At 37.1% G+C, this 70,149-nt stretch overlaps 2 protein-coding genes across 8 annotated transcripts; both read left to right on the top strand.

Moving 5' to 3' along the window:
• Positions 1–18,935: 18,935 nt before the first annotated feature.
• On the top strand, positions 18,936–68,180 carry LOC129280978 (zinc finger protein 107-like). 7 transcript variants are annotated; one of them, XR_010296344.1, is made up of 9 exons: positions 18,936–19,118; positions 23,648–23,770; positions 26,778–26,866; positions 28,334–29,291; positions 32,074–32,206; positions 34,121–34,242; positions 43,386–45,236; positions 52,292–52,774; positions 59,090–61,913. XR_010296344.1 is itself a non-coding variant. In XM_064112537.1 (8 exons), exons 1-8 carry the CDS (start codon positions 18,980–18,982, stop codon positions 52,645–52,647), a joined length of 3,876 nt encoding a protein of 1,291 aa, XP_063968607.1. In that variant the 5' UTR covers positions 18,936–18,979; the 3' UTR covers positions 52,648–53,881. The 7 variants fall into 7 exon arrangements, 4 of the variants coding, with proteins under 4 accessions (XP_063968607.1, XP_063968610.1, XP_063968609.1 ...); XR_010296343.1 differs by lacking the exons at positions 52,292–52,774; positions 59,090–61,913 and adding an exon at positions 46,093–46,343 and having other exon boundaries at positions 43,386–45,813; XR_010296342.1 differs by lacking the exons at positions 52,292–52,774; positions 59,090–61,913 and adding an exon at positions 46,093–46,343 and having other exon boundaries at positions 43,386–45,896.
• LOC129280510 (zinc finger protein 493-like) lies at positions 50,210–61,913 on the top strand. The gene is made up of 2 exons (XM_064112541.1): positions 50,210–50,674; positions 56,663–61,913. Exons 1-2 carry the CDS (start codon positions 50,260–50,262, stop codon positions 58,795–58,797), a joined length of 2,550 nt encoding a protein of 849 aa, XP_063968611.1. The 5' UTR covers positions 50,210–50,259; the 3' UTR covers positions 58,798–61,913.
• Positions 68,181–70,149: the final 1,969 nt, after the last annotated feature.

Below are 70,149 nucleotides of genomic sequence, written 5' to 3'. Positions count from 1 at the left end.
TTTTGCTAATAAATTAAATCCGTTAGCTAGAACGAGTGATTCAGAAATATCACCTGCCCTAGTTTCGCATAAACATATTACATCAAAATTCGAGATATATTTCTCAAGAATATAGCATCAGACACCATCAGTTGTTTTTTCTAAGACCACCTTCTGGTTTTTTTTTTTGGCTTTGCCTTCATTCGAGTGTCAGGATGGATCGAGTGTCGATGACTTTCCTTGTTCCATCATAATCAGGCAGGTTCCACAGTCCAAATTCTCGGCACCGTCGAGTCGGTCGTAGCCTCTTGTCGAGGCCCTGTCGGCTGCTTTCCGAGCGAACATGGCGAAGCAAGGGAGAGAGTGAAGCAGAGCGAATTAGGAAATCACTCGCTTTGCTCGGGAAGCAGCCACCAGGGCCTCGACAAGAGGCTAAGTCGGTCGAAGCTCCCGTACCAGCTTCACTCTGAATTTCGTAAGATCCTCGGTGATGTATCCCGGGGGGGGGGGGGGGCACTCGGTATACAATGCATAGTGGGTATGTGCCGCGTAGGGGACCCCCATTTTTACACTCACTTCCGTTCCAAGGCATAGCATTTTTGTCTTATTGAGAAAAAGAACAAAGAAAGTGGCTCCAAAGCATCGCATTTTCTTCTTATCGAGAAAAAAAGAAGAAAGAAATCCGCTCCAAGGCTTCGCATATTTTTCGTTACGCCGTTCCGGTCGCATTGATTAGCTAAATGAGCTGCAATTTTGGTGAACAGCGGCCGCAGAGCGCTGTCCGAACATCGCCTCTGTGCGAGCGCACGCCGCGGAGGCCGCGGTAGCTGCATTATATGCACGCATACCCGTTCCATAGGGATGCATATACGCACTCACACGCCGGCGATCCGTTCCAAGGACCCCCATTTTCACAAATATTTGTAGTTCCGAAGCCCGTTCCGAGGACCCTCCTTTTTATAATAAGTCCGCTCCAAGGCCCCGTTTCGCCCGTGGCACATTCCTATATAGCTACCAATTTTTTGGTCAAATAAGAAATACTTTTGGGCTCTTTCTGATTTCTCATTCTATACTTGTGTTTGTTATATATCAAAAACAAAATCAGAACACGCTTTCCGCTCCGTGATTCTGTTTGGAAAAACGCAGACAGCTAGCACTAGCGTACCAAGGATCTTCCAGGATTTTCGTCAGGGGGGGCAGACTTTCTTTGCTGGAAGATCCTAGGTACGCTAGTGCTGTCTGCGTTTTTCCAAACAGAAGGCGGAGCGGAAAGCGTGTTCTGATTTTGTTTTTGATATATAACAAACACAAGTATAGATTGAGAAATCAGAAAGAGCCCTATAGTATTTTTGATGTCATTCTTCAGTTTTTGATCTCAAAAACGAAATCACAACAGGTTTTTCTCGTTGTGATTTCGTTTTTGTGTTTTCAAAGACCGAACCATGAGGTTCATTTCCGTTTTTGCTCTGCGATGATCGGGAATGAAAAACGAATTATCCATTAGTACCCTGATTTTGCACCCCATGCAATCTCCCAATCACAGAAAGCTGGTTTCACCCATAATTACGCTTTGCCCCTAGGCCGTTTCATAAAAGAATTGCTACTGTTGTAACTTTGCCATTATGGCAACTGCCATGGAAACCTTGAATTTGATTGGCTGCCGAGCCCTGTTACCATGGCGCCATAATGGCAAAAAATCCTTTATGAAACTCCCCCTTTTTAATGCTTTTTAGCCTTTATTCAAATAATATCACAATTTCATACATACAAGGGTAATGAATAAAATATACAAAATGATAAAGTGAACTACATGTAAACAGCAACATAACAAATGAAATATTGTACATTAACAAAGATTATCACAACCCATAAAACTAAGTAAAAATTTTTTTCACTGGCTGGGAAGGGTCCCTATGTGCCATTAAAAGGTCAAAACAGATTAAATATGAAAAAGCAAAAAGAAAGGATAAATTGACTCTACACCACACAAAAGGGGAACAAATTCCTGTTGTCGGTTTGAGTCAACTCCAGTGTTTATTTATTTTTTTCTTTCTTCAAACTCTTTCTCTCACTGATCCTTACCCATCAATTTAAATTTTGAAAGTACAAATTAATATACGATTATCTTCTTACAAAGCTATAAAATGATTTCTAATATAGTACTGGAATAATAGTAATTCAATATAAAATATATCATGATGCCATTATGGGTAAAATATCAAGGAGAAGGGTTTTAGTTTGGCTGCTTTCCCTTCACATTTTTGTTTGTTTGTTATTTTGTGTGTTTTATATATAAAATCTTTTCACTTTTTACACTTTCTAAGTATTAACGTGAAGACTTATTCGTTTGCATTGTGTTACAAAATATGGAGATATAAAATATATATATATATTTTATTATAGGATATAGCCTATACACATCTTTAGTAAAACAAAATATTATATATATAAACTTTATTGCTTGCTCAGAACTTAAAAAGTCTTAAATTTTCCATCATATCGGATTATATAGGTTTACGGCTATTTGACCGTCAATTATTACATGAAGCATTGTGTTTTATAACACCAAGTAATACTTCAGGTCATTGGATATCAAGGAATTTAAAAAAATGTAATTTGTTTCCTATTTCAGTCCAAATCTTATAACTTCAGCACATTTATAAGTTGTTTCTATCTCATTTCTACAGAAAGAGCATGCATTGGAATGTATTATACCAAATTGGAAAAATCTCAGTCATAATATTACAAAATATATTTATATAAAAGTTTGTATTGAAATTCAACTTCCAGTCTTATGTGGAGACTCGAGGGATATGAAAACAAGTTGCAACTGCCGACTTATTCAAGTTTAAAGCAGATACATTTGGATGTTTAAAATCGAATGAATCTTGTATATTATGGATCATTTTAAACGACACAGAGGTAAAGGAAAGCACATTCTTGTTGATATCAAAATAGATGTTAGAAAAATCAATATCGTGCCATGTGTCACCCCTCCAGGCCTGAGGATTTTTCCCGATTCTTCCATTCAATTGGCATCTTGTTATACCACTAATAAAAATAAATCATATGCATTTAAATCTTTTCCAAAGAAAAAATATCCTATTCTCATTTTACCATCTGTGTCAACAATGCATGTGTTTAACTTCGAAAAATATAAAGGAAAGGTCCTATCTTTGATAAAGGTATTGTTACAAATGATTTTGTTTTCACTATGCATTTCCTTAATAATAAATCTTCTTTCTTTTAAATAATTCCAAATATCCAAAAATTCCAAGTAGAGGTTAGGTGCATCATCGGCCCATGGGTGCATTGATGATGATGGGATCTGGGCTAGATCGATATTCGCTTTCAAGGCCCTATGTTTATATAATAGGACCTTGTTCGCTTTTATGTATACGCCGCCCTCACCGGCCTTAGTCTAGTCGCTTGCATGCGCACGCACCACCATGGTCATGTGAACTTGTGGTCTCTGTGAACTGTGGATCAACTATTTCTAGACTAAATGTTACTGTTAGGCCTACAATATTGTAGATATATCAGGTAAGTTCTCGGTTTGGATCAGAACTCAGATGAACTGAAGTCGGACAGTTTGTGAGTAGAACATTTAGGACAACAATTAGAGAACATAATAATTGTGTAGTGTAGTGATCAATGACAATGCAAACCACCTCTCTCTCTCTCACTTGTGTTAGGTACGCTACTCTAGCGCGAGAGGGCGCGATTTTCGCGTCATCATTTTCGCGTACGAAAATGGCGACAAGCTGCTTCGGGAGCCGGTGCGAGCAATAACGGCAAGCCCTACTTGAGTCTCCTGTCTAGGATGGTAAACGTATATCAATGGGAATGAAAACGATGACATCATCTTCCCAATGCATTCAGCTATACTGCACGGTAAGCTCTTGCGACGGAGGGTCGAGATCGGAACAAAAATTGCACTAAAACAGTCTGTAAGTACAGTTTATGCATCAAATCATCATTATATGTTATTTTCATGGAATTATCAGACATATTACGCTAAAAATACATATGCTACTCGAAAATTGAAGTCGTAAGCTTTCATTTCTTACCTCATTCATGGCAGCATTTCTTGCCACCATTTGCCACGGACGAATGTTAAACGCCCTTGCTATTTGTTTCGTGGGATTTTCGTGGGAAGTTTGGCGACGCGTTTCGCGGGCTAATTTATGGCGGCTGCTAGGGTTTTTGGTTGCCCGCGGTGTGTAGTCCTGCGCATTGGAATTTGTGTAGCAGACCGTCTACCGTGATATGTCTGGTATTTCTTTGATTTAAAAAAACTTTTTCTTTTTTATAAATTAGGAATTGAAAACCAGACACAAATGTAGAAATCAGAAATACATCCCACACTGACACACATTCATTTTGATTGAAAAAAATATTGAAAAAAAATGGCAAATGACGCAACAACTTTCTGAATCTTCTCGAACCTAATTTTAGCCTTTACTTTAGGTAATTTACTTTAGTCTTGATTTATTATTTGATGATTATATTCTGTTGAAAATTCATGTAACATGATTTCTTTTGGCCTAATCAAACTTAAATTTTTTATTATTTTAAAAATGAATGGCCTAGATCTAATTTAATTCATTATCATTTTAATTTTCTTTTGTTTTCATATTTTTATTTTCATTCAGATTAATTTCTTACCTCCATTTGAGCACGGCAATACTTACTGATCTGAAGTCGAGGGGCCCAACAATGAACAGACTTGGGCTGCATGAGCCGTCGAATATCTGTGGTTCCAAGAAAGCGTGATGGAAATGCCGCCTTAAAAAAACCAACCCCACCTCTGCCTCTGGGCTTTGTTCTTGGCGATCCTGCATTCCATTCAGACTGCAACTTTAAGCAGGAATTGTTCTACCAACTACTTAATTATTCACAAATGTGAATTGCAGCTTTTAAATTGACAAGAAAGAAACAATTGATTTATCTCACCCCCCCCCCCCCCACTGTCTTCTAACATTTTCTATCACCCCAAACTAACACTTTTTTTCTTGTATGTCTGTTTAAATATTTTTATTTAGACTTTATGTAATTTTTTCATGATTTATTTAAGAAGTATGAGCAAAAAAAACAAACAATTTGGCACATGCAGTAGAGAAGAGAAGGAACATAGTGTTGAAAAAGGATACACATACAGATCTGAATATTAAAATAAATTTAAAAAAGAAATGACAAATCCACACTGACACATGAAAGTATTCATTTTATTTTTTTTTCCTTGTTGGCATTGGTTACATTAATTAACTCCACATAAAAATATAAATTGGATATTTTAACAGTTTTAATGAAGTTGCTCAATAAAATTTAAAATTAGGTATTCTCATTGGAGGTAATGGTTGATACAGATGGGTGGGTGGACCTGCAGCCACTAGCGTACCTATGGGGGGGGGGCAGACTGCCCCCCCGACGAGTCACAACCCATGCAAGGGACGTATCCCTGCCCCCCCCCCCCTGATGAGCCACCGGTGGCCCCCTCCTTTGAAGTTTAAGACCGAAAGTACGAAATCCTTTATTTGTGGTTGAAGACTTTTTTGCTTGTCAAATTTTTGGGCGGACGATTTTGCCCCCCCCCCCCCTGTGGAAAATCCTAGGTACGCTACTGCCTGCAGCTCTATTGTTTTATTAGATTTTCATTTTTTATTGCTGGGGGGGGGGGGTATTGTGTAGAGCTGAAGCCAAATGATCTTATGAGGCAAGATTCAGTGTACAGCTCAATATGATGCATGTAAAGTGATTTATTAAACTTTTGAAATATCAATTAAGAACTGGAATGATGAATGATATGAATATAAGAAATATATTAAATGCATGTAAAGTGATTTATTAAACTTTTGAAATATCAATTAAGAACTGGAATGATGAATGTTATGAATATAAGAAATCTATTATATGCTAGTTCATCACAACTTTAGCTGGATCTTGCTGCAGAAAGTGCATCGTGTAGTTCTACAAATATCTCGGGTGAGAGGCAGTTTGGCAGAGCGGATGCAATGCTTCATAGGGCCCCTAACATTTCTGTGGTAAGGTTGAATCCAAACTGATGTTTTCATCAAATGATACAGCCTCCTGGCTACAAAAATTTCCTGTAGATGAAAGAGAAAACAAAATAATGAATGCAATGAAATTGGGAAAAAGGTGAGGCTAGAGGAGCAAAAACAAAAGCAAATGGTTGTAAAGTTAGTACAGGAGAGGAACAAAATGAGAAGAAAGGAACTCACAGAAAAGGAAACAAAACAGAGAGACAAACTTGAGACTAGCTCCTTTAAAAAAAGTTCTGTATGGTGTACTATGGATCTGTAAAAATATTTTTAAATTATGTAAAGTTTCAAGGATTGAGCATGCATAGGAAATCACGTAAAGGCAATTAGGATATCAAGTCACGAATAAAAACAAAAAATGAGGGGGGGAATGGGAATTACATCACCCCCCCCCCCCCACCCCGCCTCTCCAAAAAAAAAAAAAAACGACTTTAATAACTTGTCAAAACTCTATCTAGTATCAGCTTATGTTATTATCCTTTTTAATGTTATTGTTAGGGATCGAGAGAAAGGATGAACGAGGGGGGGGGGGGGTGCATTTTTCGGATTCATACTTTCAGGCATCAGTGTACTGAAGGGGAACATTTAACATAGGACTACAAAAAATTGAGGTGGACAGACAAGAAACAAGAAATGATGATTAAAATGAAAGAAAAAATTCTCGATCTCAAAACAACTTGAAAAAAGAAAGATGCAAAACCAAATGTTATCAACTCACTTACATATTATATTTGAAATCCATCCCAATGGTCTTCCATGTCGTAATTGTGCACTGTAATTCAGATAATCTAGTTAAAACATGTGAAATTAACTTCAAGTCTCAAATCAATCGTCTTGCACACTGTGCCTTGCAAAACAACAAAATACTAGTACTCCGATATATGCGTATCATGAACGCACATGCATATTTATGAGCGCCGCGAAAATGACCAATCTCATTCACAAATGATGCGCACTTACGCTTCGTCACCATGCCGCGAGAAGCGTTTATGCGCGATGTAAAATCTCCGCCCCGAATTGGCAATCCCCGAATGCGCATGCGCGGTGGTGATTGATACTCGATGGTCGACAATTCGTTCGGAATGGATAATACTTAGAAATCATTTCTTAAAAAAATCATAACTTGAGTTATTCTTCATCATATGTCTTAATCAATGCATCATCGTAATGGGTGACACATTTTCTTTATGTTGAGGTAAGTTTCAACAGATTTGGATGAAGATTTGAATTATCAGTGGCGTACCTACTTGTGTTCTTCCTCCGCTAAGCCTAAGGTCGGAGATCAGCACCGTTGAAAAGGCCGCAATTCATTTAAGGCACTAAGTTGCGATTCATGAAGTTAAAGGAGAATGAAACTCTTGGAGCAAGTCAGCTTTTGTGAAAGCAGAAAAATCAAAGAATAAGATCAACAAAAGTTTGAGTAAAATAGGACTAGCAATAAAAGAGTTATGAGCATTTGAATGTCGAGATCACTAATGCTAATGCTATGGAGATCCTCCCATTGGCAATGCGACCAAGATCTGTGATGTCACACACGTACAACTCTCCCATTTGGACACTGAAAATATACCCCAAAACATCTCTTTTTGCTCATTCTAATCATATGACAAACGATTCATCAATGATATAATGTTGTGAAACCTCTGTACTTGTCATCTCATAAAGAGAACACCTCACCTTGTGATAGACTCTAGTAAAAGTGAGAATATAAGTGAAATAAGTACTAAAGTAATGAGGGAGTTGTACGTGTGTGATATCACAGATCTTGGTCGCATTGCCGATGGGAGGATCTACATGGCACTAGTGATCTCAATATTCAAATGCTCATAACTTTCTTATTATTCATTCAATCTTCCTCAAACTTTCAACAATATGTTTCTTTGATTTTTCTCTTTGATATGGATTCAGCTGGTTTCGAGGGTTTCATTCTCCTTTAAGTACTGAGTAAGTTTTGACGAGTTGTGTGGAGGTTGCGTAAGCCTATAGAATAAGCGTATGTAATTGGGCTTTTGTGTTGCAGCTAATACGCCCAGGAGCTAGGAGCTGAGGAGGTAAGAAAAGGACCGACTCTACAAAAAGAGCAGGGGTAGACTCAAAGCATGATGGGGACCTGCTTGTTGGGATTAGCTTTAACCCGCTGGATAAGGTCCTGTCGGACTGGTGCTAGTGCTGGACAGGTAGCAACCAGATGTTCCACATCCTCGCAGGCTGACATGCACAGACGACAGCAATCATCGGGTGCTTTGCCAATCTTGGCGAGCCGGAATTGGGTCAGATAGACTTGACAAGAAGTCAAGAGATCTGGGCACGGATGGTGATGGCTGACCGCAGACTTGGATTGGAAATGTGCCCAGGGTACAGATCCTTCGCCTTTGGCTTAGGTTAGGTGTTCTAGTCCATAAGGACAAGGATGTCTTCTTGGTGAGGGCGTTGTGCTGCCTGGCCTCAGACACCTGAATCACTGCCAACTGAACCATTCGCTTCCACAGATGGTAGTTAGGGGGATTCCTTACAAGTTCATCAAGTGGGGGAAGGCTAAGTTGTTGAAGTGCATTACGCCATTCTTGTATGGATTTGGTGTTGGTACAGATACCACGAAGAAGCATCCTTCGTTCTATCCTGTCCATATCGGTGCACAAGATCTGTCCCAGAAGTAGGAGCTTTTCCTAATTTCCTTGGTGACCAACAGGCTAATTGGGATTACATCAGTGAGGAGATATACTGCTTCGTCGGCTGATGTTGTTGGTAGACCCAGAATCCGCTTAAATAGATGTATCTGTGCCTTATCTAGATGATTCAACATTGCCCTTGAGAAGGGAATGCTGGAGCAGCCGAAGATCATCCTGGGAACACAAAAAGTTTTCCATAGTTTTGCAGCGACATGGGGAACTCTCCTTGCTCCTAGTGGTGAGGTTCCCACAAGGGCATAAAATGATCTGTATCCCTTTGTGATAGCATCAGCAGCGTAGTCATACTGAAGATTGTCAGTCCTGACGATGCCAAGGTGCTTGTGTGAGGAGACCTGTGCAATCGGGTCACCATTGATCTGCCGGAAACCACCACAGCTCCTAAGATTTACCTCGAGCGTAGTCGTAGACCAAATGAAAGGTACCGTAGTCCGTACAGTAGGCCTACCAGGTACCGGTACCACCAGTCACCATCATGACCATTCTTTGACTAACGCAAGGCTCCACATTAACTTTTTTTGGTGGTGGCCCATTCGGCCCATTCGGGCCATTCGGGCCACCAAAACCTTCAAATAATTTATTTTTGGTGGCCCGTTAGTAAAGTTTGCTTGCCCGAAAAATGTAAAGAAAAACGTTAAAAATGAATAAAAAAAACTTCTGAAATATTAATTCTGCAGCCACTACCAGTACCACTAAGTTAAGAGTTACATGTACATGTACTTCCACTTTGTACATCTTGTATGTAAATCGTGCTTGCTGTTATTTTACTTTGCTTAGTGATTTGTGGTAATATATAAAGACCCAGAAATATAGGAATTCTTTTTATGTTAGAATACGTAAGACATGGAATAGCCTAAATAATGAAGTTGTCACTGCCCCAAGTGTGCACAGTTTTGAAGCTGCCCTGGATAGATGCTGGAAAAATGAGCCAATAAAATATGACTACGAAAGCCCTGTTCCCGGAAGTGAGCCAGCCATCTTGAGGAGGAAAAACCTAGAACTGAATACAGAGGCATAACATGCCTACATTCAGAAACTTCCCTAGGTATCCCTAGGTATAAATTGTTCATTGTAAATATGAAATGATTGAAAGAGTACAAAAGAATTGTATTGTTCCCAGGTATTATATAGCAGGAGAAAATCACAGAAAAATATGCTGCAAAATTAGAACAATGCATAAAAGGGGGAAACAAACAAAAATAATTTTTAGAATTGTATATTGAAAAAAGAAAACATAATTCATAAAATAAATAAGTGAAATTTACTGGTACAACAAAGGAAAGAAAATGAAGAAAGAAAAATGAATAAGACAAAATTAATTAAAAAATGGGGAAAATCATTATTATTGTTCAGTAGAAACATTCTTTTATCAGGCATATTCAATGGGAAGGGGTATAAATGGTTTAATCACTATAAAAAAATGAAAGAAGAAATAAGAAAATGGCAAAAGTTATATCTGGAACAGTGAGAATAAGTCCTTCCATATATTTGTCAAAATGAACATGGAACCACTGCTGAGAATGACGAGGACAAAGCAGAACTCTTTAACCTCTTCTTCAACAGTGTATTTACAGATGAAAATGTGCAGCAGATTCCAACTTTGGAAGATAGACATAAAGGTAATCTCCTAACTGATCTGGACATTACCACAAGTAATGTAAAGAACAAACTGAAATTGCTGGACCTGATGGATTTCACCCGAGAGTTCTAAAAGAAACTGCTGGAACAATTTGCACACCTCTTGCACTTATCTTCAGAAAGTCCTTGAAAGAAGGTAATCTCCCACAGTCATGGAAAGATGCAAATATCACACCAATACATAAGAAAGGAAAGAAGGATGCTGTTGAAAACTACAGACCAATAAGCCTGACTTCAGTTATCGGAAAGATCATGGAATCTGTTGTGCGTGATGCCATTCTCAATCAACTTATTCAGAATGACTTATTGTGTGATGCACAACACGGATTTCTACCAGGAAGGTCTTGTGTCACACAACTGCTTGAAGTCATGGAATTGTGGACTGCCTCTCTTGATGAAGGATGTGAAGTTGATACCATCTACTTTGATTTCTGTAAGGCTTTCGATTTTGTGCCCCATGAACGACTGATGAACAAACTCAGATCCTATGGTATAACAGGTAGTCTGGGGAAATGGCTTTACAGCTTCTTGACCCATCGGAGGCAGAGAGTCGTCGTGAATGGAAAAACTTCACTGTGGTTACCTGTTAGAAGTGGAGTGCCTCAGGGTAGTGTCCTCGGACCGACAGTTTTTGTGGTATCCATCAACGATCTCCCTGAGGTAGTAAGCAGTATCGTAAAGATATACGCTGACGACACCAAACTCTTCAGAGAGATCAGAATGGAAGATGACTATGACAGGCTACAAGCTGACTTAGACAACTTAGCTGAGTGGTCCAAGAAGTGGCAGCTCCAGTTTAATACAACGAAGTGCAGATCCCTCCATCTAGGTCATCAGAATACCCATCATCAGTATCATCTAGATGGAGATGTGCTGGAGGAAGTTTCAGAGGAAAGAGACTTGGGAGTCATTATGGACTCTCAACTGAAATTCCATTCCCAAGTAGCCAACGCAGTCTTGAAAGCTAATCGTGTGCTTGCTATGATTCGACGCACTTTCTTGCATAGAGACAAAGAAAACATCAAAAGGTTGTACAAGTCACTCGTGAGACCAATTCTGGAATATGCGAATGGAATATGGTACCCAAGATATGCTTCTGACTTGAAGGCTATTGAGAAAGTCCAGCGACGAGCGACCAAGCTAGTACCAGCCCTGAAAGAAATGGACTATGGCAGAAGACTGTGTGAAATGAAATTACCCTCCATCAAGTACAGACTGCGCAGAGGAGACATGATACAAACCTATGAAATAATCCATGTCATTGATGATGTGAATAGAGACCTATTCTTCACATCAGCTACCACTCAAGCAACGCGTGGCCACCCTTACAAGCTATTTTTGAAAAGGAGTAGACTGGCAGTGCGACAAAATACCTTCAGTGTTAGAGTGGTTAATGACTGGAACTCTTTGCCTACTGAGGTAGTCGCAGCATCAACAATCAATGGCTTCAAGACAAAGTTAGACAAGTTCTGGTCTGCGTGGCATTATGTTCACGCATGGGAATAGTGCCTATTTCATTCCAATACATTAATTGGCACAGCACATTGCACAAATAGCACAGACTCAGTTTTCGAACTTATCCAAGCTAGGAAGACAATCAAGCTAGGAAGACAACAAGATAGGAAGACAACAAGATAGACCTGGAAACTTGACTGCAGGAACAACTGTATTTTTCCAGTAGATGCGGTATAAAGGTATAAAGAAATTTTCTCATTTCATATCAATGAAATGCCTTCCCAAAGTATTTACTTCCTTAAGAGTGATTTAAGAAGTCATTTATAAACAAGAAAGAAAGAAGCTGTCTGTTTATTTTTGGCTAGAAACGACACAGCTTCGAAAGAAACCAAATATCAACATACATACAAATGCACACGTGGGACTGTGATGTACTCACCTATGAGTTTTATGTGTATTAATGCATTTGGAAATCGGTCTTTTTGAGTCAAAAGAGAGGTCATAATTCCTCTTTTTAATGCTTGCAAATAATCAGGATTTAGTAATATGGACTGTAGAAGGCCGGAATTTCATTGGTGTAAAATGTGCCTTTGATGTATATTTTCAGAGTTCTGTGGAAGATTTCTTAGCAGTAACATTTCGTATCGCAGCTCCCTGAGTCTGAATTGTCTGCTAGCGCACAGCTAGCTGCAGTGGTTTCATGCATGCAAGCTCACGCAGGCCAGACGGCCGGCTGAATATATACTATATGCTGTAGTGGTAGGCCTCCATACTGTCATGACTGTGTGTGTGTGTAGATTAACAAAAAGGGCGCATGACGAATTGGCTTGCAATTTCAACTGTAGAAAGTTGATAAATGCGTGCAAAATCGGGAGAAAAATTGCGCTACTTTGAAAATTATTGGTTGCCCGATTCGGGCCACCAAAACTTAACATTTTTTCAATAATGGTGGCCCTGGGCCACCGGGTCCACCGCTAATGTCGAGCCTTGACTAACATTAGGCCCATCCATGGCATGGCTAACGTTACATCTCTGCCGCCGACTACAGAATAATTGAACTTTGTAGACACGGCGCATTCAACAAATAACGTTATTTTATGAAAAATTAATACGAGGACTTACAGCTGTAGGCCCTAATCAATCATATTTTACACCTAATGATTTTAATGTGAATTTGAACCGGAACTTTAGTGATACTGTTTTAAAAGATTTATTTTCGTGTATGCACATTAATTGTAGAAGTTTAGTAGGAAATTATGACAATGTAATATCATTTTTAAGCTGCTTGGATCTGAAATTCCCAGTCATTGGCTTATCTGAAACCTGGTTACAAGATAATGCTCTCACTGCAATATATAATTTTAATGGTTATACTTTTATTGGTCAAGGGAGAACATGCAAAAGGGGAGGTGGTGTAGGCTTTTTTATTAGAAATGACATTGATTATAAAAGTCAACCAGACTTAAGTGTGAAAGAATTACATATAGAAGCAATATGTATTGAAGTGAGTATGTGTAATAATGTATTTGTTCTTGCTACAGTTTACAGGCCACCTGGACAATCTGTTGATATGTTTTTAAATTCACTTAGAACAATACTTGAAACGTTGTGCAATGAAAAGAAAACTATTTATTTGTTGGGCGATTTTAATATAGATTTGTTAAGTTTTAATAAAGTTAACCATGTAAATACATTTATTGACACTGTTCTGTCATACTCTTTACATTCATTAATTTTTAAACCCACTCGTGTTACAGGACGATCTGCCACAGTTTTAGATAACATAATAACAAACGATGATGATAACATCATTTTATCTGGTCTCATGCTGTCGGATGTAAGTGACCACTTTCCAATTTTTTCCATCAGTAATATTAAAACCAGTGAATGTGTAAACAGCAATATAAGGGACTATAGTGAAAGAAATGTTATTCGATTCAGTCAAGCTCTCCAGCACGTCTCCTGGGTATATGATGATTCCAGTCCTTGTGTCAGTTATGATATTTTTTTGAATCCTTTTTAAAGTTGAATTAAGAAGGGGATGAGTTTCCATAAATATAGGTTCTACATACAATATATAGTATATATAAGTTGTTCAAACAGATAGCATGTCACAAAAATCCTCTGCCTTCTCGATATTTTGCTTTGAAAGTCTATGAAATTAGCCACCTGTCAGAGCCCGAGAGACGAGTGTACAGAAAAGTCACTCGGAGTGTGACGTCACCGGGGGGAATTTAGTATAAGAGGTGCCTGAATGTCATACAGAAATGCTATGCAGAGAGAGAAAGATATTTTACAATTTTTTTTCAAAGCAACTCAAATCAAACAAATAGGACTGATATGTACAAATCTTTACTTTCCCTGTATAAAAAACAGTATGAATAACCACCATGAACTCTTCAATCATGATGTAAGATAGCAAACAGTGAGTTATTGAATGATATTTTCACTATTTCTCATTTATTTTATCACGATGTTCAATCAAGTGAGTAGCTGGAAAGTAATTCCGGCGGCTAGCTCAGCGCGCGCTGAACGCATAATACTAGTACACCATAGTACACACAACACCCAGGCATTGAGCCCGGGCGGGCCGGCATTGAGTGTACTGTTATGGTCTGGTATGTCGACTTAGTTCATGGCCGTGCAGCGATCCCCTGGCGTTTTTTCTTCTTTTCTTTTGTCTTTGACTCCACTTTTATATCCTCTGGATCATTTCCACTCATAGCTCATTCCACAGAACAATCTTGAACCAAACGTATAGTATTCTTTCTCGGCCTTCTGAGTTGTTTTCTATATTTAATTACGCTAGGGGTCACCGTCACACATACAAACGCAATTCGCAAGTGAGTTGAAGACAGAAAGATATATAGTAATTAGTATACATCTCTATGGTTGAAGACAACAAGAACGGTACGGTAGCTCGACAGCTAGCTGCGCCGGAGCGGGCGGCCGGTCGGCACAAAGCAATTCCGCAACCAACTGTGTTTTTTGCAAGAGCCGCGTCACACGCGGATAAATATGTCATAATAACACGTCTGCTACGTTATCGACTGGTGAGAAGATCTCGATCAAATTTCATATTATTCACCTTGAAATTATTCCTTTAGGGTCTATGGTATCATTCTGAGGGAATTCACATATTTGGAATAATAGTACGGCCACAAATATTTTAATCATTTCCTCTTTGCAAGTTCTATGGCTCGCAGATACAACTTCAACTGCAGTTATTCCATATGAAGGAGTACGTGCATAGTACACAAAACGGCACTGCCTTGTTTACTAATACCCCCCGGTGACGTCACACTCAAAGAACACCCGTCTCGGTAGGCATTGCAGGAGCGAACTCAGGGAAAATGGGTAGGGATAAATCGTTCAAATTCACTATTTTGAAAAAAGAAAATGGGGGGTCGAATCACCTATTAGTGTTTAGGGGGTTGTAAGGTTGCTATTAATGTAAATATCTCAATATTTGGAATCGTCTTCTTAATTCAACTTTAAATGTATATAATAATTATTTTCCTATAAAATCATGTAAGGCAAAAATTAATCAGAAATACAAACCATGGATTACCAAGGAATTGCATAAATTTTGTAAAAAGAAATATAAAATGTATGTTAATTACCTAAAAAATCCTACTGAATATAGAAAGAGCGTTTATAAAACCACAAGAAATAAGGTGACAAATATGATAAAATATGCAAAATTATCTTACTACAAATGTAAGTTTCAAACTGCTACTGGTAATTCACGTCATACATGGAAAATAATTAATAAAGCACTAGGTCAGCGAAATAAACAAAAAGTCACTTCTAAATGATAATGAGGAAGTTACAGATGCTATCGCAATGAGTGCATGTTTTAACACGTATTTTGTCAATATAGGTCCAAACCTTGTTTCTAAGCTGGGGCAGTGCAATAATAGTGTTGATGTTTTGGATTATATAAAAAAGAACGACAAAACTTTATTTTTTCAGCCTATTACACCAAAAGAGATTATAGAAATTGTCAGTGGGTTTAAGAATAACACACGTCCTGGATATGATGAAATAACAATCAAAATTCTTAAGAGAGTTGTTCATATTATTTGCATACCACTATGTTCTATAGTTAATGCTTGTTTTGCCATGGGAGTCTTCCCAGATCAACTTAAAGTAGCCAAGGTTGTACCTGTGTTTAAGAATGGAGCCTGTGAAATTTTAAAAAACTATCGTCCAATTTCTGTTTTACCAATTTTTTCTTCAGGTTTTTGAAAGATGTATATACAACCGTTTGTTAAATTTTATTTCTGAGTGCAATATTTTAAATGACAATCAATATGGCTTTAGGAAAAATCACTCTACTGCTTCAGCATTAATACATTTTATTCACAAGGTAGTAAATGCTCTTGATAATAAGGAAACAATGATTTCCTTGACCTGAGCAAAGCTTTTGATACGTTGGATCACATAATACTATTACGTAAATTGTTTCATTATGGAATTCGTGTTAATTTTCTTAAGTTATTTGAAAGTTATCTTTGTAATAGTAAACAGTATGTCACTCTTGCCAACAATAAATCTTCACTTCAACAAATCACTTGTGGGGTTCCCCAAGGGTCAATTTTAGGACCACTTCTATTCACTCTATATATCAATGACTTGCCTAACGTATCAAGTGTTATCAAATGTATTTTATTTGCAGATGACACCAGCATGTTCATGTCCCATAAAAATCATGATTTTTTACAAAATGTATTCAATAAATAATTACACAACATATCCAACTGGTTCTGTATATTCGTGTCATCTATCTTATCTGTTTATATGTTTGTACTTTGTTGATTTCTTTTTATGAGTGAAAAATAAATACGAATTGAATTGAATGAAGTCCTACGAAACTTGCCAAACGATGTGAAGTCAATTCCTCATAATTTGATGAATATCCCTTAAAATGCGTCATTAAGCGTTGACTTTTTTTCTCGTTGACAAAATACGAGAGCCACCTTTCTAGCTCTCAAATTTTTTGTCTAATGAGCAAAAGAGGACGTGCGATTTATCTTCATATCAAAGACGCTACAATTAAAAGACTAGACACCAAAATTATCTTACACGTACATTGATGCAAAGCGTTACGCGAAGTCGGCAAAGTGTTCACTCTTTTTACTGTAAAGACTTTGGTGGAATGTTAATTGTCAAACGAACGTTAGCACTTGCGGGGCTTTGTTTAAGGTACATAGAATTTTCTATATTTTTTTTTTATTTGTCATCGTTTTGAATATTTTCCAATAAGTATTTATCGTCAGCAAAAATAATAAAAAAAGTATGTTTTTTAAGTTATTGCATTTATTGGGGTCTCTATTTTATCAAACAATTATTGGAATTGTGCATACAATGAATCATGAATCTAGTTTAAAAAATACCAACGACCTTTTATTTCCGTGGAAGAGACGTGCGAAGCCACGTTCCAGGCGGAGGTAAGGCTTTTTTTGTGTCCTTTTAAAATTGAAAAATATGTTAAAAAATTGAAAATGGAACGCTTTATACCAGAAAAAGCCCTGGTGAGTAGCGGAATGGGGTTCGGCTAACATCATTCACGTTATGAAGCGATGTTAATGACAACTCTAAAATCCACCACAAAAACACGTTGGTTGTGCGAGGTTCGTATAGCATATACTAACCTCGCAATAGTGTGAGTGGACTAGGCCTACCTGTTTACCTGTTTCCCCAGAGAACAATAGATTCAGTGGACCGAATCCCAGGGGGGGGACTTCCATTGACGAGTGGATACCATGGGGTCTCCAAAAGTTCCCTAAACACGTACATTGTATTTTCCATATTCTGAGCTGAAAATGCACTCCTCAACAAGTATTAGCGTGTGAAACCCTACCCTTAACAATAACAGTAGAAGCGCACTGCCAATATTGGAGACTGTCTCCCATGAGAGAGATTATCTCCAATATCAGAGACTTTTATAAAGAATTTTGGTATCCAATTTCAGAGACAGTCTCCAGTTTGGAAGAACAATTTTCTTTTACCCTTTTTACACAGGCTAAAATGTCCTTAACCCCGTACTATAGGTGGGGCTAAATGGCAATTTAGCCCCACCTATAGTACGGGGTTAAGCTTAGCCCACTTTCTTTTTACACAGCATTTTTGCAAAGTGGGCTAACCCCACCTTTAGTACGGGATTATTTGGCCCTGCAAAAAAGCAGGGTTATCCCAGCAATTGCGGTGCTAAGAGCGATAGTACGGGGTTAAGATCGCTAGTGTAAAACGAAAGTGGGCTAAGCTTAACCCCGTACTATATAGTACGGGGTTAAGGAAATTTTAGCGTGTGTAAAAAGGTACGAGTGAAGTACTTGTACTACGAATGATCGACAAAAACCACTAGTCCGGGGTTAGCGAGTTTCGTGTGTGAAAAGCAAGCATTCCTTATCCGGGGTTAGCGATAACAATTTGGCATGTGTGAAAAGGAAAAAAAATAGTACGGGGTTAAGGATAGTACGGGGTTAGCGATAGTCCGGGGTTAAGAAAATCCTGTGTAAAAAGGGTATATGTTTACATTTGCTTAAAAAGGATTACCTTTGCGGCAAATAAAAGTGTGATATGCAGATTCCTCATGAAATATTACCCCTTTTCACCGTCTACTTTAAAAAATCACCTTATACTTTTGTTTTTATAAGGATTTTTGTTGTCATCCACTCATCCACACACAAAACAAATGGGCTTCCGACCTCAGTGGGACAAAAGTTTGGGTGGAAAAAATCATGCTTTTGTTGGTGTTGTTTCTTATGTTCTTTTGCAAAGCAAGTCTCCAATATGGGAGATTGTCTCCCTTATTGGAGAGAGTCTCCCATATTAGCCGTGCGCCTCTACTGCTTTTAATGACTAGTACTGTATTAGACACAAAACGATACTCTTGGCAAGTATTCCCTGAAATGAACCCTAAACAAGTACAGCGATATTTTATTGTTATGTCACGGGTCCGTCAGTCGTCAGTTTTACCTTTACACATCATTTTTACACACCACCTTCCACACCTCGCGCCAATCGGACTCTATACAGAAGCTTAAGACAGACTTAAAAAAGATATTTTAAATTTGTGAATTATTTTTTCCCAACCTTCCCTCATCCACAGATGCTGGTGAACCTTAGAGGTTGGGAGAGTAAAAAGTCATCATGTCTGTACCAGAGTCTGAGGATGCCTTTTCAGATGTTAAGCCTTACTTCACACCTGAGGAATGGACAAAGATCAGCAATTATGAAAGAATCTGTATCAAGAATGTCAAAGAAAACTATGAGATCATGTTGAAAGCTGGTGTGTATATAGTCAATTTGTTTGTCATTCAAGATAATTCTACCTGGATTTACTTGCATGTTGAGACCTATAAGCATTATGTGCCCCTTGTTAATTTTCTAAAGAGCAAGGAGTTTTAAGACATGGAGAACCATCAAACACTTTCCCTTTATAATCACTTTGATGAAATATGTTGGACATGTGTTTCATTTCATTGCAAATTTCTTGCAGATTGTAGAAAAAGATTCTTGCCTATACTTACTGTACATGTACAGCGAATTACAAAAGGAAATATGCTTTGTAATGATAAGGGTGAATTATCGGATGGTCTAATACCACATGGTCTACTTATCAGTTCGTCCAACTTCACCTAGTCTAAACTCATTTCGTCTACAACCAGTTCGTCTAATATTCAATTTGTCTAATTCCCACTTAGTCTAATATCCAATTCGTCTAATTTCCATTTGGGCTAATAACCAGTTGGGCTAATTTCCACTTGGTCTAATATCCAATTCGTCTAATTCCCACTTGGTCTAATATCCAATTCGTCTAATGAGCAGTTGGGCTAAAACCATTTAGTCTAATTTCCAGTTGGTCTAACACCACTTGGTCTAATTTCCACTTCGGCTAATTTCCACTTGGTCTAATTATCATTTTGTCTAATTGCCACATGGTCTAATGACCATTTGGTCTAATTTCCGCTTGGTCTAATTTCCATTTAGTCTAATTCACACTTGGTCTCATGTCCATTTATTCTAATATAGCATCATTCATTATTATTTTATCTAGAATTAGCAAATATAGTACGTAATGGATAAATACCATGCATCAGTTTATACATATCGCCACAATCCGGAGAGGTAGAGCCGGGGTAGGGCTGGTGGGCGCAAAACCTCACCGTGAAGGACTGTCGATGATGAGATAGTCGCTCATCAAATAAATTATTTTAATCAAATAATTCTTACAATTAGGCCTGTATAAGATGATGATGAAAATTAAATCATAGGCCTTCTCATAATCATTACATCACTGCATGCACATTTACAGAACAATAAGTTCGGGACCTTGTAGCTTATAATGGTCGAATGGCGGGGTTTCATCAGAATAAAATTATTATGAAGAAAGGAACGAAAATATATTGATTGCGTGGATACGTATTTGGTAAACATGTTTATTCCTCTTTTAAATCATTGTGATGCACCATTACGGACGATACTTGAACTTGATGGCCTAGTTATGCAGTTTTGGGGATTCCAAAACTACAAAGCCATTAGATCATGTAATTTTGTTATGAATATTTTGTTTAGTTTTTTCAAAATGATTGCTTTTCACCAAAACCTTCAAAATTAAAAAAAAACCTGAAACAGACAAAAATAATCCCCAAAGTTTGTTTAATCCCCATATTTTTTCGTCCCTACAGGCTTTCGACAATCCCCATATTTTCAAAATTCAGTTGGGGACGAAATATACGTCACTCTAACTGTACTCCAATCGTGTGAAGATTCGAAGCCGGCGCGGAAAGTAACTTTTAAGATTTCACCAGAAAATTGAAAACAAGTCACCATGCAGACTTTACAAATTAGACCAAATGGCATGTAGACGAAATGAATGTTAGACTATCTGGAAATTAGACCAAGTGGAAATTGGCCGAAATGGAAATTAGACCAACTGCACATTAGACCAACTGCAATATAGACCAAATGAATAATGGACCAAGTGAGGATTAGACCAACTGGTATTAGACCAAATGCAATTAGACCAAGTGACAATAAAATACATTAGACGAAATGGCAATTAGACCAAATGAAAATTAGACCAAGTGACGATTAGCCCAACTGGGCATTAGGCCAAGTGGCTATTAGACCAAGTGGTCATTAGACTAATTGGGTATTAGACCAAGTAGTCATTAGACAAAGTGGCTATTAGACCAAGTGATCATTAGACCAAAAGAGAATTGGACTAAGTGTGTTTAGCCCGAATGTTGTTAGCCCATCTGATGATTAGACCAAGTGGCTATTAGACCAAGTGGTCATTAGACCAATTGGTATTAGACCAAATGCAATTAGACCAAGTGACAATAAAATACATTAGACGAAATGGCAATTAGACCAAATGAAAATTAGACCAAGTGACGATTAGCCCAACTGGGCATTAGGCCAAGTGGCTATTAGACCAAGTGGTCATTAGACTAATTGGGTATTAGACCAAGTAGTCATTAGACAAAGTGGCTATTAGACCAAGTGATCATTAGACCAAAAGAGAATTGGACTAAGTGTGTTTAGCCCGAATGTTGTTAGCCCATCTGATGATTAGACCAAGTGATAATAGACCATCCGTCAGTAAACCATGATAAGTACTTTATGCTGCCTCTGGTTGGATAATATGGGCAGGCACATTGCTATAAAATTTTACAGGGGACAGCGAAAATAAATGTTGCAATATTTCTTGAAATATGATTTGAAATTAATCAACTGGCTGCATTTGGCCGCAGTTCTGTCACATAGCATCACAAATTAAATTTTAATATCTTCTAACAAACTAATCATGATATTTTTATGGTGTAGAAGTTTATGGGATTTTAGAAAATGTTGTTTTGTAAAATGTCAAATTATTAGGTTTTATCACATTCTAAAACTTTTATCATTCAATATTTTGCCCAATTTTAGGACAGAATAAACCTTTGATGTATATTTCTGTGTTCAATATCTATGTTTTGTGCTCAAATAAAAATGGAAATATCCCAGTTATCTATTTTCAACACGAACCACTTTTCAGTTTTCGCATGAAACTGGCGGCATCATCTATAGGTCGTCATCAAAGGCTATAATAATGCAACTGTGTATTCTTTTGTAATTCTTTAGAAATAAAGCTATTTGCATATCGTCTCTCCATTCCTTTTACATCCATGGTAAGAGGTCGGTACTTCAGAGGATGGTTGTGCCAAAATTTTTCAAGTCTGGATTTGAATTGATTTAAACTAGTTGCACTTGCAACTGACTCAGGCAGGGAATTCCAATTATTACACCTCCTCCATGAGAATGAATTTTGGTGAACGGCAGATCTGCATCACTGGTCTTCCTTAGTTTCATGTATGTCCTCTCGTACGGGAGTCATGAATTCGTTCAAAGAAAAGATCAGCATCAACATTGTCTATCCCTCTCATAATCTTAAAGATCAGGCCCCCGTCTTACAAAGAGTTACGATTGATCAATTGTAACTCTATGGAAATCCATGGTCAACAAAGGTGGATGCACCAAATTTATGAATATACATTCATATCTAGAATTTTTTTAAAACTAACATACATTTTATATGTTGATGTCGCTGGGAGAACAGTTTTCAGAACTGAAGTGGCTACCCAGGGTAAATATGCCATTATTATTATTATCAAAAACACCTGTCAATACCTGTTTACACCTTTTTTCAGAGCACGTTGTCTGTACAATTAAAGCAAAGTTTAATTTGTAAATGCTAGCTGAAGCAATAAAAAAGAAAACGTTTTGTTCAAGAGTTGTAGAGTTATGCGCATTACTGTTTAATATGAGTATTGCATGACAGACCATACATGCTTTAGTTTGACAAAAAATAATAATGTATCAAACCGTATGATGTATTATCTTGTCTTTGTTGTATGGTATGCAAAGTTTTCTGATGTATTTATTGTTCACTTGTATGACAAGATGTACATCAGTAAGCAGGAATATTGTAATTATTGGGAATAGAAATGAATTATTTTGACATGAAAAAAAAGAAGAAAATCGGACAAGGTATTTATGAATGTTAGAAAAATGGAATTATATTCATTTCATTGGTAACTTTGGGAGTAGATGCGGTCACTTTGAAGCTCCCGTACAATACTTTTGAAAGCTTTTCAACTCTCTTATTCTATGACTATGTCTAATTTTGTTCAAACACTCATCTATCGGCTTTTCTGGATTTTTCTTTTTTCAAATCAAATTTGAAACAACTTTCCACTTGAATTCCCTATATACTGTACATCTGTCATTCAGTATTATTCATTCCGTGAATTATGATGTGCAATATTACCTACCTGTCTGTTTTATTGGCTTATCAAATGCATAATGTACATTCTATTTTCTAAAATAACAAGCACCCCCTATTATACCAAAGAAGCTTTAGGAAGACGCTCATCAATTTTAGGAGAATTATTCTGTTTGGAAAGCTTCCGTATTTAAAAATAATAATACGCAACATTTATATAGCGCTTAATACAAATGTTTCTAAGGGCTGCATGCTATTACCCTGGCTTTAGCACGGCTACCCTGATTGGATGCTCGAAAATTCAAGGAATTCCGTTCTACTTGGTAACCATTTACTACACCTGGGTGAAGAGTGAAGAAGTAGATAATCACCTTGCCAAAAGACGCAAGTGTTGCAATGGGATTTGAACTCATGACCTTGTGGTTGAAAGTCTGGAGACTTATCCACTGAGCCACAACAACTCTACAATTGTCTTCCAACCTGGAAAGTCTTGCTGGCTGTATTAATACAAATGATGCTGAATCAACCAATTTCTTTTTAATTCACAGGATTACAGGCCTGTCTACCCATGTTCATGCAACGAGAGAATGAAATAATGGATTCAGGATGGATACAGATCAAAGAAGAAATCAAGAATGAGGAAGAAGAGAGTGATATCAAGAGTGAAGAAGGTTTGTGGTTTAGTTGTTATGATGCTCTCTTTAATATTACCTTTCATAATATTTTTATATAGCGATATAAAAATAAACTGATCCAAAGTTACTAAGATCATCATCGTATTATAATATCCATAAATAGTTTTCCTTTATGTCTTGTTGTTGATGTTTTTTATGTTTCTTCTTTTGTTTTATTTGTATTTGTTCTTTTGCTACTTGCCGCATCCATATATTACAATTATTTTAAGAATTTGTTTATTTTGGGTGTGTGCGTTTTAACAAGCCTTCTGGCTTTTTAGTACACTCCTGTTTCCCATTCATTCATCTCTCGTCTTGTTTTTATATTGTTTCAATGATTTGGCAATAATACTTTGATTATCACTTTCGTCTTTATTTATTTATGTTTCAATGATTATGTTTTAATTTTTATTGTCTCTTTGTTTGTACATGATCATGATATCAACTTGTATTTTTAATGAATTAGAAATAAATGCTGAATTGAATTGAATTGATCCACTATAAATTTAAATGTTACTCCATTGGCATATCTGTTGCTGTTGCTGCCAGGCCTATGATTAATTGGGCAAAACAAATTTTTGGAGGATTCTGTTTCTGATTTCTATTGCGAACAATAAAATATGGATTTTCAATTTCTATGATGTTTAATGCCAGGGTCAAGCACTAAAATTGAGCCCCTTCATTCAACGTCCGATCTTACCTTTTTCCAAGTTTTTACTGTTGTGGCTTCTGTGGTCGATTTTTATATGTTTTCTTTTCAATAGTCATTTACAAAATTATCAATCATTGTAAAATATTGAAGAGAGATGTATTCATGTTTTGTGAAAAAGATGACTCCAACCTTCAGAGTCAAACCAGACACTTGAAGGACCAGTATAAAGTAGTAAGGTAACATGTTGATGGGTCCTTCAAGTGGGCGCGTTGTGGTTTAGTGGTTCTGACTCTCGCCTTTGAAACAGAGGGTCGTGGGTTCGAATCCTAGACATGGCAAGTTTTCCTTCAGCAAGAAATTTATCCACACTATGCTGCACTCGACCCAGGTGAGGTGAATGGGTACCTGGCAGGAGTAATTCCTTGCATGCACTGAGCGCCGTTGATGGTAGCTCGAGCCATGGACCTATGAAGAGATGGACATTCATCGCTTACTTAATGAATTCACTAACAGGTGACTGTAATTGTCCTCTGAATAACATTCTCTTCATACTAGTCTTCTTTGGTTCAATGATCATCACCGTGAGAAGGGACGGAAGCAGTTCGTGACTGGACATTTATATTTCACAAATTATATGCGCAATAGACAACAAATCACTTAAATCATGGAAAATCGATGTGCAGTTCTTTTTTACATTTGGTAATCTTAGTTCCATGTGTTTTATTTGGGGAAATGTCTTCATATTGTAATATAGAGGCAATATTGTGATTGATTGTTTACCATTTAAAATTTAATTTGCCCAAGTTTCTCCATAATATTCCAGATATACGTGGTACATAACATTTATAGATCGTGTATCTCTCAGTGTTATTGATGTCCTTATGTGTGAGCGGTAGTTAGCGGATCGAATAATATCATATTTTATATCATAAAGATCCTCTGCTTTCCAAGTTTGCTGCTCCAAATATGAAGCATGTTGACTGAAAGGCACATGCTGAAACAGGGTATCAGCCAACAAAAATCAAGACCGGGAAACTGTTTCGTCTGTGGGTGTTCAGATACCTCTTGGTAGTCATGGTAATTGCTCTTGTTACAACACCTGTATGTTCTCATTAAGATGCGCATAACCAGGCGACGATGACTATCATTGGACCAAAGAATTGCTCGCGTTAATCGTCCATCTCTTCAAAGGTCCATGCTCGAGCTAAAGCCGGGGTAATAATAGCAGCGCTTTGTATCCTCAGGCAAAAAGCGCTTTATAAATTCAGCTATTATTATTATGGAAAATCAACATCTCAAAACCAAGTTTGCAATGAAGATTAATGGCATGATCCCAGCATGATTTTGATAACTGGCAGGAAGTAATTCCTCAAACAGCTGTGAGCACCGTAATCCATAGACAAGCTTAGCCGGGGTAATATAGGAGCCTCTTGAGCACGTAATAAGGTGGATACGTGCCCTATACGAATCCTATATTATTTTATGACAGTTTGAAAGTTAAATCGTCTCAGATTCGTCATATTTGAGGCTCAGGGGAAACGACAAACAGAGGTATGAAAGACAGGAATGTATCCTGTTCTTTAGAAAAAAATCATCTCCCCTAATCATGTTGGCAAAATATGAAGAAAAAAATGACATAATAATAATAATAGGAATTTCATTTCAAATAAACATTTATTTTCCTCAATTTCACAAAATTTCTTCATTTTAGTTCACAAGAATTCGCATGAAATCAATTTCCATAAAGAATATAAATAAATATAACTTATTTGTACTGAGGAAGGCGTAGGTCCCTAAAAGCACATGTATGCTTGTGACGGGATACGCCTGTGGACAAATATATACAATACACAAAAATACAATACAAAGATAAGAAGGGCTAGGAAAAGAGAAGAGAAGAAGGGAAGAAAACGAGAGAGGGAGAAGTGAGCAGCGCCATCTATCTACATGTATAAATACTCTATTCCGAGGTGCGTTATTATTATTACCCCGGCTTTAGCTCGTGCTGCCTTTCAGCTCTCATGCATTCAAGGAATTAATCCTGCCGGGTACCCATTCACCTCACCTGGGTCTAGTGTAGCACAACGTGGATAAATTTCTTGCTGAAGGAAATCACGCCATGGTTGGGATTCGAACCCACAACCCTCTGTTTCATAGTCAGAAGACTTATCCACTGGGCCACAACGCTCCATGGCTTCTTGCTTCATGCCTTCTTGATTCATGGGTAAAACAATGATCTTTTTGGGTGCAATCATTTTAGTACACAATGGAAATTTGATGTGTACATGCATGTACTGCATCTGATATACTTTTGAAGTTGTATATCTTCTTGTTGAATTTTTTATCTCCCAGGATCTCTCGATGTGCTGGTTGAGAATCAAGAAATTCAAGAACAAGATCAGACAGAGGAGCAACCATCATATGAAGAGAGTTTTCAACCAGTAAGTACCCACAAAATTTATTTTTTTCAATTTATTTTATTTCCAGGCAAAAGACCACAAGAATATATACAAGAGGAATAAAATACCACCAATTAGTGTCTGAGGATGACTATAAAGAAAAACTAGTTTCTGTTATGAAGCTCTCCTCACTAGTCGGGGTTAACAAATATACAAAAATAAAATTGGTATAAAATGGCAATATATGTTTAGATGCATTACTTATTAAAACAAAGAAACAAAATAATATATAAATGAAATCAAAACATCTGAAATAAAAAAATAAACATTTATGTGAACCGTCTCGCAATGAGAGCATTGTTATTTGTAGACAGCAGGATGAGCTTTCCATTGTTCAGGTTTATAAGATCAAAGACACTCCTTCGTATGGGACCCAGACCTATATCATTTTTGTCTCAACTGCATAGCAGAGTGAGACTAAAGGCGCCGCTTTTCCGACGGAGGCGGCATCAACACCAAATCTTAACCGAAGGTTAAGTTTTTGAAAGGACAGCATAACTAAGAAAAGTGTATGGACCTAGTTCATGAAACTTGGCCATAAGGTTAATCAAGTATTACTGAATATCTTGCCTGAGTTTCATGTCACATGACCAAGGTCAAAGGTCATTTAGGGTCAATGAACTTAGACCATGTTGGGAAAATCAACATCAAAATCTTAACCTAAGGTTAAGTTTTTGAAATGTCATCATAACTTAGAAAATATATGGACATAGTCCATGAAACTTGGACATAAGGTTAATCAAGTATTACTAAACATCCTGCCTTAGTTTCACATCACATGACTAAGGTCAAAGGTCATTTAGAGTAGATGAACTTTGACCAAATTAAGGGTCTGTTGAATTACCATCATAACTTTGAAAGTTTATGGATCTGATTCATGAAACTTGGACATAATAGTAAATCAAGTATCACTGAACATCCTGTGCAAGTTTCAGGTCACATGATCAAGGTTGCAGGTCATGTAAGGTCATTGAACTGTGGCCATGTTGGGGGTATTTGTTGAATTACCATCATAACTCTGTAAGTATATTGGTCGAGTTCATAAACTTGGACATAAGAGCCGTCAAGTATCACTGAACATCTCATGCGAGTTTCAGGTCACATGATCAAGGTCAAATGTCAATGAACGTAATATTGTATCATTATATGAATGGTGTTTTTTGTGAATAATTGTTTTATAGTAGTTTTCAAATTCAGTACTGCTGCTATATTGAATCGCGTGATGCAGGTGAGAGAGGCATTCCACCTGTTTAAACCAAGGTTGCTTCTTGACAGCAACATCCAATCAGGTAGCTTGTATCACTCACACATCACCATTCATTCCAGCTCAGTGTGTCACAGAGCTCTCAAAACTTCTGATAGTTTGCATGTTCTGACGTATTGTGTAATTTATTTGTTTCATATAGCTGTCATTTTTCTCATGAAACCTTCTCTTTTTTCTTTTGACAGCATACTATAAAAATAGAAGCTCTTTCTGATGACGATGATGATTATTTTTTGAATGATCTTCACAGTGGAGAAGAGTGGAACAGTGATATTCTCAAATTGAAGGACTTGGGGAAAGCCATCCAATCACAGAGCAGTCTGTCTGATCAGGAAAATCAGTCAGGTGATCTCAACACTCAGTCATGTGATCAGAAGTCAGAACAATCATCGGCAGAAGTAGCAGCAGGAGGCAACCAGACTCCTAAGCGATCAGGTGATCTCAACACTCAGTCATGTGATCAGAAGTCAGAACAATCATCGGCAGAAGTAGCAGCAGGAGGCAACCAGACTCCTAAGCAATCAGGTGATCTCAACACTCAGTCATGTGATCAGAAGTCAGAACAATCATCGGCAGAAGTAGCAGCAGGAGGCAACCAGACTCCTAAGCAATCAGGTGATCTCAACACTCAGTCATGTGATCAGAAGTCAGAACAATCATCGGCAGAAGTAGCAGCAGGAGGCAACCAGACTCCTAAGCAATCAGGTGATCTCAACACTCAGTCATGTGATCAAAAGTCAGAACAATCATTGGCAGAAGTAGCAGCAGGAGGCAACCAGACTCCTAAGCGATCAGGTGATCTCAACACTCAGTCATGTGACCTCAACACTCAGTCATGTGACCTCAACACTCAGTCACATGATCTCAGCAATCAGTCATGTGCTCAAAAGTCTGATCAAGCCTTGACAGAAATAGCTCCAGGTAGTCTGATTTCTAAGGAATCACGTGATCTCAACAATCAGTCATGTGATCTCAACAGTCTATCAGGTGATCCTGACATTCAGTCATGTGATCAGAGTTCAGAGCAAACCTTGACAAAAGTAGGTCCAGCAAGCAACCAGATTCCTGAGAAACCTCAATCTTGTCTGGAAGTTGGCGGGCAATTTGACGGGCAAGCTGATAGAAAGTCTCATTCTCTCTTGGGTAAGAATAAAATTACAGATCTATGCTTTATTCGGTTGTTATGCCTATACACGTACCTTGTAAGGGTGGTACTATTGACATTAAAGGTCAAGTCCACCCCAATAAAAAGTTGTTATGGATAAAAAGAGAAAAATCAAACAACCACGACACAAAAAATTCATCAAAATGAGATGTAAAATAAGAAAGTTGTGACATTTCCTATGGCGGGGGCAGTGTTGTCATCATGAGATCTTAAAGGGGAAGTTCACCCTGTCAAAAAGTTTATTGTAAAAATAGCGGAAAAAATAATAAAAAATATTGCCGAAGGTTTGAGAAAAATTCATCAAATAATCAAAAAGTTATTAGAATTTCAATTATTTGATTTGTGACGTCATATGCGAGCAGCATTCCTACATAGAGAATGGTAAAAAATCAATGAAATGTCATTTTCTCAGAAAATTGAAAATGGTTTTCACTGTACCTTTTGTATATCAATTTACAAATCATTTCACACCCGATCATGAATAGAAAACAAAATTAAGTCATCAGGAACCATACAAAATTTGAAATTCATGCATTTTATATTACATAACACATGGGGTAGCTGCTCGTTTATGACGTCACAAATCCAAAACTTTGAACTCTAATAACTTTCTTACTCTTTAACAGATTTTCCTCAAACCTTCACCAATATTTTTTACTATTTTTTCTACTATTTTTACAACAAAGTTTTCTTCAGGGTGAACTTCCCCTTTAACCTACATGTAAGGTTAAGTCTTCATAAATGTCATCATAATGTCATCATAAATGTCATCATAAATTTGAAAATTTATGGATCTAGTTCATGAAACTTGGACATAAGAGCAACCATGTATCCCTGAATATCATGTGTGAGTTTCAGGTCACATGTCCAAGGTCAAAGGTCACTTAAGGTCAACGAACTTTGGCCATATTGGTGGTAAAGGAGGAATTGTCAACATAACTTTGATATTTTATGGATCTAGTTCATGAAACGTGGACATAAGAGCAATCAAGTAACCTTGAATATCCTGTGCTAGTGTTATGTTGGGGTTGGATCGATTGCACTTTTGCTTTCAACCAGACTTGAATGAGACGAATCAATGCAAGATGTTGAGTTCATATAAACATTTATTATTTAAAGATGATAACTTGATGATAATGACAAATACATGAGTAAGTCTGATGGTGACTATACTCTGAAGATGAAGATAATATAAATTCTGCAGTATAAAATATAAACTCAGGTCACAGGTCAACAAACTTTGGTAATGTTGGGGGTATTTGTGGAATTGTCATCTTAACTTTAAAAAGTCTATGGATCTAGTTAATGAAACTTTAGAGCAGCAATGTATCCCTTAATACCCTTTGTGCATTTCAGGAACATGGCCAAGATCAAAGGTCATTTAAAGGTCAATGAACTCTGGCCATGTTGGGAGTATGTGTTGAATTGGCATCATAACTTCAGAAGTTTTTGGATCTAGCTCATGAAACATCAACAGAAGGGTAATCAAGTATGAATGATTGTTTTGCACATGTCTTAGGTCACATGATCATGATCAAATGTCATTTTGGGTCAATGGACATAATATTTTATTATAGTGTTTTCTTCTGTGAATCAAGCTGTTTTCAAAGGAAGCACTGCTGCTATATCGAATTGCGTAATGCAGGCGAGACTGCCAGAGGCGTTCCACTTGTTTAAAAATGGCTCTCCTTTATTTTTCAAAATGGCTCCCTAAAAATTAAAAGTAATTTCAACACTGAGATAGCAACTATGAAATGTTTACCTCTGTGTTAATGTTGTTTTATGTGCAGATGAGCGCAGCGATATTACATTTTCATCTGAAGAGGAACACGAGCATGAAGAAACCAACCATAAAATGCCTCTATATATTGAAGAGAAAATAATGTTCTCTTTTTACAGAACAAACATATCCATAAGATAGCAACTGTTAAGTCAATGTTTCCTCTGGGTTAACATTGCTTTAGGTATAGATGAGCTTTAGTCCATTTCCATTAGATAGATACTTTATCTCAGTTGAAATCAACATTAGTTTGGTCTTTGAATGAAAATTTTATAAAATGTTTACATCTGTGATATTTTAGATGCAGATGAACTTTAAAGGTCAAGTCCAATTGTTGATCGGAATAGATAGAGAAAAATCAAACAAACATAACGCTGCAAAATTCATTGAAATAAGAGAGTCATGACATTTTAAAGTTTTGCTTATTTAAAAAACAGTTAAATTTACAACTCTTCGATGTGCAAATTAGAGAGTCGATGATGTCCATCACTCACTATTTCTTTTGTTTTTTATTGTTTGAATAATACAATATATAAATTTTTACAGATTTGACAATAAGGATCAACTTAACTTAACCATAAACTGTTAAAATAATGGTAACTCCACTTGTTCCGGTAGAAATAAAACTTTGTTTCACTTGACAAAGAGGATAAAATTAGAATATTTCATATAATAAAATACAAAAGAAATAGTGAGTGGGTGACATCATCAGTCTGCCAATTTGCATACCGACCAGGATGTGCATATAACTGTTTTGTGAAATGAAGCGAAACTTTAAAATGCCATAACTTTCTTATTTTACATCCGATTTTAATGAAATTTTCATTGTTATGCTAGTTTGATTTTTCTATATCTTTTCAAATCAACAATTTGTTGGGGTGGACTTGTCCTTTAATAGCAATATTCCATGTGCAAACTGTTATTTCTAATAATGATGGTGTGAAACATAAGTTTGGTCTTTGAAAACTTGTTTGGTTTAGGTGCAGATGAGCTCAGCGATATTCCATTTTCTACGAAAGAAGAGCCTGAAGCAGATCAGGCTGAACATGATACTGGCAATGACGATGATCCAGAGAAACTATGGTGTATATGCAGACAGCCTTATGACGAAAAGTAAGTCGTCTAATGCTTTTTCACACTGTGACATGACATTCGGTCCTCCGACATTTGCTCCGGTCTGAATATCTCAGAGGGCATTGGGTGGCCGTCAGATGGTAAAACAGTCTAACTCGAAAATTTGACTTTTTGAGGTAAATTTACCTTCCTTGTAATGTGAGGGCGCACTTTGTAATGGTGCTATCTTGAACATAGACCTTTCAATCTTATTTGAGATATTTTAATCATCGCTGTCAGATGGTAAAATTGTCCATCTTCGAGTAAGACCAGTTTACCGTCACGTCACAGCAGCCGTCAGATGGTTAAACAGTCTATCTAAAAAATCGCTGAAGAATGTTGTGCATTGGAAAAAGATGGGCAATTCCAAGCAAAAGTGGACATTTTCCAAAAACTTATATTGGCTTTATTTCAAATCTGGATCAAATTTTTCTTTTAAAACTCATATGGAATTTCATAATTACAAAGGGGGAAAATAAGTAGCCACAATTTTTTTTTCTTACACATCTCGTTATAGGAGAATCCAAACCATGCAAGAAATTCTATACATGGGACTACATATATTGGTTTTTACTTAATTTCAATTTAACAGAAAACCATTGCTTGTTTTGTAAAATTTTCTTTTGGATAATCTGGAGGTCATCATTTTACATCATATCAAACAAAAATTTTGAAATATAAGTTCATTTAACGCTGCCCATGAGAGGATATTTCTGATGTCACTCCTTAACCATCACTCCGTAACCGGGTATGGGTTTACGTTTTAAGTCGTAATTAATGAAATAATACACCAATTTTTTTAATTACAATGCAGCATATTACAGCTAGAACAACATAGAATCCAATCAATAAATCAAAATTATGATAGCAATTCAAAATTCACAGAGTTTAAGCAATATGTTTTCTCCTCAAATATGCATGTCCTTCTTGCGTCACTCCATAACCATGTTTATGAATATTCATATCTCATTAATTCAGTGGATCAAAATAACAAATGTTATCATTTTGAAAAGAGGGTTTTAGCAACTACTGTCAGGTACCATTTCTTGGCAAATAACTATTCAAATATGGGTGATATCTTTGTTTGAACGTAAAAAAGTTGTTTCTGAATGTCACTCCGTAACCATGGAACTGCCCAGATGCTAAAATGGTCCTTCTCAAAGATAGACCATTTTACCATCTTATGATGTGTAGTATGAGTGTATACGTGTGCTGTGTTTAAACAGTCTATCTACACAAAAATCTCATTTATTTCATAAATAAAACCCAGAAGAAGCTAAAAATTGGTCAGTTATTAGAGTTTATTGTGCTTCTTCTTTTCCCATTGCTAAAAATGCCTTACTTCTGTCTCATAAAAAAGCTCAAACTTCTCAACTTTAAAGTCATTTTTCTCAGAACAGCGATTTTCGAGATAGACCGTTTTACCATCTTATGGCCGAGGGTTAGATTTAGGATTGTAATAGAGTTTTTGGTTCTGAATAATGAAAAGATAAGGATTAGGGTTAAATAGAGGTAAGGTTTTGATGCTTGACATTCAAAGTTTCCATTGGAGAAAGTGTCGCGGGAGCAAATGTCATGGAACCTCCCATACTGTGAGGGGAAAAAGAAAAGTTTGTTTGTTGTGACTCCACTCACCCTTTAGTTAATACCTCTCACAATGTGTGTTTGCATGTGAAGAGATGCCTGAGTAGTCAGCATGAATTCATTTAAATGAATCTATTTTCTTCTATTGTGCCATTATCCGGGTTGAAGTCACCAGTCCATTCATTAGTGCTGGTGACTTCTTTCAACTCCCATTGACTTTGTACGCAATGAGTGCACACACACACAAGAAGAGAGGTGACTAATTTCATGATAAGGCCATACATGTTTTACACTGAATTATTGTATATATTTTTATCATTTTTCTTCAAGGTTCATGATATGCTGTGATAAATGTGAAGATTGGTTTCATGGCAAATGTGTAAACGTCAAGAAGAAAGAAGGAAAGCGCATGGAAAGGGAGAATATTAGCTGGATGTGTCCAAAGTGTACTGGTGAGTCCTACTTCATAACTCCCTGTTTGCATTTAGCCTAAAGGCCACCGCACACCTTACGACTGTTTGTGATCCTATTTTGGTACAAATCATTTATTTGAGGTTAAAATTAATTGAAAGAATACTAATATAACCATTTTGTAAGATTGTATGCCTTTATTTTGGATTAAAAGTCAAATTAGTTTCAAATCGTAGCCAATCGTACGACGATATGACGTCATTAAGACTGGATATTGAATTTGCTAGTATTCCAAGAAGGATGATAGCATAGTCACAGATTTGAACATAGGTATTTAGACGATGATTTCGAACATTACACAGTAAGATATTCCAAGTCTCAATATTAGCATCAAATTCTACTACGTTTTATTTCAAAGTTGAGTCGCTGGCCAATCATAAGGTGTACGGTCGCCTTAAGTCAAGCCCATCACAACATGAACAACAAAAGATTGAACATGTTGATTGAAGAGAAAATTCCAAAGGGGAGATGCTCATACTTGGCCCCCCCCCCCCCCCCGAAAATGTGTTTGTTTTTCCGATGGCAGCGGCGGCGTCAACACCAAATCTTTACCTGAGGTTAATTTTTTTTTAGGACAGCATAACTTAGAAAGTATATGGACCTACTTCATGAAACTTAGCCTTAAGGTTAATCAAGTATTACTGAACATCCTGCCTGAGTTTCATGTCACATGACCAAGGTCAAAGGTCATTTAGGGTCAATGAACTTAAACCATGTTGGGGGAATCAACATCAAAATCTTAACCTAAGGTTAAGTTTTTGTCTCACCTGCATAGAAGAGTGAGACTATAGGCGCCGCTTTTCTGATGGCAGCGGCGGCGGCGTCAACACCAAATCTTAACCTGAGGTTAAGTTTTTTAATTGACAGCGTAACTTAGAAAGTATATGGACCTAGTTCATGAAACTTGGCCATAAGGTTAATCAAGTATTACTGAACATCCTGCCTGAGTTTCATGTCCAGGGATGCCAGAGTTCCGGCTATAGACGGAATTCCGGCTTTTTCAGTTTTCTGACCTTAAGTTCCGGCTGGTCGAGTTTTCTCAGGCCGGACAGAACTGTCAACGGCCAGATCCGGCCGTTCAATGAGAAGTCTATGTTCCGTACGGCCGTTATATGTACCTAAGCTATTGTGCAAGAAAAAATCCTGTGATATAATGGAATTAGACTCGTACGAGCCGGTCAGTTAAACGCTAGTTTTTTATCAAGGTTTTTTTGTGCGTGTGTGTATATGGTCGCATTATGCTAGACTACACTGTATGTATGTGATTGGTGTTGACTGATTGCCGTACATTATAAGGTGTATGGATTGTGAAGTTAATGTAAGTTTGAATTTTGAGAAAACGACTGTATTTGAGTCTAGTGTAATACCAATGCGATAGGTGGCATGGGCTGCATGGCTATGCGTTCGCTGCGCGATGAGTATGCCTACACCGGCCGTACACAGTGTTTTCGTGCTCCCGTTCAATTCACGTTGTTATTCTGAGCTGATTCTCCGTTTCGATTGTGGATTTAATCACAATTTTTCAACAAGTATGGATGTTGAAAGAGGAACCAACTTTAAGCAAATAGACAGTGGAATCAAGAACAAATTCCAGTGGAAGTGGTTGGAGAACAAAGACAATAGTGGAACGTTTCTCTCGGATTATTTTCGCAAAATCGATGTCGCTGGTTACCTCGAGCGAAGTTCATGCAGGCTCCACTCCACTTCACTACCGTTACACTACGCTCCACCTACCCGAACTTCGAGACCATGAATTCGATCGGATATTCCGAGTGACAAAAGGTGGGATTTTATGGTGGGAAAATATAAAATTCATGCAACATCATGATCTTTAAAAACAAGTACAACTAATATTCTTACTTTACACAAAGTTTCACTTCTTTTCCATGCTTCTATCAGTCTCAAAATTGGTGATTTAGAGCCAACATGAAGTTCCTCACGCGTATAAATATTAATGCGCTGCCGATTTCAAAACATCGCATGCGGGAGGTATCGGGTCGCGACGCTACCGGGTCCGGACTGAGCTCGGACCCTCGCGCATGCGATGTTTTTAAATCGGCAGCGAATTATTTATATTTATACCCACTCATTTAGATTAATTTGAAAATTACACAAATATACATATACATATATAAATATACATAAATATTTAAGAAGTGTGCTTCAAACTCTTTATTTTTCTTTGTGGCACCATTTCACTGCAAAAGAGTTTGCAGACTTCAGAGTACAGTAATTATGTTCTTGTACACTTCATCAAGAATAAATAATTTTCATGAATTAATTGTAAGTTGAGGCTCTGCAACATAAAAAAATGCCCAAAACTTGAGCTAAATTTTTGGGAAAATGATCCCTAAAATAGGCTCAGATTGCATCAGAGACCATTTAGAACCCTAGAGCTTGGACCCCAGCCGAATGGGACTTCGCGCTCGTCATATGCGCTTCGCGCACATAATTTACCTTCCAAAAAAAGTTCAGGCCCTGGGAGCATTTGCCACTGGCATCCCTGCATGTCACATGACCAAGCTCAAAGGTCATTTATGGTCAATGAACTTAGACCATGTTGGGGGAATCAACATCAAAATCTTAACCTAAGGTTAAGTTTTTGAAATGTCATCATAACTTAGAAAATATATAGACCTAGCTCATGAAACTTGGACATAAGGGTGATAGTGTATAACTGAAGCAGAGCTGCCAAGTAGTACGATTTTTCCGTATTTCATACGGAAATCAATTTAAAATACGGCAGTACGCTTTTTCATGATAAAATACGGGAAAAACAAATTAGAGAAGAAAAGGTATTGTTCGCCCAACTAAGCATCCGGGAGCTTTGGGCGGAGATGAAAAAATGGCAGCCGTGTGTTGCTGCCCTCTACGTTCAATGAGTTGTGCTTTCATCAAGGCTTTCCTGGCGAATCAATGCGGGTGACAAGTTCCGAGCGCACGCACGTAGATTACAAGCGCAAAGCAGCGGCTCAAATCGCGATATATATAGCGACTGGTAAATACGTCTGTAAGGATGATGACGTCATCCAAGATGGCAACTTACGATGACCAACGAAAGGATCGAAGATGACGATTTTTCGATCATCATTTGAAAGGAATTAGCGGTAATTGCGGTCTAAGGTACGATATTTCTGAATTTCATACATTTTCCTGTAAATATGGATGCAATTTCTTTTTCATAATGTGACATTTTATGTACAAAAAAATGATCGGAAAATCAAGTTTCCGCCGAATATTAGATCTAACGTAACTGCTAATACGTTGTCTGTACGTACGAGCCTCCAAGCTCTTCAGTCTATGTATTAGTGAGTGAGGAACAACCAAAATACAGAGACTGAAGCTTTTGGTCTCGTGTGGGCGCAAATGTAAGAAGTGACCGAACTTTGCCATTGTGCATGCATATTTATCTCACACGGTAAAAATATGGATTTTTTTTGTCAAAATACTGATTTTGGGGGATAAGAATACTGAAAATGCAAAATACAACTTGGCAGCTCTGCTGAAGATCCTGCCTGAGTTTCAGGTCACATGACCTAGGTCAAAGGTCACTTAGGGTCAATGAACTTTGACCATGTTGGGGGTATTTGAGGAATTGTCATAACTTTGATATTTTATGGATCTAGTTCATGAAACTTAGACGTAAGAGCAATTAAGTATCCCTGAACATCTTGTGCAAGTTTCATATCACACGATCTAGGTCAAAGGTCATTTAGGGTCAACATACTTTGATAATGTGGGGGGTATTGGTAAAATTATCACAACTTTAAAGTTTATAGATCTAGTTCATGAAACTTGGGACATTAGTTTAACCATGTATCCCTGAATATCTTGTGCTTGTTTCTGGTCACATGACCAAAATCAAAGGTCGTTTCGGGTCAATGAACTTTGGCCGTGTTGGGGGTATTTGTTGAATTTGCATCATAACTTAGAAAGTTTATATGGATCTACATGTATGTAGTTCATGAAACATAAAGATAAGGGTAATCATGATTGTTTTTCACATGTCTTGGGTCACATGATCATGGTCAAAGGTCATCTTGGGTCAATGGACATAGTATTCTTTTGTGAAAAATTATTTAATAGCTGTTTTCAAAGTCAGCACTGCTGCTAAATCGAATTGCGTAATGCAGGCGAGACTGCCAGATGCGTTCTTGTTTTTGATACGCACTGTTATACAAAGTAAAAAATTAGAAGGAAACAACAATTATCAAGTCTGGAATAAATAAATAAAATAAATACATAAGTTTTATATAGCGCACTTTCCATCTCGATTAGATGCTCAAGGCGCTTCAGAGCAGAACAACAAAAACTATTTACATGTCTGAACAATAAGTCAATGTCTATCAAAAAACACTCTTATACAGGTATGTTTTCAGGTTGCCCTTGAAGGTGGTCACTGAAGTCTGGGTTTTCAAACTGTGTGGGAGAGAATTCCACAGACTAGGTCCTGCACGAGCAAAGGCCCGTTCCCCGCATGATTTCTTAGCAACTGGAATTTGTAAGAGATTAGATGAGGATCAGAAATTTCTTGAGGGTTGGTAATTAAGCTTCAAAGACCTATTGTAACTGGGGGAAGTTCCATTGACCATATGAAAAATCAAAAGAAAGATTTTAAAGACTGCATTCCTTCAGGGGCAACCAGTGAAGAGTTTTCAATATAGGGGTGATGTGGTTGCGCTTGCTAGATAGAGTTACAATACGCGCAGCTGCATTGTGCAACCTTTGTAATTTTCCAAGTTGAGAATCTGGTAAATTTTAAAGGAGGCTATTACTAAAATCAAATTGAGAAGAAATGAGTGAATGTACAAGTTTCTCTGTTGCTGAGTGAGTGAGATATTTTCTTATGAAGCCAATATTGCACAATTGAAAACAAACCAATCTGCAAATGTTTGGGATCTGGTTGGACATGGACATGTGAGAATCAAAAATACATGTAACTCCAAGATTGCGACATGATTTTGACAAGGGGATGTCATTGCCTGAGACAGAAATGGAATCATTGTTGAATTTGTTAAGTTGAAAATTTGAGCCAAAAATTAAAAACTTATATTTACTATGGTTCAAAAGTAACGAGTTTGACTTCAAACAAGTGTCCATTATGCATCTTTCAAGATCACACAGGGCTTGTGTGGCACTAGTTTGATTGGGTGAAAACGGTACAAAAATCTGAATATCATCTGCATATAAATGATTATGAACAGAGTGATATTTAAAAATATCTTGAAGCCCTGTCAAATAAATGGAAAACAAAGTGGGCCCTCCAACAGAGCCCTGGGGGACGCCACAGACCAGTTGCCTAGATGAAGAGGTAACACCATTAATGAGGACTGACTGTGAATGGAATGAGAGATTAGATTTCAGCCATTGTAGGGCCTTGCCCTGAACACCTAAACTAGTCAGAGTGTTAATAAGTAGGGTGTGGTCTATGGTGTCAAATGCCGGCGACAGATCTAGGAATACCATTGCTGTGACAGATCCACTGTCCATTTTCTGTAAGATAAAACTAGAAACATTAGTGAGAAGCGTCTCGACACTGATGAGGTCGGTAGGCAGACTGAAATGGGTCAAATAAATCATGTTTTAACAAATAATCTGTGAGTCTTGAAAAGACAACCCTTTCAAGAATCTTGAACAAAAAAGGAAGATTACTAACTGATCGGTAATTTTTGAGTAATTCACAATCTAAAGATTGTTTTTTTCAATAAAGGACAAATAAGGGCATTAAAAAATGAATTAGGAATGATTATAAGGAATAATTTTTATTTAAATGCAGCACAATATGATAATCCCGATTGATTATTTTGATAAAAAATGCATATAGTGAACAATCATACCAATGCACATTTTTTCTATGTATGCACAAAACTCTTTTTCAAAAATTCTTCATCAGTAAATTGTGTCCAATATTGAATGAACAGTGAGAAAAAGTGGATGAAAATCTGTAAAGTAGCCTTTCTACTCTGTTACATATAACAAAGTACTGTCACATTGAAGCCTACCCCCCCCCCTCCCCTTTGGGGTTGCTATTTATAAGACACCCAACCCCTATTTCGTGTTTTGCCAAATTATAGAAAAATCTGTCCGTTTGGAGCCCCCATTGAGGCAAATAGGTCTTTCTGGTATACAGTGCGTATCAAAAAAAAGTTTACGCTTAGAAAAAATCCTGTAAAATTATATATTTGTAATATCCTGACGATTTTTCCACATTTTAGCATTGGTACAGATCCATTTAAGCAAATGACGATATAACTGTCGAAAAATATTTCCGCTTGAGTGAGCACCACTTTCTTTTGAAAAGTTGGTGAAAAAATATTTGCGCAGAACTTTGAAATAGTTATGCGAATAAAAGTAAACCTTAATCATGAAGAACACGTGGAATTTAGCCAGTAAAATTGATTTGAAGATATCTTTTACCTTTTTAAACTTGTTTCCTTGCCCAAAACACTTTGAAGTGTGCATTGCGCCCCACCCCACTCTCCCACACGCTGTGGCCATCGTGACGACATTTGCTTTACACTGAGCTGTGATTTACATAAAATGGCTTAGGCTTTATTTCCATTTTGTTAATCATTGCCAAGCTTGGGAAAAGTGTGGAGAAACAAGTATTAAATGAAAAATGAAATGTAAACCAACTTTAAATGATAAAAACCTAGTGAAAAATGCTGGAGATGTCTGATATAAACTTTTGTTCAGATTCAGTTATGTCCTCAGATCCAGCTGGCACAAAAAGGGTAAAGGTTGTGCTTACTAAGTGTTGAAATTTTAAATTTGGGCGGCAGAATTGTTACAAAATGCCGTAATGTATCCGGGTTTTTTTTTATTGGCTAGAAGTGCTAGGGAAATTTATGAGAAATGCTTCGCAGGGTAAGTTTGATTTCGCCCTTTCCCCTTGACACAGCGTGAAAACAAGCATTTCTGCGCAAACAGATTTCTGCGTGCTTTACAAAAATGGACAGTGCTCACTTAAGTGTAAAATTCCGTCAAAACTTTTGCTTTTAGTGGATAGATGAGACCCGAACCCATAATTAAATGTGAAAAAATTACCCACATGTTGTATATTTTTTTATTCCCAAGGCTTTTTCCAAGTGTAACCTATTTTTGATACGCACTGTATAGCAATCCCATTTCATTGCATTAATATATATAATATATTATACAGTGGGGAAAATGAATGAGAAACAGTGGGAAAATGAATGAGAGACAGTGGGAAAATTAATGAGAGACAGTAGGGAAAATAAATGAGAGACAGTGGGAAAATGAATGAGAGACAGTGGGAAAATGAATGAGAGACAGTTGGAAAATGAATGAGAGACAGTGGGAAAATGAATGAGAGACAGTTGGAAAATGAATGAGAGACAGTGGGAAAATGAATGAGAGACAGTGGGTAAATGAATGAGAGACAGTGGAAAAATGAATGAGAGACAGTGGGCAAAATGAATGAGAGACAGTGGGCAAAATGAATAAAAGACAGTGGGAAAACGAATGAAAGACAGTGGGAAAATGAATGAGAGACAGTGGGCAAAATGAATGAAAGACAGTGGGAAAACGAATGAAAGACAGTGGGAAAATGAATGAGAGACAGTGGGAAAATGAATGAGAGACAGTGGGGAAAATGAATGAGAGACAGTGGGGAAAATGAATGAGAGACGGTGGGGAAATGAATGAGAGACAGTTGGAAAATGAATGAGAGACAGTGGGAAAATGAATGAGAGACAGTGGGAAAATGAATGAGAGACAGTGGGAAAATGAATGAGAGACAATGGAAAAATGAATGAGAGACAGTGGGGAAAATGAATGAGAGACAGTGGGAAAATGAATGAGAGACAGTGGGAAAATGAATGAGAGACAGTGAGAAAATGAATGAGAAACAGTGGGAAAATGAATGAAAGACAGTGGGAAAATGAATGAGAGACAGTAGGGAAAATAAATGAGAGACAGTGGGAAAATGAATTAGAGACAGTGGGAAAATAAATGAGAGACAGTGGGAAAATGAATGAGAGACAGTGGGTAAATGAATGAGAGACAGTGGAAAAATGAATGAGAGACAGTGGGCAAAATGAATGAGAGACAGTGGGCAAAATGAATGAAAGACAGTGGGAAAAGGAATGAACGACAGTGGGAAAATGAATGAGAGACAGTGGGAAAATAAATGAGAGACAGTGGAGAAAATGAATGAGAGACAGTGGGGAAATGAATGAGAGACAGTGGGTAAAATGAATGAGAGACAGTGGGAAAATGAATGAGAGACAGTGGGAAAATGAATGAGAGACAGTGGGAAAATGAATGAGAGACAATGGGAAAATGAATGAGAGACAGTGGGAAATGAATGAGAGAGTGGGAAAATGAATGAGAGACAGTGGGAAAATGAAAGAGTCCTTCATAATCTCTGAGAATCAACAACTTAACTAATTTTTATAGTACGACTCCATGGTATTGGTGGACATAAAATCAGCTGCATGCATAGATGATCATGCAGCTCTAGCTGAGAGCACTACCATGCACGTACCACTCAAGACCTGCTTGCATGCTTGGTCATTATCGTAACGCCAGTGTGATTATTTCTTGGTAGCTTTGTTTCTTTGAATGATACCATAGAAAAAAATTGGCTTGCACTCCACTTACATGGCCATTTAATATTTACCCTCAAGGCTGCCCATACAAATTTACCTGAAACTTATCCACCACTTACACAGCTTTTTATAACAAGCCTAATGATATGACCACGAAATTATTGGCTCTTGCACATATATGAACTGAAAATGGTAAGATACCATAGTACTCGGTCTTTATGAAAGTTTTCATTGCCTGGAATCTCCACCAAATATGTCAGATGTAAGAACAGCAGGAGACAAGTGGCTTGCATGTAGTAAAAACAAGATTCACAATTGATTTCAAACAAGATTCACAATTGATTTCAAACAAAATCAGGTGTCAACATTTTGCTTCTGTCAAAGTTTATGGATAATTATATCCTGATTCAAACCTAATCACATTTATCCATTTCTTGCTTGGAATGATGCGCAATATCTACATTTTACATAAGGCATGACATACAATATTATGATTGACATCTCACTGAGATTACCCTTGTATCATTTTTATTTTGTTTCTTTGGCAATAGATTCTGGAATCTATAGATGCAAGTATTGTGGATCACTCTATGCCATTCCTCTTGTCTTAGCAAGGCATCTCAAGTACAAACATGGGTTGTCCGGCATTTTCCTATTAGAAGTTGGATCAGGGGGAGACATTCTAAAATATAGTGGAGCAATAAAGGAAACCTCTGACAATATTAATGAACATGAGGTTGATGACATCAGAACTTTGAAATCAGAAACACCAAACCAGAATAGGCCACAGACTACATCATATGAATTATCGTACCTTGTAAGACGCAAGCAAGCCCGAAGACGTAACAAGCCCTATAAAGTGAACATATGCAGCAAGGCTTTTAGTCATGGTAAGAGGCTCACAAAACACAAACGAATCCATCGGGGCAAAAAACCTTATCATAAGGCATCTAGTAATAACAGTTCTTCAAAAGGTCATAAAAGAATTAAAACACAAGAAAAGCCTTATGCCTGTGATGAATGTGGTAAGGCATTTTGTGAAAAAAGTTATCTCACAATCCATAAACGAACTCACACTGGTGAAAAACCTTATGCATGCAATGAATGTGGTAAGACATTTATTAGCCAAAGACATCTCACAATCCATAAACGAACTCACACTGATGAAAAACCTTATGTCTGTGATGAATGTGGTAAGACATTTAAAGCTAAAATTAGTCTCACAGTCCATAAACGAACTCACACAGGTGAAAAGCCTTATGAATGTGATCAATGTGGTAAGACATTTAGGAATAGAGGTTCTTTAAAATATCATAAAATAATCCATTCGGAGAAGAAGCCCTATGAATGTGACCAATGTGGGAAGGCCTTTATTTCTGGTACTGCATTTAAAATACACACTAGAATCCACACAGGTGAAAGGCCTTATGAATGTGAAGAATGTGGTGAGACATTTATTGACCATCCCAAGTTAAAAAGGCATAAACAGATCCATACAGGTGAGAAGCCATATGTTTGTGATCAGTGTGACAAAGCATATCGTTGTAAATGGGTTCTAAAAGATCATAAACAAATCCATACAGGTGAGAAGCCCTTTATTTGTGATCAGTGTGGTAAGGCCTTTAGTAGAAAACAAAGTCTCAAACAGCATAAACTAACCCATATGGATGAAAAGCCTTATGTATGTGATCAGTGTGGTAAAGCCTTTCGTTGTGGTACTGCATTTACAAAACACACTAGAATCCACACAGGTGAAAGGCCTTTTGAATGTGAAGAATGTGATAAGGCATTTATTGACAGTAAAACTTTAAAAAGGCATAAACAGATCCATACAGATGAGATGCCATATATTTGTGATCAGTGTGGTAAGGAATTTCGTAGAAAACAGGCTTTACAAACTCACAAACTTATCCACACAGGTGAGACACCCTACACATGTGATCAGTGTGACAAAGCATTTCGTTGTAAATGGTTTCTAAAAAAACATAAACAAATCCATACAGGTGAGAAGTTTCTTTGTGATCAGTGTGGTAAGGCCTTCAATCAAAAAAGAAATCTCAAAAAACATTTACTAACCCATACGGATGAAAAGCCTTATGTATGTGATGATTGTGGTAAAGCATTTTCTATTATACATTATTTGAGGAGTCATAAACGAATCCATGTCAATGAGAAGCCTTACAAATGTGATGATTGTGGTAAGACCTTTGATTTTCAAAGAGAATTGTACATACATTATAGAATCCATACAGGTGAGAAGCCATACATTTGTTAGAAATGAGGTAAGGGATTTAGTGTTATTGGTTATCTATCTAAACATCTGAAACAAGTCCATAAAGGTGAGGAGCCTTGATTTGGTAAGGCATTTAATAAAAATGTTGCTCTGTAACAAATCCACACAGGTGAGAAGCCATACATTTATGATCAGTGTGGTAAGGCATTTAGTCATATTACTGCTGTAACAACTCATGAAACGTATCCATATTGGTTGAAAGCCTCAATTTTGTAAGACATTTAATGAAACTAGTGCTCTCTTTTAATACCAATTGATTATTACTCATTTATGGCCAGTATGGAAAAAAACAAACCTATGCCCATTTCACCACCCATAGGAGATGCTCTCACTTTGGGGACTTTTTAATTATTGGCGTTACTTGTATATGCTTTCGGTAGAGAGAACGAATGTCATATACTATTCATTCCATTGAAGATGAAAAGGTAATACGATTTGTGTATAAAATTGTAGTTGAAATTATGGGATGTTTAATAGATGTTCATCACATTTGCTACTCAGCAAGATGTTACAAGTTAAAGCTTTTTACCAGATGGTTAAGAACTTAATGTAAAGTCATTTTCCAGTGCATTGGGAGTATTTGAACAGACTGCCAACTGATATGCTTTTCACATTCCATTTCCTTATCCCCGTACTATCCTTAACCCCATAGCCAGGGTTAATGCCTCACCCTGGACTATCACGCAGCTCATGAATATTGATGATTTTACCAGATAGAGCCTTATAGAGTCTGATTAATGTGACTTCTTTGATTGGCTATTAATGCTTAGCCCCACTTTACTTAGCCCTGTTTGGTTTCACACTGCATCTATCTCTTAGCACTGCAATAAGCCGGCGAACCCTGCCTTTTCGCAGGGCCAGATAGTACCGTACTGTTTTCCGTGCTAGCCTAATTTGCTAAAACATAGTGCGAAATCGAAGTGGGCTAAGCCTGGGAAATTGGTGGGGCTAAGACACCCCCTTAGCCCCACCAATTTCCCGAAGTTAAGGACAAAAAGTGCAGTGTGAAAAGCATATGAAGGAGCGGAAGTAAAGACACTATTGATTGGAACAATAATCATTACAGAGTGAAATCCAAATAAAAGGGATAAATGTATAGAACACATTGTATTCAGTATGCAGTCAAGAGGCAATTAATTGTGATATATAGAAATGTTATTACATTTATTGGGTCAGAAATAAATATGATAGAACATTTGCACATATACAATGTTAATTAGACTGGTTGTTTGTAATTTTTGAAATTAAAGTTTGCTCAGTCATATATAAGCTAAGTACAGCAGGATGTCAAAAAGAAGTGAGAGTGAAAGAAGGGGGGGGGTGATAAAATGAGTGAGACAGAAAATGACAGACAGACTCAGAATAATGAGAGAGGGGGAGAGTGGGAAAAATGAGAGAAACAGTGGGGAAAATGAATGAAAGACAGTGGAAAAATAAATGAGAGACAGTGGGGAAATTGAATGAGAGACAGTGGGAAAAATGAGAGAAACAGTGGGGAAAATGAATGAAAGACAGTGGGAAAATGAATGAGAGACAGTGGGGAAAATGAATGAGAGACAGTGGGAAAATGAATGAGAGACAGTGGGTAAAATGAATGAGTGACAGTGGGAAAATGAATGAGAGACAGTGGGAAAATGAATGAGAGACAGTGGGAAAAATGAATGAGAGACAGTGGGAAAATGAATGAGAGACAGTGGGAAAATGAATGAGAGACAGTGGGAAAAATGAGAGAAACAGTGGGGAAAATGAATGAAAGACAGTGAGAAAATGAATGAGAGACAGTGGGGAAAATGAATGAGAGACAGTGGGAAAAATGAGAGAAACAGTGGGGAAAATGAATGAAAGACAGTGGGAAAATGAATGAGAGACAGTGGGAAAATGAATGAGAGACAGTGGGAAAAATGAGAGAAACAGTGGGGAAAATGAATGAAAGACAGTGGGAAAATGAATGAGAGACAGTGGGAAAATGAATGAGAGACAGTGGGAAAAATGAGAGAAACAGTGGGGAAAATGAATGAAAGACAGTGGGAAAATGAATGAGAGACAGTGGGGAAAATGAATGAGAGACAGTGGGAAAATGAATGAGAGACAGTGGGTAAAATGAATGAGTGACAGTGGGAAAATGAATGAGAGACAGTGGGAAAATGAATGAGAGACAGTGGGAAAAATGAATGAGAGACAGTGGGAAAATGAAAGAGACTGTGGGTAAAATGAATGAGTGACAGTGGGAAAATGAATGAGAGACAGTGGGAAAAATGAGAGAAACAGTGGGAAAATGAATGAAAGACTGTGGGAAAATTAATGAGAGACAGTGGGGAAAATGAATGAGAGACAATGGGGAAAATGATTGACAGACAGTGGGAAAAATGAATGACAGACAGTGGGAAAATGAATGAGAGACAGTTGGAAAAATGAATGAGAGACAGTGGGAAAAATGAATGAGAGACAGTGGGAAAATGAATGAGAGACAGTAGGAAAATGAAAGAGACTGTGGGTAAAATGAATGAGTGACAGTGGGGAAAATGAATGAGAGACAGTGGGAAAAATGAGAGAAACAGTGGGAAAATGAATGAAAGACTGTGGGAAAATTAATGAGAGACAGTGGGGAAAATGAATGAGAGACAATGGGGAAAATGATTGACAGACAGTGGGAAAATGAATGACAGACAGTGGGAAAATGAATGAGAGACAGTTGGAAAAATGAATGAGAGACAGTGGGAAAAATGAATGAGAGACAGTGGGAAAATGAATGAGAGACAGTAGGAAAATGAAAGAGACTGTGGGTAAAATTAATGAGTGACAGTGGGAAAATGAATGAGAGACAGTGGGAAAATGAATGAGAGACAGTGGGAAAAATGAGAGAAACAGTGGGGAAAATGAATGAAAGACAGTGGGAAAATGAATGAGAGACAGTGGGGAAAATGAATGAGAGACAGTGGGAAAATGAATGAGAGACAGTGGGTAAAATGAATGAGTGACAGTGGGAAAATGAATGAGAGACAGTGGGAAAATGAATGAGAGACAGTGGGAAAAATGAATGAGAGACAGTGGGAAAATGAAAGAGACTGTGGGTAAAATGAATGAGTGACAGTGGGAAAATGAATGAGAGACAGTGGGAAAAATGAGAGAAACAGTGGGAAAATGAATGAAAGACTGGGGGAAAATTAATGAGAGACAGTGGGGAAAATGAATGAGAGACAATGGGGAAAATGATTGACAGACAGTGGGAAAAATGAATGACAGACAGTGGGAAAATGAATGAGAGACAGTTGGAAAAATGAATGAGAGACAGTGGGAAAAATGAATGAGAGACAGTGGGAAAATGAATGAGAGACAGTAGGAAAATGAAAGAGACTGTGGGTAAAATGAATGAGTGACAGTGGGGAAAATGAATGAGAGACAGTGGGAAAAATGAGAGAAACAGTGGGAAAATGAATGAAAGACTGTGGGAAAATTAATGAGAGACAGTGGGGAAAATGAATGAGAGACAATGGGGAAAATGATTGACAGACAGTGGGAAAAATGAATGACAGACAGTGGGAAAATGAATGAGAGACAGTGGGAAAAATGAATGAGAGACAGTGGGAAAATGAATGAGAGACAGTAGGAAAATGAAAGAGACTGTGGGTAAAATTAATGAGTGACAGTGGGAAAATGAATGAGAGACAGTGGGAAAATGAATGAGAGACAGTGGGAAAATGAATGAGAGACAGTGGGAAAATGAATGAGAGACAGTGGGAAAATGAATGAGAGACAGTGGGAAAATGAATAAGAGACAGTGGGCAAATGAATGAGAGACAGTGGGAAAATGAATGAGAGACAGTGGGAAAATGAATGAGAGACAGTGGGAAAATGAATAAGAGACAGTGGGAAAATGAATGAGAGACAGTGAGAAAATGGATGAGAGACAATGGGAAAATGAATGAGAGACAGTGGGAAAATGAATGAGAGACAGTGGGAAAATGAATGAGAGACAGTTGGAAAATGAATGAGAGACAGTGGGAAAATGAATGAGAGACATTGGGAAAATGAATGAGAGACAGTGGGAAAATGAATGAGAGACAGTGGGAAAATGAATAAGAGACAGTGGGCAAATGAATGAGAGACAGTGGAAAAATGAATGAGAGACAGTGGAAAAATGAATGAGAGACAGTGGGAAAATGAATGAGAGACAGTGGGAAAATGGATGAGAGACAGTGGGAAAATGAATGAGAGACAGTGGGAAAATGGATGAGAGACAGTGGGGAAAATGAATGAGTGACAGTGGGAAAATGGATGAGAGACAGTGGGGAAAATGAATGAGAGACAGTGGGAAAATGAATAAGAGACAGTGGGCAAATGAATGAGAGACAGTGGAAAAATGAATGAGAGACAGTGGAAAAATGAATGAGAGACAGTGGCAAAATGAATGAGAGACAGTGGGAAAATGGATGAGAGACAGTGGGAAAATGGATGAGAGACAGTGGGGAAAATGAAAGTCATTCATAATCTCTTAGAATCAACAACTGAACTAATTTTTTGAGTACGACTCTGTGCTATTGGTGGACATAAAATTAGCTGCATGCATAGATGATCATGCAGCTCTAGCTGTGAGCACTACCATGCACGTACCACTCAAGACCTGCCTGCATGCTTGGTCATTATCGCAACGCCATTGTGATTATTTCTTGGAAGCTTTGTTTCTTTGAATGATATCATAGAAAAAAAATTTGGCTTGCACTCCACTTACATGGCCATTTAATATTTACCCTCAGGCTGCCCATAAAAATTTACCTTAACTTACCCGCCACTTACACAGCTTTTTATAACAAGCCTAATGATTTGACCAGGAAATTATTGGCTCTTGCGCATCTATGAACTGAAAATGGTAGGATACCATAGTACTCTGTCTTTATGAAAGTTTTCATTGCCTGGAATCTCCACCAAATATGTCAGATGTAAGAACAGCGGGAAACAAGTGGCCTGCATTTAGTAAAAACAAGATTCACAATTGATTTCAAACAAAATCAGGAGTCAATATTTTGCCTCTGTCAAAGTTTATGAATAATTATATCCTGATTCAAACCTAATCACCTTTATCAATTTCTTGCTTGGAATGATGCGCAATATCTACATTTTACATAAGGCATGACATGACATGCAATATTGTGATTGACATCTCACTGAGATTACCCTTGTATTATTTTTATTTTGTTTCTTTGGCAATAGATTCTGGGATCTATAGATGCAAGTATTGTGGATCACTCTATGCCATTCCTCTTGTCTTAGCAAGGCATCTCAAGTACAAACATGGGTTGTCCGGCATTTTCCTATTAGAAGTTGGATCAGGGGGAGACATTCTAAAATATAGTGGAGCAATAAAGGAAACCTCTGACAATATTAATGGACATGAGGTTGATGACATCAGAACTTTGAAATCAGAAACACCAAACCGGAATAGGCCACAGACTACATCATATGAATTATCGTACCTTGTAGGACGCAAGCAAGTCCGAAGACGTAACAAGCCCTATAAAGTGAACATATGCAGTAAGGCTTTTAGTCATGGTAAGAGGCTCACTAAACACAAACGAATCCATCGGGGAAAAAAACCTTATCATAAGGCATCTAGTAATAACAGTTCTTCAAAAGGTCATAAAATAATTAAAACACAAGAAAAGCCTTATGCCTGTGATGAATGCGGTAAGGCATTTAGTAAAAAAAGTTATCTCACAATCCATAAACAAAGACACACAGGTGAAAAACCTTATGCATGTGATAAATGTGGTAAGGCATTTTTTAGCAAAAGTTATCTCACAATCCATAAACGAACTCACACAGGAGAAAAACCTTATGCATGTGAAGAATGTGGTAAGACATTTAATCAAAAAAGTAGCCTCAAAATCCATAAACGAACTCACACAGGTGAAAAACCTTATGAATGTGATCAATGTGGTAAGGCATTTATGAGTAGAAGTTCCTTAACACATCATAAACTAGTTCATACTGAGAAGAAGCCCTATGAATGTGACCAATGTGGAAAGGCCTTTATTTCTGGTACTTTATTTAAAATACACACTCGAATCCACACAGGTGAAAGGCCTTTTGAATGTGAAGAATGTGGTAAGGCATTTAGGAATGCTAAATATTTTAAAAAACATAAACTAATGCATTCAGGTGAAAAGCCTTATGTATGTGATCAGTGTGGTAAGGCCTTTATTTGTAGTTCTACATTAAAAATACACATGAGAATCCACACAGGTGAAAGGCCTTTTGAATGTGAAGAATGTGGTAAGGCATTTAGGGGTGCTAGTCATTTAAAAAAGCATAAACAAATCCATACAGGTGAAAAGCCCTTTATTTGTGATCAGTGTGGTAAGGCCTTTAGTCAAAATCAAAATCTCAAAAAGCATAAACTAACCCATACGGATGAAAAGCCTTATGTATGTGATCAGTGTGGTAAAGCCTTTAGTTGTGGTATTGCATTTACAAAACACAATAGAATCCACACAGGTGAAAGGCCTTTTGAATGTGAAGAATGTGGTAAGGCATTTATTCACAGTAGCAATTTAAAAAGTCATAAACGGATCCACACAGGTGAGAATCCATATATTTGTGATCAGTGTGGTAAGGAATTTCGTAGAAAACAGGCTTTAAGAACTCACAAACTTATCCACACAGGTGAGACACCCTACACATGTGATCAGTGTGACAAAGCATTTCGTTGTAAATGGGTTCTTCAAGGACATGAAAAAATCCATACAGGTGAGAAGTTTTTTTGTGATCAGTGTGGTAAGGCCTTCAATCAAAAAAGAAATCTCGTAAAACATAAACTAACAACCCATGCGGATGAAAAGCCTTATGTATGTGATCAGTGTGGTAAAGCATTTCCTGTTATACAATATTTGATCACTCATAAACGAATCCATGTCAATGAGAAGCCTTATAAATGTGATGATTGTGGTAAGACCTTTAATTATCAAAGAGAATTGAAAATACATTATAGAATCCATACAGGTGAAAAGCCGTACATTTGTGAGAAATGTGGTAAGAAATTTATTGACCGTCCCTCGTTAGGAAAGCATAAACGGATCCATACAGGTAAGATTCCATATGTTTGTGATCAGTGTGGTAAGGAATTTCGAAGTACACGGGGTTTTAGCTCGCATAAACTTATCCACACAGGTGAGACACCCTACACATGTGATCAGTGTGACAAAGCATTTCATTGTAAATGGTTTCTAAAAAAACATAAACAAATCCATACGGGTGAGAAGTTTCTTTGTGATCAGTGTGGTAAGGCCTTCAATCAAAAAAGAAATCTCAAAAAACATTTACTAACCCATACGGATAAAAAGCCTTATGTATGTGATCAGTGTGGTAAAGCATTTTCTATTATACGTTATTTGACGAGTCATAAACGAATCCATGTCAATGAGAAGCCTTACAAATGTGATGATTGTGGTAAGACCTTTGATTTTCAAAGAGAATTGAAAATACATTATAGAATCCATACAGGTGAGAAGCCATACATTTGTTAGAAATGAGGTAAGGGATTTAGTGTTATTGGTTATCTATCTAAACATCTGAAACAAGTCCATAAAGGTGAGGAGCCTTGATTTGGTAAGGCATTTAATAAAAATGTTGCTCTGTAACAAATCCACACAGGTGAGAAGCCATACATTTATGATCAGTGTGGTAAGGCATTTAGTCATATTACTGCTGTAACAACTCATGAAACGTATCCATATTGGTTGAAAGCCTCAATTTTGTAAGACATTTAATGAAACTAGTGCTCTCTTTTAATACCAATTGATTATTACTCATTTATGGCCAGTATGGAAAAAAACAAACCTATGCCCATTTCACCACCCATAGGAGATGCTCTCACTTTGGGGACTTTTTAATTATTGGCGTTACTTGTATATGCTTTTGGTAGAGAGAACGAATGTCATATACTATTCATTCCATTGAAGATGAAAAGGTAATACGATTTGTGTATAAAATTGTAGTTGAAATTATGGGATGTTTAATAGATGTTCATCACATTTGCTACTCAGCAAGATGTTACAAGTTAAAGCTTTTTACCAGATGGTTAAGAACTTAATGTAAAGTCATTTTCCAGTGCATTGGGAGTATTTGAACAGACTGCCAACTGATATGCTTTTCACATTCCATTTCCTTATCCCCGTACTATCCTTAACCCCATAGCCAGGGTTAATGCCTCACCCTGGACTATCACGCAGCTCATGAATATTGATGATTTTACCAGATAGAGCCTTATAGAGTCTGATTAATGTGACTTCTTTGATTGGCTATTAATGCTTAGCCCCACTTTCCTTAGCCCTGTTTGGTTTCACACTGCATCCATCTCTTAGCACTGCAATAAGCCGGCGAACCCTGCCTTTTCGCAGGGCCAGATAGTACCGTACTGTTTTCCGTGCTAGCCTAATTTGCTAAAACATAGTGCGAAATCGAAGTGGGCTAAGCCTGGGAAATTGGTGGGGCTAAGACACCCCCTTAGCCCCACCAATTTCCCGAAGTTAAGGACAAAAAGTGCAGTGTGAAAAGCATATGAAGGAGCGGAAGTAAAGACACTATTGATTGGAACAATAATCATTACAGAGTGAAATCCAAATAAAAGGGATAAATGTATAGAACACATTGTATTCAGTATGCAGTCAAGAGGCAATTAATTGTGATATATAGAAATGTTATTACATTTATTGGGTCAGAAATAAATATGATAGAACATTTGCACATATACAATGTTAATTAGACTGGTTGTTTGTAATTTTTGAAATTAAAGTTTGCTCAGTCATATATAAGCTAAGTACAGCAGGATGTCAAAAAGAAGTGAGAGTGAAAGAAGGGGGGGGGGTGATAAAATGAGTGAGACAGAAAATGACAGACAGACTCGGAATAATGAGAGAGGGGGAGAATGGGAAAAATGAGAGAAACAGTGGGGAAAATGAATGAAAGACAGTGGAAAAATGAATGAGAGACAGTGGGGAAATTGAATGAGAGACAGTGGGAAAAATGAGAGAAACAGTGGGGAAAATGAATGAAAGACAGTGGGAAAATGAATGAGAGACAGTGGGGAAAATGAATGAGAGACAGTGGGAAAATGAATGAGAGACAGTGGGTAAAATGAATGAGTGACAGTGGGAAAATGAATGAGAGACAGTGGGAAAATGAATGAGAGACAGTGGGAAAAATGAATGAGAGACGGTGGGAAAATGAATGAGAGACAGTGGGAAAATGAATGAGAGACAGTGGGAAAAATGAGAGAAACAGTGGGGAAAATGAATGAAAGACAGTGGGAAAATGAATGAGAGACAGTGGGGAAAATGAATGAGAGACAGTGGGAAAAATGAGAGAAACAGTGGGGAAAATGAATGAAAGACAGTGGGAAAATGAATGAGAGACAGTGGGAAAATGAATGAGAGACAGTGGGAAAAATGAGAGAAACAGTGGGGAAAATGAATGAAAGACAGTGGGAAAATGAATGAGAGACAGTGGGAAAATGAATGAGAGACAGTGGGAAAAATGAGAGAAACAGTGGGGAAAATGAATGAAAGACAGTGGGAAAATGAATGAGAGACAGTGGGGAAAATGAATGAGAGACAGTGGGAAAATGAATGAGAGACAGTGGGTAAAATGAATGAGTGACAGTGGGAAAATGAATGAGAGACAGTGGGAAAATGAATGAGAGACAGTGGGAAAAATGAATGAGAGACAGTGGGAAAATGAAAGAGACTGTGGGTAAAATGAATGAGTGACAGTGGGAAAATGAATGAGAGACAGTGGGAAAATGAATGAAAGACAGTGGGAAAATGAATGAGAGACAGTGGGAAAAATGAGAGAAACAGTGGGAAAATGAATGAAAGACTGTGGGAAAATTAATGAGAGACAGTGGGGAAAATGAATGAGAGACAATGGGGAAAATGATTGACAGACAGTGGGAAAAATGAATGACAGACAGTGGGAAAATGAATGAGAGACAGTTGGAAAAATGAATGAGAGACAGTGGGAAAAATGAATGAGAGACAGTGGGAAAATGAATGAGAGACAGTAGGAAAATGAAAGAGACTGTGGGTAAAATGAATGAGTGACAGTGGGAAAATGAATGAGAGACAGTGGGAAAATGAATGAGAGACAGTGGGAAAATGAATGAGAGACAGTGGGAAAATGAATGAGAGACCGTGGGCAAATGAATGAGAGACAGTGGAAAAATGAATGAGAGACAGTGGGAAAATGAATGAGAGACAGTGGGAAAATGAATGAGAGACAGTTGGAAAATTAATGAGAGACAGTGGGAAAATGAATGAGAGACAGTGGGAAAATGAATGAGAGACAGTGGGAAAATGAATGAGAGACAGTGGGAAAATGAATAAGAGACAGTGGGCAAATGAATGAGAGACAGTGGGAAAATGAATGAGAGACAGTGGGAAAATGAATGAGAGACAGTGGGAAAATGAATAAGAGACAGTGGGAAAATGAATGAGAGACAGTGGGAAAATGGATGAGAGACAATGGGAAAATGAATGAGAGACAGTGGGAAAATGAATGAGAGACAGTGGGAAAATGAATGAGAGACAGTTGGAAAATGAATGAGAGACAGTGGGAAAATGAATGAGAGACATTGGGAAAATGAATGAGAGACAGTGGGAAAATGAATGAGAGACAGTGGGAAAATGAATAAGAGACAGTGGGCAAATGAATGAGAGACAGTGGAAAAATGAATGAGAGACAGTGGAAAAATGAATGAGAGACAGTGGGAAAATGAATGAGAGACAGTGGGAAAATGGATGAGAGACAGTGGGGAAAATGAAAGTCATTCATAATCTCTTAGAATCAACAACTGAACAAATTTTTTGAGTACGACTCTGTGCTATTAGTGGACATAAAATCAGCTGCATGCATAGATGATCATGCAGCTCTAGCTGTGAGCACTACCATGCACGTACCACTCAAGACCTGCATGCATGCTTGGTCATTATCGCAACGCCATTGTGATTATTTCTTGGAAGCTTTGTTTCTTTGAATGATATCATAGAAAAAAAATTTGGCTTGCACTCCACTTACATGGCCATTTAATATTTACCCTCAGGCTGCCCATAAAAATTTACCTTAACTTACCCGCCACTTACTCAGCTTTTTATAACAAGCCTAATGATATGACCAGGAAATTATTGGCTCTTGCACATCTGTGAACTGAAAATGGTAGGATACCATAGTACTCGGTCTTTATGAAAGTTTTCATTGCCTGGAATCTCCACCAAATATGTCAGATGTAAGAACAGACAAGTGGCCTGCATGTAGTAAAAACAAAATTTTAAATTGATTTCAAACAAAATCAGGTGTCAATATTTTGCCTCTGTCAAAGTTTATGGATAATTATATCCTGATTCAAACCTAATCACCTTTATCAATTTCTTGCTTGGAATGATGCGCAATATCTACATTTTACATAAGGCATGACATGCAATATTGTGATTGACATCTCACTGAGATTACCCTTGTATCATTTTTATTTTGTTTCTTTGGCAATAGATTCTGGGATCTATAGATGCAAGTATTGTGGATCACTCTATGCCATTCCTCTTGTCTTAGCAAGGCATCTCAAGTACAAACATGGGTTGTGCGGTGTTTTCCTATTAGAAGTTGGATCAGGGGGAGACATTCTAAAATATAGTGGAGCAATAAAGGAAACCTCTGACAATATTAATGAACATGAGGTTGATGACATCAGAACTTTGAAATCAGAAACACCAAACCGGAATAGGCCAAAGACTGCATCATATGAATTATCGTACCTTATAAGACGCAAGCAAGTCCGAAGACGTAACAAGCCCTATAAAGTGAACATATGCAGTAAGGCTTTTAGTCATGGTAAGAGGCTCACAAAACACAAACGAATCCATCGGGGCAAAAAACCTTATCATGAGGCATCTAGTAATAACAGTTCTTCAAAAGGTCATAAAAGAATTAAAACACAAGAAAAGCCTTATGCCTGTGATGAATGTGGTAAGGCATTTTGTGAAAAAGGTAAACTCAAAATCCATAAACGAACTCACACTGGTGAAAAACCTTATGCATGTGATAAATGTGATAAAGCATTTGGTGAAAAAGGTAATCTCAAAGTCCATAAACGAACACACACATGTGAAAAACCATATGCATGTGACAAATGTGGTAAGACATTTAATAAAAAAAGTTGCCTCACAATCCATAAACGAACTCACACAGGTGAAAAACCTTATGAATGTGATCAATGTGGTAAGGCATTTACGAGTAGAAGTTCCTTAACACATCATAAACTAGTTCATACTGAGAAGAAGCCCTATGAATGTGACCAATGTGGAAAGGCCTTTATTTCTGGTACTGCTTTTAAAAAACACAGTAGAATCCACACAGGTGAAAGGCCTTTTGAATGTGAAGTATGTGGTAAGGCATTTAGGGATGCTAGTTATTTAAAAAAACATAAACTCATGCATTCAGGTGAAAAGCCTTATGTATGTGATCAGTGTGGTAAGGCCTTTATTTGTAGTTCTACATTAAAAATACACATGAGAATCCACACAGGTGAAAGGCCTTTTGAATGTGAAGAATGTGGTAAGACATTTAGGGGTGCTAGTTATTTAAAACAACATAAACAAATCCATACAGGTGAGAAGTTTCTTTGTGATCAGTGTGGTAAGGCCTTTAGTCAAAAACAAACTCTCAAAAATCATAAACTAACCCATACGGATGAAAAGCCTTATGTATGTGATCAGTGTGGTAAAGCCTTTAGTTGTGGTACTGCATTTACAAAACACACTAGAATCCACACAGGTGAAAGGCCTTTTGAATGTGAAGAATGTGGTAAGGCATTTATTGACAGTAGCATTTTAAAAAGGCATAAAAAGATCCATACAGATGAGATGCCATATATTTGTGATCAGTGTGGTAAGGAATTTCGTAGAAAACAGGCTTTAAGAACTCACAAACTTATCCACACAGGTGAGACACCCTACACATGTGATCAGTGTGACAAAGCATTTCGTTGTAAATGGGTTCTTCAAGGACATGAAAAAATCCATACAGGTGAGAAGTTTTTTTGTGATCAGTGTGGTAAGGCCTTCAATCAAAAAAGAAATCTCGTAAAACATAAACTAACAACCCATGCGGATGAAAAGCCTTATGTATGTGATCAGTGTGGTAAAGCATTTCCTGTTATACAATATTTGATCACTCATAAACGAATCCATGTCAATGAGAAGCCTTATAAATGTGATGATTGTGGTAAGACCTTTAATTATCAAAGAGAATTGAAAATACATTATAGAATCCATACAGGTGAAAAGCCGTACATTTGTGAGAAATGTGGTAAGGGATTTATTGACCGTCCCTCGTTAGGAAAGCATAAACGGATCCATACAGGTAAGATTCCATATGTTTGTGATCAGTGTGGTAAGGAATTTCGAAGTACACGGAGTTTCAGCTCGCATAAACTTATCCACACAGGTGAGACACCCTACACATGTGATCAGTGTGGCAAAGCGTTTCGTTGTAAATGGATTCTAAAAAAACATAAAAAAATCCATACAGGTGAGAAGCCCTTTATTTGTGATCAGTGTGGTAAGGCCTTTAGTCAAAAAAAAGATCTCAAAAAACATATACTAACCCATACGGATGAAAAGCCTTAAGTATGTGATCAGTGTGGTAAAGCATTTTCTATTATACATTATTTTACGAGTCGTAAACAATCCATGTCAATGAGAAGCCTTACAAATGTGATGATTGTGATAAGACCTTTGATTTTCAAGGAGAATTGAAAATAAATGATAGAATCAATACAGGTGAGAAGCCATACATTTGTTAGAAATGTGGTAAGGGATTTAGTGTTATTGGTTTAAAATCTAACTAAACATCTGAAACAAGTCCATAAAGGAGAGGAGCCTTGATTTGGTAAAGGAGCTCTGTAACAAATCCACACAGGTGAGAAGCCATACATTTATGATCAGTGTGGTAAGGCATTTAGTCAAATTACTGCTGTAACAACTCATGAAACGAATCCATATAGGTGGAAAGCCTCAAATTTGTAAGGCATTTAATGAAACTAGTGCTCTCTTTTAATACCAATTCATTATTACTCATTTATGGCCAGTATGGAAAAAAACAAACCCATGCCCATTGCACCACCCATTGGATATGCTCTCACTTTGGGGACTTTTTTGCTTGCGGATATATCACAAATCTTGTAATAATTATTGGTGTTACTGTTGTGTGATTTCTGTAGAGAGAATGAATCCCATATACTATTCATTCCATTGAAGATGAAAGGGTAATACAATTTCTGTATAGAATTTTGAATTGAAAGTATGGGATGTTATAGGGGCGGATCCAGCCTCCGCCAATAGGGGAGGGGGCCTCAAAAAATTTCACCAATATTTTCGATGTTCGGCCACTCAAAGTTTATTTTTGGTTTTTTGTCTCACCTGCATAGCAGAGTGAGACTATAGGCGCCGCTTTTCCGACGGCGACGGCGGCGGCGGCGGCGGCGGCGGCGGCGGCGGCGGCGGCGGCGACGGCGGCGTCAACACCAAATCTTAACCTGAGGTTAAGTTTTTGAAATGACAGCATAACTTAGAAAGTATATGGACCTAGTTCATGAAACTTGGCCATAAGGTTAATCAAGTATTACTGAACATCCTGCCTGAGTTTCATGTCACATGACCAAGGTCAAAGGTCATTTAGGGTCAATGAACTTAGACCATGTTGGGGGAATCAACATCAAAATCTTAACCTAAGGTTAAGTTTTTGAAATGTCATCATAACTTAGAAAATATATGGACCTAGTTCATGAAACTTATACATAAGGTTAATCAAGTATCACTGAACATCCTGCATGAGTTTCACATCACATGACCAAGGTCAAAGGTCATTTAGGGTCAATGAACTTTGGCCGAATTGGGGGTATCTGTTGAATTACCATCATAACTTTGAAAGTTTATGGATCTGATTCATGAAACTTGGACATAATAGTAATCAAGTATTACTGAACATCCTGTGCAAGTTTCAGGTCACATGATCAAGGTCAAAGGTCATTTAGGGTCAATGAACTTTGGCCAAATTGGGGTATTTGTTGAATTACAGCCATAAATTTGAAAGTGTGTTGGTCTAGTTCATAAAACTTGGACATAATAGTAATCAAGTATCACTGAACATCCTGTGCGAGTTTCAGGTCACATGATCAAGGTCAAAGGTCATGTAAGGTCAAAGAACTTTGGCCACGTTGGGGGTATTTGTTGAATTGCCATCATATCTCTATAAGTGTATTGGTCTAGTTCATAAAACATGGAAATAAGAGTAACCAAGTATCACTGAACATCTTGTGCGAGTTATAGTAGTTTTCAAAATCAGCACTGCTGCTATATTGAATCGCGTGATGCAGGTGAGACGGCCAGAGGCATTCCACTTGTTTTAAGGGGTTGCCCCGGTGTTGTAATGAGCCAAAAATCTTGAGGGGCTTGATATGGCGTATTAAGTAAAATTAATAAGAAGTTACGAGCGAGCAAAAATTTTGACATTTTTTAAAATCCAAGTTTGTGATAGATTTTGACATAATATTTGAAAAATAAATTGCATTTCACCATTATCCCTTTCCTTTCTCTTTTTTTTTCTTGATCGTGATTTTTTTTTTGGGGGGAGGCAAAATGCCAATGTTCTAACAGTAATTTCTTAGCTTTATTCTTATAAGCAAAATAATTGTGTAACAATTTCCTTAGCCCTAATTAAATAGTGTGAGCGCGAAGTGCAAGCTAAACAATTTTGAAATTTCATGTATTTTATCTTGAAAATTGAACATTCTGGGCAATGTTTGTGAACATGAACAAGATGCGTTTGTAACTATCATGAATGTTTTCTTTTGTGAATAATTATTCAATAGCTATTTTCAAAGTCAGCGCTGCTGCTATGTATCGAATCTCGTAATGCAGGCGAGACTGCCAGAGGCATTCCACTTTTTATTTTAAGTTATAATAATACAATAAAGAACATAAAATTATGCAAAATCAGTCATGAAAATTGGTCCTTAAATTTCAAATCAAGGCATTTATACTGCACAAAAATGCTTGATGATATGTTTCTAAGCCACTAAAAATGTAAATATATGTTGAATTTAGGCACAGAACAGGAAATGATGTCCACTTTTGTTAGTCTTCCAATTTTCCAATAGAAAGTCTTGTTGTAAGGAATAAATTACTATGAAACATTTTCAAACACATGACAGATCAGTGCTACATAATACAAATGATGCACAGATGTGAATGCATCAGTGGGTTTTGTGAGTAAGAGGTACGTGTAAGTGTCTGTATTTACGTGTAACTATTTGTTGAGTTTTCATTGTTATTGCATGCTCACTATAGTCATAACGATGCACAATCAAACCTGTGTATCATTTGTTGTATAGAATGGTGGAATTTTTTTATGGAAAGTCAATTTTTCTTACAATGTCCATGTGTGGGATTACATATATATGCCTAAAAAGACTATTCATTCATTGTTTGATTAAAAAGGTTGTATCTAAGTATGAATATAATAATGTTAATGGTATTTGAATTAAAAAGTGCCAACAAACTCCTCCAGTAGGGGTGTATTAAATTATAAGCAACAAGGTTTGGCTGATAATTGAAAGAACTTTATTATTCTATCTCCATGTACAGTAAATAGGTTGTTATAAACATTCTGAAAATCAAACAAAATATATGATTGAATTGATTCTTTGTGGAATTGTGATCAAATAAATAGTAAAGGAAAATCAGTTTAAAATTGTGTTATGTGTAGTTTTTGCTTTGAAGTTTCTTATGTATTTTGTGTACATTTTGTCTTGTATGCATACTACAGAAGCACAGTGCTTCCACTCTTCCCGAAATCCAGGAAATTCTGGGAAGTTATCATTTTTTAGAATTATATCATTTTCGGAATATGTCAAAATCTATCACAAAATTAGATCTTTATAATTAAAATGTCAACATTTCTGCTCAGTCATTTCGCTCACTTATCAATTTTGCCCGTTCCCTCATATTTCGCCCCCTCAAAATTTTTGGCACATTATGGGCCTTATTTCATCTTTATAAAAAAAAATATAACATTTCATGGAAGACTGGAGAACATGGGAAAAATTCTTGGATATTTTGGAAAATTCCAGGAACTTTCCAAGTAAATATCCATTTTGTAAAATGAAAGCATGGGAGTAGCAGCAAGACATGGGCCAGTGGCGGACCATGACCCGGAGGAGACAAAGCATTGGAGGGGCATTGTATTGTTTTTGAATAATGCTGTGCCCCTCCAATGCTTTATCTCCTCCGGGTCACAGTCCGCCACTGACATGGGCACCGACTTTAATGGCAGTTTCAACATTGCAATCTGAAAGATGAAGATGAAATGAGTTTATAGCGAATCCACTTAAGTGACCACCTTAATTTTTGTTTCCACACATGAAAATTATGTGCCAAAGGATTCAGGAAGAAATTGTATAATTGTTGAGAAATTAGTAATATAAGCATGGGATTGAAGCAACTTGTCGGGTTGTTTCCTAGGCAATGACGATACACTGTCCCACATGTGCCTGTCTGTTGGGGATCCTCAGCGTGATCATGTTTTTCAGCATAGTTCATGATTTCACAAAGAGGGTCGTGGATCAATTTCAGAAGACCTCAGAGTTGTGTGGAGAAAGAAAGTCTCAGATAGACCTCATTGATCCAGGGGGAAGGGGGCAGTCAAATGTATTGCTGTACACATGCGTAACCAAATTATTTCCAAACATCCCCATAACAAGTTTTTCTCTATGTGCAAAATCTCTTAATCAAGTTTTTCGCGGGCTTCATTTACACATTTTGGCTCGTTTTGTCACATGCTTTTCTGACTAGCGGATGTTTCACAAAGACTTAATTAACGTTGCACTGGAATGCCTAATTCCACATGGTATAAAAGGCATGACTGCATTGGTCAGATCATGCCAAGAGGACACACACTAATTGCGTATTGTACAGTGCGTCCCAGAAAAAACGAAACCGAGATTTAGCGATGATTTATTATAACTTTATCATAAATACAATAGACAAATGACCTACCAACGTAAAGCTTAGAATCTCCTCTTTTATCTGATACTAATTAGATTATTCCTCATTCACGCATGAGTGAACAAAATCAATTCGAAGAAAGGATGCCAAAAAATAATTTGGCGGGGGGTATCTGAATTTCAAAAAGAAAGTCACATGACTAAAAAGTTCAATATCTGCTCTTTTATTTGATACCTTAATCACAGAAAATAGTCAAGAATTGAAAAAGTTATGATCCTCGAAACAATGCTTGTATTTCCATAATTTCATTAAATAAACGTGTTTTCACCAGTATCCCACTGAGCTATCGCACGGTATAACAAAAGACATAATGCATGGCTGATCGTAAACAAAACGGAGCGTGGAGCGAGTCTGGACGCTAGCCTGTAAAACCTCTTCATTTCATGAAAATATTGAAAATAAAGCCTTGTTTCAAATAACCAGAACTTTCTTATTTCTTGACCATTTTCTGTGATTAAGATTAAAGTATCAAATAAAAGAGCAGATATTGAACTTTTTAGTCATGTGACTTTCTTTTTGAAATTCAGATACGCCCCGCCAAATGATTTTTGGCATCCTTTCTTCGAATTGTTTTTGCTCACTCATGCGTGAATAATAAATAATCTAATTAGTATCAGATGAAAGAGGAGATTCTAAGCTTTACGTTGGTAGGTCATTTGTCTATTGTATTTATGATAAAGTTATAATAAATCATCACTAAATCTCGGTTTGGTTTTTTGTGGGACGCACTGTATATCATGTTCGCTTCAGCATGTGACTCATACTTAAATCTTGTGAAACACCCCAAGGATTACCCCCATATCAATCATTTTTATTGTGTTTCTTTGGCAATAGATTCTGGGATCTATAGATGCAAGTATTGTGGATCACTCTATGCCATTCCTCTTGTCTTAGCAAGGCATCTCAAGTACAAACATGGGTTGTCCGGTGTTTTCCTATCAGGAGATGGATCAAGAGGAGACAATTCGAAATACAGTGGACCAATGAATGAAACCTCTGACAATATCAATGAACATCTAGCTGATGGCAACAGAACTTTCAAATCAGAAAACCACATTATGCCACAGATTACATCATTTGAATTCTCGTATCTTGTAAGACGTAACTGCAGAGTTGACAAGTCCTATGAATGTAACGCACGCAGTGACGCTTGTGCAGGACACATACAAAACCAGGAGAATACAGGAGAAACAAATTTTGTTTGTGATCATTGTGATGAAGCCTTTACTAATAGGCGTGCTTTAAAAGGTCACCAACGAATCCATGCAGATGGAATGCCCTATGCCTGTGATCAGTGTGGTAAGGTATTTAACTATCCCATTCATCTTGCAAAACACAAACGAATCCACACAGGTTACAGGACCTATGAATGTGATCAATGCATTAGGGTATTCAAAAAGGGTGGAGATTTCAAAGTGCATTATAAAATCCACACACGTGAGAAGCCTTATGCATGTGAACAGTGTGGTAAAGTATTTATTACAAAGAATTATTTAGAGAGGCATATCAAACAAATACATAACGATGAAAAATCTTATGAATGTGATCAATGTGGTAAGGCATTTAATCAACAAGGTAAACTAACAATCCATAAACAATCTCACACAGGTGAAAAGCCTTATAAATGTGATCAATGTGGGAAGACATTAAATAATAAAAGTCATTTGGAAGAACATAAACGAACCCATACAGGTGAGAAGCCCTACGTTTGTGATGTATGTAGTAGAGCATTTTGCCGTAAACAAACTCTTACCCTGCATAAGCGAAACCATACTAGTGAGAAGCCTTGCATTTGTGATCAATGTGGTAAGGCCTTCAAAAGGCCGACATATCTCGCAAGACATAAGGTAATCCACACAGGTGAAAAGCCCTATGTATGTGATCAATGTGGTATGGCATTCAAAATGAAACAATATCTCACAAAACATAAACTTATCCATACAGGTGAAAAGCCGTACATATGTGACCAATGTAATAAAGCATTCACTGAAGAGAGACATCTTGTAAGACATAAGCTAATCCACACAGATGACAAGCCTTATGTATGTAACCAATGTGATATGGCATTTAAACAAAAATATGATCTCACACGCCATATAAGCACTCCCATAGAGGCGAGAAGCCCAATGTTTGTAAGCAATACATTAAGGCATTCAGTCATAAACAATCCAGGCGCAACCATAGCCAAACAGGTGTCAAATCTGTACTAGTATGTGATAAGTGTGGTAAGGAATTTGATGATTCTAGTTCCCTCAATACACATAAACAACTCCATGCAGGGGAGAAGCCTTATATGTGTGACCACTGTGACCTGTCATTCTGTTTCATAAGTCTTCTAAAAAAACACAAACGAATCCATACCGGTGAGAAACCCTATATCTGTGATCAATGTGGTATGGCTTTTCCGTTTTCGTGATCGCAGTTATTTGAAAATGCATTACCGAATCCATACAGGTGAGAAGCCCCACGTATGTGATTACTGTAGTAAAGCATTTCATCGTAAACATGACCTTACAAGGCATAAGCAAATCCATACAGGTGAAAAACCGTTTTTATGTATAGAGTGTGGTAAGTCGTTTAGAGACCACCAGAATTGTCAGAGGCATGAACGAATGCATAAAGGCAATAAGCCTTATGTATGTGGTATCTGTGATAAAAGATTTAGTCAATCTTATCATCTCACAACTCACAAACGAATTCATACAGGTGAGAGGCCCTACGTTTGTGATCAATGTGGTAAGGCGTTCAATCAAACAAGCGCTCTAACAACTCATAAACGAATCCATTTATAGATGTAGATGTCATGTGATGTGGTTGTCTTCAGTGCTGTTAAGTGTGTACAGTCAAATCAATTTTGGGGAAATATAAAAACTTGTGAATTTTCCAGACCATCATGTTTCTGAAAGAAGGAAAAGAACGCTAAACCACTCATATATGGAAGTACAAATTTAAAAATAAAAATTATTGATATTAAAAATAAATCATAGCAATTAAGGTTTTGAGACCATGATCCCTTATCCTGGAAAAGTGAGTACAACAACAAAACCTTGCATCTTTTAAAAGTACAAAGGCTAAAAATTATTTTGAGCAATTGTGGGGGAACGAGAACAAGAAACCATTCAGAGCATTACTTGCTGTGGCTGCCAATTTATAATTTATTGTTACAAATTTTGTATTTTTAAAAGAATTCGAAACTTTCCTGGTATTCACTCCGGAAATATGGAATATAAAAATAAAAAATCAAATCAAAGAAACTTGTAAGCTTTTTTAAAATATTGTATAAAAAGTAATGAGATAACTCCTGTTATTCTTAGAGATAATTTGGGTAATTCAGTGATAGTTTATTAAAAAAAAAAACATTACGATTCAGATCACTCATTCCATTTCTACCTTCTCACGCAGTTCCTTCTCCACTAGAACTCCCACTATTACATCACAATATACACCCGCACGTACGTACCCCTTCTTGCTCATCAGCTCGTCACATACATCCATTTTTAATTTACCCACATTCCATATCCCTAACCTCACCCAGGCTTTGGCCAGGCTAAGCCACCTGCATGATGGGCCTCCCATCATCAAGCCTCACTGTGCGACCCGGAATGAGGGTTTGTACCATCCTTTTTAGGGTAGGCCGGTGCTACCGACCCAAGCCTTCAGTCGGCTGGCAGGCTGGTGCCCACACTCTAAAAAAGAAATGTTAATTAAACATTTGAAAGGTTGGAGGCGTGACAACATTTTCTAAATGTTGCATTTACCACTTTAAATGGTTCTACCCAACGCTTAAAATGTTGGATTAAGCTTTATACAAGGTTGGGTGTAACATTAATTGGAAAAGGTTGTCACTCCTTTCAAATGTTGATTTAACATTCAAATTTTTAGAGTGCATGCTTTCGAATGGAGTTTAATTTACACCCAGATGCCTTCCTATCACCAATCTGAGACAGATGGTAGTGGTAATTGTGTCTTACTGGGATACCATTAGGAATTAAGACCCTGAGGAGACCCTCTTTTTAAGTCCCTGTGGTATTTCCTATCGTATTTTTAGTATCACACGTTTACCATAGAGTATGCATTTGAAGTACCACAAGAATCTGCTTGGGGCTGCTTGGGGTTTTATCCTTGTGGTATTTTCTATGGTATTTCAGTGGTATTTACCTGTGGTAGTTACCTGTTGTAGTTCCCTGTCGTATTTCCCTGTCGTATTTTGTGGCACCACGTGATATTACAGTATCACAAGAATTACCCATATAACACCACAGAAATACAACAGGAATAGCATAGGACATTTTTTTGTAAGGGAAAGTATCTGTAGCGTCCGTAACAACAATGATTTCTAAAGCAGTTAATTCTCATTTGCACCGAATATAGGTAATGACAATTGATTATGATATTTCAATTGGCTGTAACTATTAAGTAGTAACTGTCAACTTTGAGCCCATTCATCTTGAGTTGTTTTTAGTGTTGTGTAGCTAAATATTTTGAATCTTGTAAAAGAAAAAAGAGTAATGAACAAAATTCTGATATTTTCATAAAATTTGTGATAATTACAGAGTCGACAGAGACGTAGGTATTGAACATAGACTCAGTCGCAATAAAAAATGATTGTGTGTAATGTTGGTGTGTGGGTGTGTTCATGTGCATTGCTGCCTCTTGTGTGTGATTGTTAATCAATGTGTGTATGTATTTCCTCATTGATTACCTTTTTCTAATTCTATATTTCCGTTATTTTATTGTAATTATTTTGTTATGTATCCTATATATACAAAGAGCCAACCTTTACAAGCTTCAGCTCCGTGTTGGTTCTAACCATTCTAATGTATTTTTTTTAAATTTAATTACATATATTATTTGTATTGGTTCTAATAAATGAACTATGGAAGTGTGCAGGCGAGACTGCCAGAGTTGTTCAACCTGAAATTAGTTTGACTTTCTTAATTGCGAAATTGTGATGTCAAAAAAGATATTCTCTCTTGGTTTCAACATTGAATTAAATCTTCAAATTTATGAAGTAGGCCCTAATTAAGGTATACAAAAAATCAAACTTCAGAAAAAAACGTTATATTATATACCCTGGTCATTAACACCCTTCATGTACCTAGCCGCCATCGGTCTCCTCTATTTTATCATTTTGTTAGTCTAGTCAATGGTGGGCTAGAATGGTGATGTTTCAGATCACAGAGAGGACCAGCTCCATAGATACATCTTCTCACTGTTAAAAATGAATTCCTTGACCAAAATAACATATAAAATTTAAATAAAATTGACGCAAAAATCATTATAGTATAATGCAGAAGCCGAAATATACAATTTTAATGAAAATGGGTGGTTCAACGACCATTTTGCCCCAACTGGTTTTGGGGGCAGCACCCCCTCAATGTTCGTTAGACCAAAATTTCCGGAGAAATGTGTCAAAATATTCAGGAGCAAAAACTGCTTTTGGGAGCTGGTCCTCTCTATGATTTGAAACATTGACATTGTTTTTCCAATGATGTAGCCCACTAATGATACATTTTGTTGATATTTTTTCAATTTTTAAGACCATTGTATTATTGTTTTATATACCTGTATATTCCATTTGTAACTATATGTTATGTTGTGTACTAATTTCTGATGTGAATGCATAAATAAAAAAAAATCGATTTAAAAAATAAGCTTATGCATGCTTCGCACTCGCATTGTTTATTGACATTCATAGCTTATTCTTCGTTAAAAAAAAAACTTGTTAAATTTTTAAGTTTTCAAGTCAGAATATTAAGATTTTTTAGCTCGCGCTTGCATCATGTTATATTGATTATGATACCCTTTATTTTCATGAATACAAAAAAGTGCATAGTAATGATAGAATATCCCGTTTTAATCAGCTCATGCTTGCAATAATAAATTGTTGAGATACATATACATGTAGTTCTTTATCAAACGTGACTTTTATGTCCAGTTTTCAGGTCAGGGAAATGAAAAATGTTCAGCTCTTGAGGCGAACTGTTATTAGCGACCGTCATGTTGTGAACAGTTCATTCATGCCTTACTACGACCTGTTTTAAGGTCCAAATCTACTTTAAAACAAATATGAGCTCATGCCCAAACGCTGTGTTCTTTATTAATCAAGTACTGTGAGTTTTTAGGCCGGAAACTGAAAAAATATTATTAGCGCGCTATATTTGCGCTCACATCAATTATAATGAAACCTATCCAGGGGGCCGTTTCATAAAGCTGTTCGTAAGTTAAGAGCGACTTTAAGAACGACTGGTGATCATTTCTTATACGCGCTTAACTATTGCAATGAATGCATCATTTACCACAAGAAAGGATCACCAGTCGTTCTTAAAGTCGCTCTTAACTTACGAACAGCTTTATGAAACACCCACCAGGGGTCCGTTGCAGAAAGAGTTGCGTTTAAACGCAAGCCATAAAATCAATCGCAAGTCCCAAATGCGCGCTGTTGATTGGTTGAAAATCAAGTTGCGCATGATTTTTAGAGTTGCGATTGATTGCAACTCTTTCTGCAACGGGCCCCTGACCTGGGAATAATGATGAAAAATGCTTATAAGGTCACATTCAGGTAGGAATATCGAAATTACAGCTTGCGCCAGCATTATTTGTTTGTTTGGATACCCACCCTCGTCATGATTCCAGTCATGATTGCATAAAGTGCTTAGAATATCAAGGATAGGTTGCAAACTTAAAATAAAATCAGCTTTCGCTTCTCGCATGCATCAATTGTTTAGTTATCAGATTTTATCCTGTTCATGGTTACAATGCTTCTAATGTCCTGTATAGGCCTATAGCTCTAAATCTGAGAAAAACAGCTTGCGCTTCGCGCTCATGTAGGCCTACTATATATGTTCTTTATTTAAAATGTGCTCTCCAGCTTTTAGGTCGGAATTTTTAAAAAAAAAAAAAATTGGATATGTG

The sequence above is a fragment of the Lytechinus pictus genome, chromosome 17, assembly GCF_037042905.1.
Source record: "Lytechinus pictus isolate F3 Inbred chromosome 17, Lp3.0, whole genome shotgun sequence".
NCBI classification, from domain to species: Eukaryota; Metazoa; Echinodermata; class Echinoidea; order Temnopleuroida; family Toxopneustidae; genus Lytechinus; species Lytechinus pictus.
Note: the sequence above shows the minus strand (reverse complement) of the source record. Positions and strands in the feature narration are given on the sequence as shown.

Bases quoted from the DNA above. Each gene is read 5' to 3' on its own strand.
- LOC129280978 (XM_064112537.1), top strand. From the start codon at position 18,980: ATGTCTGTACCAGAGTCTGAGGATGCCTTTTCAGATGTTAAGCCTTAC. The intron at 19,119-23,647 runs GTGTGTATATAG...TTTAATTCACAG, and splicing joins TGAGATCATGTTGAAAGCTG to GATTACAGGCCTGTCTACCC. The intron at 34,243-43,385 runs GTGAGTCCTACT...CTTTGGCAATAG, and splicing joins GATGTGTCCAAAGTGTACTG to ATTCTGGAATCTATAGATGC.
- LOC129280510 (XM_064112541.1), top strand. From the start codon at position 50,260: ATGACATGCAATATTGTGATTGACATCTCACTGAGATTACCCTTGTAT. The intron at 50,675-56,662 runs GTAAGAGGCTCA...CTTTGGCAATAG, and splicing joins CAGTAAGGCTTTTAGTCATG to ATTCTGGGATCTATAGATGC.